Source organism: Cupressus sempervirens, chromosome 7 (assembly GCF_028749045.1).
Source record: "Cupressus sempervirens isolate cs-2001-9-10 chromosome 7, ASM2874904v1, whole genome shotgun sequence".
Classification (NCBI taxonomy): Eukaryota; Viridiplantae; Streptophyta; class Pinopsida; order Cupressales; family Cupressaceae; genus Cupressus; species Cupressus sempervirens.
Genome location: NC_143124.1, coordinates 523,525,749 through 523,597,837, shown reverse-complemented (window position 1 = coordinate 523,597,837; position 72,089 = coordinate 523,525,749).

Genomic DNA, 72,089 nt, shown 5'->3' with positions numbered 1-72,089 from the left:
GACCTTGTATTAATCATAGTAAATCCATTATTGTGTTCAATAATAGTCCTATTGGAATCATTTCGATTCAGTTGTAACCTAAACCATTTGACAAAAAATAGAACTATTTTGAATGATTAAAGTTGCACTCAAGTATATCATCCAAAATGCCATAGTACCAATTTTTAGATTGTTGAGGATGTATGTCAGTTCTAGATGAAATATTGGTGATCGTGAAGACAACACTTATCCCATAATCACACATTTTCTTCATTTTATCTAACTTTTTTGTGCGAAATTTATAGCCATGGTAGTACATAGCTTTTTGGTATTTGACCTGCAATTATTCAAACATGTCAAGAATCTTCTCATTGATCTATGAGTTGATATTAAACTTATGTCTCATGATTAATAATCTTATGCATACCTTTGTATCTCTTAAGCCATATATTAGATCAAGTACCATTGGCATAATATTGGGATCTCCATTATGATGAGCTTCTTTAACCAACGATGCAACACCATCCCATGTTAATGAGTGACCATTTTCTTGAGACTGTTCAATCCATACTATCATCCAATCAAAATTGTTTGCAATATACAAGTGTAGTGCATCCCACTCATGACCAACTATAAAGAAGACAATTACACCAGTTAGAAACAACTTATATATATTGATGATGGATAAGAATTGTTAAATTACAAAAAAAAACTTATAATTGCCTCTCATCCTCCTCAATCTACCTTTCCCCGTTAGGTACTCCCCTTTCAATTTTTCATTATAGTTGGTATCCCAAAGTGATCTACATGGATACCTACTGCAAACTTTGGAAGATATTCACTAATATACACCATGGTCTGGTATATCATATATCCCTCTATCATAGTACCCTCAGGATGCAATCTTTGTCGAACCAAGCCCTTCATAAATTTCAAGTGCCTCTCTACCATCCACATTGATCTAGCTTGTACAGGTCCACACACTTCAATCTCCTCAACTTGATATATGAGGTAATGTTCTTGAGCATTGAAAAATGTTGGAGGTAAAAACTTTTGCATTTCATACATAAGCTGTGAAATCTTTCTCTTCCAATATTTTATATCTTTTTAATCAATTTATTTAGACGATAACCACCTAAAATAGATTCAACACACAAAAACACATAAAGGAGATTTTAAATAAAATTATACAATAGATTTCTAATAAAAAGCTATAGATCTAAGAAAAAACACTTCTAACCTCATATATTTTCCAAGATCATATATAACTTGTTTAATACTGTTGTCAAACTATTGTGGAAGGGATAGAGGTAGGATGAACTGCAATCATTAAAAAATGATCATGTCAATATATTATTAAATAATGCAATTGGTACTACATTTAATCTTAAAAATATACTATAAATAGAAAACATGACTTACTTTCAGGAAGGTATGCCAATCATGTGTTTTCAACCCTGGCCCAAAATCACCATTCTTTGATAGAAGAGTGCTTATATTTGCAGCGAATCCTGTTGAAAATTTTGTTTTTTTTATGACTTCTTTTAATGCATCACTTTGTTGCTCCATTCATAACTAAGGAAAGGCACTTGTATTTATGCAATCTCCATTCCTATTTGATTCAATGAAAACTTTTAGTGCATGATTGGATTCTGAATGTCAGTACAAATTTTAGCAATTTGTTCTCTATCACATCTTCCATCCAACATTTTCCATAGTGTCTCTGTTACATTCTTTCCAATATGCATAGCATTAAACAAATGCATGATTAGGAGATCCTTGTAGTATGATAACCTACTAAATTGAGTAGGATAACTTTTCATTCCTCTAGGAAGTTGGTCATTGATGCCTTGATGACCTTCATGAGCATCAATTACAACATTAGTAAATATAAGACAATATCAAAATACAAATTGTAAACTTCAGACGACAAATTGGACATTGACTCAATGATTTAGTCGATTGTATTCCAACTTCATAAATGAGGTGTCATTCTTCATGGCCTTGGTGATGTCTCTTCTTTTCCACTGAAAAGATGTTTTTCAACAATTCGATACCTATGATTATTGTGGAGAAAGTGTCTAAAATCATCAAACACCTACTTTCCTAAACTTCTCGAATGATGACATTTCATCTTCAGACCAGAAACTAGACATGCAAATTTTCCCTTTGTTTGAAGACCTAAAAGATCATGTATAATTGGATCATGTACAATTATCATGCACAATTAAGCATTCGATAGTAATGTGTAAGCAATATAATAGACCAAAAATATGTGAACTTAACAATATAACATACCGCAAAAATGAGTTAGCCCAAGGGCATCATGTATTGTCCATACAAGCATTGCATGGAATTGAAATTGTCGATGTCCTATCGGTCTAGAGATGTCATACATAGTGATGCCATTCCATAACTTCAACAATGCGTCAATTAGAGGCTCAATATACACGTTCATATCTTGAACTTGGTATTTACCTAGGAATTGAATGAATATAAACATTACGTAATTATTATAACCATTTTCATGCACTATCTATAAATTAATTTAGATAACTATAAAATAAAAAAATACCTGGCATAATCCTTGACAACATTATGTGCTCCCTCTTTATGGAAATCCAAGGAGGAATGTTATTGTTAATAATAATAATAGGCCATACTGAGTAAATAGCTCTCATATCTCCATATGGATTGACACTGTCCACTGTCAATGAAAGTTTCAGATTATGAGGTTCTTTTTTAAAGTGTGACCATGTTTCTTCTATCTCTTTAAATGCAAAACCATCGGCAGGAATTTGCATAATGTCATCCTAACTTCTATTGCATGCATGGTAATCCATAAATTGTGCCAAGCTAGTGCACTTGAATAACCATTCAAGACGTGGAATAATGGGAATGTACCAAAGAACCTTGTGAGGCACTTTTTTTGTTGTTTGATCTGACCGATATCTACTAACATGAAAATTAGGGCATTCTATTGCAAATTCATGTTGTTTATGATATAGAATGTGATCATTGGGACATGCATGTATTGTTTGATACTTCATTTCAATCTGATCCATAATGTTAGATAATTCTCGGTATGAACGAGGCAAAATATTTGATGGTGGTAACAAAAACTCACTAATCAACGTACAACAAAAAATATGCATTGTTAATATAATGAATAGTAATTGTATGCTAACATTGAAGATGACAAAAATGACATACCTTAGCATACGTGACTTTGCTACATTGGATATACTATTCATAACCTTTAAGTTCACCAAAAAAAACTATGGTCAATAGTATAGCTGTTTGGGAGCCTTTGTATAAGGGCTCGTGTGCCTTCTCAAGTAAAGGTATATCAAGACCATCTTCATCATTATTATCAAATTTGCTAGTACCATCCTTGTGAGCCTCTTCATCACCTACCCCAATACCATCTTCTTCAATCATGTCCTCTGGCACATTATCATCTTCTTCCATGGGGGTGTTATCCCCAGCTTGGATATTCACACCTCCATGTTCCTCCAGTAGGAAATCCACATTCAACAATGGACGAAAATCATGGCCCCCTTCAACATGACCATATTGCCTACAATGACTTTGGGCTATTGTGATTAGAATTCTTTGATTCTTCAAGCCCTTACACTTTTTGCAAGGACAATAAAATTTATTAGGTTTTCTTCGAAACTAAGCACACAATGCAACCATTGTCTCAATATTTTTTTCTGGGTTCATATTGTCAAGTGTGGTTGTTTCTTCACAGGATAATATACCTGCAAATAAATTGGACATGTTGTAGTTAATGTTTATATCTACACATATGGAAATTGTTGATTAATGTTTTCAAATGTAACTAAAATGATCCTATAATTTCTATAAGGTCTAGATGTTTGCAAAATGTGGATTTATAGACAATGTATCTTAGTTATTTGCAAAATGCCTCAAAGAGATGTCACAAGCTGAAAGTTACTTAGGTGCAAAGAGGCTAAGGACCAAACATGGAATCATGGAGATAGTGCACGGATTTACAAAGAAAATGCAAGAAACATCAAAGAGATTCTTAACCGTTCAATGGTCTTAGTAAAGATAAAGCTTGGCACTTGAAATGCATAATGCAATGGGATTAGTAAGATATCAAATTTTTTGATAGAATGCTCAAAACAGAGCTTGGAATGCTGATTGATGGACATGCATATGGGAAAGCATGATATGTAATGTTTTATGTCAAAAATTGCTTTGACTCTATTGGCTCAGTGCATGAGCTACACCTGCAACTTCTCTACACAATCAGCTTGTTATGAAATATTTTAATCCAGATGGTCAAAACATGTACAAAGAACATGAATTGTTTGACCAAAGGCATTCATGACATTGGTGTCAATGGGTCTCTATGAAAGGGAATGAAAGGATACCAATTCATTTAACAAAGTGTCAAATGTCATACTTCCATCACAATTCAATTATGAAATATAACATGCAACACCATGTTTGATTAGATTGCTCCAAGGAGATATTTGATCAAGGATGAAATGAATGATTGCACCTGGTGTGCACCACTTGATGCACTTTACTTCCAAACTTCTCAAACAACCTAGTAACCTCTTCATCTTTTCAAATACCCTTTATTGAGTTCTTCAAACCCTATGAATCTCAGTCCTTCATCATGTGACTGATGAACCTTTCTATGACTATTCCTATTTGTAACTAGGCTTAATTAGCCCTCCAATTACAAAGCAACTACCTTTCACACTTGCTCTCAACATTCCAAACCTTGAAATAGTCTTAACAAATCTATTAAATAATATGATTCCTAATTTTTTTTGAACATCCACTCACATCTAAGCATTCTTTCATCAAACCCTCATTTTAAGGGTTTCTAACCTAGGGATATCTAGAAAAGACCCTTAATAGTTACACAAAACCATTTAGATGGTTTAGACACCTTAAACTATAATCCTCTAAATGTTTCCAACCTTCATTTATCCATTATAACCCTCAGACCTCTTATATCCACCATGTGGTGCTTCCAAATGCACGCAGGCAGACTATTTCCAAGCCATGGGGGGGGGGGGGGGGGGGGGGGGGGGGGCATGATTATTGACCTGATGTAATACTAAATACAAAAATGTTTTGAATTATGAAATATATTTTTTTCTAATTTCTATGCTTTGTCATTTTCTAGTTGTGACCTTCAGCTTTTTGTTGTATGTGTACATTGACAACAAAAACAGAGAAATTCAGTTAATTTGTTTGTCAACTTGTGTGAATTTTGAATTCAGCTCTAATGTTATGTGAAACATTTATATAATGCATATGATGAATGAATTATTATATAAATACTTGACATTTTAATGTTTAAAAATTTTCCTTTTTTTTATTGCTATCCCGCGTTGTTCCACACAAAAAAGGCCTCCTGCCCTCTACGGTCATCAAGGACATGTTCCCACATTTCCTGCCATTCCAATATTATAAACACTATGGGATGTGGGGGAAAAAAAAGTCATGAATAGAGGCTTGGAAGTAGTGGATTGAGGCTTGAAAGTCCGTTGAGGAATATAATCAGAAGATGAACAAAAAATGTGGACAAATCCCAGAATGATGATTAATAATTTTAAAACAATACACCATTAATCAATTTAGACGACTCCATTCAAAGCGATTGTTGGTTACAATTCTCCTTAACTAGAAGATCTGACCATTGATTTATAGAAATCTCCAACAGCTCAAAATATAATCTAGAAAATTGAAGATATCAATATGTTGAAAGATAACTGAGTTTTAGTCATAAATATAATGAAGGAACCAGTGTACCAATATCGAAGTAAAATGAGTTTTGAAGTTACAGTCATATGCCTTGCGTGAATGCCAAAAAATTATATGTAGATAACATTAAAAATAAAAGTTGAAACCTGAACAAAAATTCCTAGATGACCAAATGTGCAACTTATCAACTCCCAATCAAACCTTGCTGATGCTTTGATGCCACCTGATGGATTTCTACAAAGTCATGTGTGGTGGCACATGATGAAACAAAGACTAAAAATTATATTCCTACCAGTTTCTTGTGTGTGAGCTCAGCTACTACTTTCACACTACTAAGACGATGAATATTTGAGGCAAATTGTGTAGTAATAACTCTTCCTTTTACAGAAGTAATCTTTCTCAATAATGCTTTGGCAACATCTGTTTCACTGGTAGTTCTTCTAGGTGAAAGAATGTGGAGTCTCTCATCATCTGACAACAGAACAAATTTCAGCAAGGAGCATAATCTAACAACTATCAAGTACATTTGATATTCCAAGCACTCTGATGGAGCATAGAGAAGCTAATCAATTCCTGAGCATGACAAATAAAATAGCAGTTTTATAATTCACTGACACAGATTAAATAATAATTATCTAAGAAGTATTCAGTTATATTAGACACAAAACCTTGATCCTTGGAAAACAACCATCTATTCATTGATTTTCTACTAAGACACTGAGTCAAAGGTATTCTATTTCCATTTTTCCTTTGACATCCTACTAACAAACAAATAGAAAATATTTTTAAAACTATATCCACAAAAATCCTCATCAAATGGGTATATGAAACTTCAATAGAACAAAATGCTATGTGAACTGTAGTTAAATAATATGGCTCTAGTTTCTAATTAAGATTTGCAACTATTATACCCCATTACAATTTTATTTTCAAGCTTCTTATGCAAAAGGATTTGTTGGAAAACGGTCAGAGGTCATTCAGTGAACTAGAAATTGAAACCTTCTTGAAATCCAGTCAAAAGATTGATGTTAGATATTTTCTAGGGCAATTGAGGGATACAAATCCCTATAATCATCTCAATCCACATATATGATGTGGCTTTGAAGTTTTGAATGGTTCAGAAAGATACATATTTAATAAATAAGCTTCTCAAATACAGAGTAAAGAATTGTTTGGTCTGCCATCTCAAAATCCTCCCTTGATCCCCTAAAATCAATAGCATTCTCATCTTCCAGGGAGCATATATGCTGGCAATAATATCAAGCCCTAAAACATAGAAGACAATGGCATAGCATTGCTAAGATACATGTTGGTAAGGATAGATGGGAGAAGGGTGTGTGGAGATAGCAACACTTTTATTAGACTGAGATACAACACCCATCCAAAAAAATGCCGCACTCTTAGAGTGGTGTAGGATATTTGTGGAGTTTTCTACTTGTATAAGATTCCCAAGCTTCACCATTCATGGATTTTGTTATCTTTTCATTGTTAAAACTCAGTTGTTTCTAAGATTTTAATGCATTCACCTTCAAGTACACAGTCGAAGTTCTTCAAAGTTGTATCGTAAGTTCAGTTCCTTCTGAGGGATTCCTTCTAAATTCTTATGCACAGAGATTTGCATGTGTGTAAAAAGATAAAGATATAGTTAAGAAGTGGGGGGCATTGAGAAAGACTGAATGGATAAGTAATGCCTTCATTTTCCCAATCCAAGCATTGATATAGAAACTGATCTATATGAAAAGTGGCAAATTTGGAGAGGACCCATTTCTAAAACTTCAAGAATCGATTGAACTCACCATAAAATACCCAATATCTAACATTAAATTTTGGGTTACCCAATTCAAGCACGCTTATTGAAAGGCATTATATTATTGACACAGGGCTCTCAAATTGCCAAGTCTAAAAAAATATTTAGGAGTCTGCAACATAAGAATTCATGCTCAAGATGTTAAATTTTGGATTACCCAATTCAAGCAGGCTTATTGAAAGGTGTTACATTATTGAAACAGGGCTCTTAAATTGCCAAGTTTGCAAAATATTTAGGGGTTTGCAATATAAGAATTCATGCTCAAGATGTTAACGTTTATACTTCACTTTGATAGCCTCTCTTCATTTTTTATCAACATAAACTAAGGTAGCAAGAGTCTAAACCATGAACAGTCCACAACAAGTTTTTCCAAGAGATATTGGGAAGTTTTGGAACTCTACAAGTTGTGTTTCACTGTCCCCATCTCTTGTTGCATGAAAAAACAATCTCGAGGGCTGCATCATTGGCCTCTCATACGGCCCAAGATCAAGCCTCTAAACAATATTTTGTCTCATTGGAAATCCATGTGACAATTACAATGCAGTATATCTCAGATCATATTAAATCCTCTAGCTATCGATAGTTTGGCTTAAAATTAAGCATTGCCTAAATATGAAATGTTAGGTACTAGTAAAACCTGAGATTAATTGTTTACATTTAGCCTACAATAATTCTCATTGCAATTGTGGGTTTCATGGAGTAAAACTAATCTTCCTTACCTCCTTAACCATTTGGAAGTATTTGGAAGTAAGAGATATATTGATGAAGAGTTTGTTTTCTTTCATTGTTCTTTGATTAAGACCATTAATGTTTGGAAACTTATGCAGGAGAGAAACAGATTTAGGTCTTATTTTCTCTCTAATCTCTATCTACCAGATGAGGGAAAATTTAATATGATATAGATGGAGGAAAGAAAGATAATTTTGATGAAAGATCAAGTAATACTACCCTTAAGGTGAAACAGGGAAATATTGAAAAGAGAATCTTCGAAAGCTCCATCTACACCTACATAATTTAATGGGTAGAAAGATACCATAACAATTGAGTTACATATGCACAACTTAACTACCAATCAAGGCATCTTTGATCAATGTCCTTGTTTTTGTATTCATTCTAAGTTACTCTTTGACCAAACTAGTTATAGGTGAGTAAATTGCTCCATTTGTAGGGTTATCAAAAAGAGTTATAAAAGTGAATTAAAGATGCATTTAGTGTCTCTGTCAAAAGGTGTTGTGATGATTACGCAATAAAGATAACAGTGGAGCCTCACAACTAGTGATATGTGTTCCCATGAAGACACTAAGAACTCACACCCATGTGACTTAAATATTCAACTCCATATTCATGCATTGTGATCCTCGTGATTGACTTAACTACCATTTGCAACCCAATTTTTCTTATAAAATAAAATTAGGGGCAATAAATGTTCATCATCAATACAACTATACATCTAAACTTTTAGGGCTAGAACAAGGGACTGTGTAGTAGAAACGTATGTGATAGGACATAAGTCAAGATTGTTACTAATACTAAGTTGGTTGCATTTTGAACTCTTACAAATTCTGAAAGGAATTCTCCCTCTTATATTGACAACAATTTGAGTTATAGACATGCGATAATATCAAGCACACACTAAAAAATTTATTTATCTTTTACAAAACTATTCTATTAACTATTACTTACGCACTGAACTACTACTTTACAGGGTAGGAAATTCCAAATCCATTCCCTATATTGATTTCCATTTCTATAAATTGACACAATCAGAACAAAAATGTCCAGCTAACAATCTATGCATTGCAATGTCATAAAATATTTTTAATCTTTGAAAAGGCCTAGGTCAACATACCTATTTTAGCAAATAACCCTTCAATGTCTTTAACAGATCTCTCCAAATCAGAGAGAGGTGTACAAGCCTGCTCAGTTAGAGTGTTTCTGCTTACCATACAACATCCCTAATGTAAGTCTCATCTAGGAATATCCTATAAACTACATCTACTAAATAACACTACATGCATACAAACCTTCTTTCTTATGGTTTGATATTATGTATTCTCTTTCTTTAATTGCAAATTTTTCCTGTTTGTAATCTTCCTTTAAAGCTGATATTGTTTTCCTAGATTTCTCGAGAATTTTCTATACACTTTCAGATATAGTTCAAAAAGGGGATCTTCCAAAACTAAGTTACTACACAGTGACACACAATCCTCCCTTAATTTATGACCATTCAATTATTAAAAAACTCAAATAATAAATGTCTTCTAATGACATTAAAAAACAAAAACTATATAAAACTGTCTTTTTAGCATTACAATAACTATCTTGAGCTTCAATAGATCATACACCTCTACCATAGGTGGAAATTGTCATTAATTGTTGCAAATCAATTTTTATGCAAGCAAAAATGAAGATGGAACAATCATATATCATCTAAAACCTCATTTAGAATAATTCTATACTTGTAGAGCTGAGTAAAATATGATTTATAATAGTGAGAAAGAAACAATCCTCAATGTATCTTTGTCTCGATGATAAAGTAATATTTTTGTAAGTTAGATTACCTAATCAATGCAACTGAACAATTCATTTTGTTGGAAGCTGCCAAAGAACTTAAACAAAAAAGAGAGCATAATAGTTGAATATAACTATCCTACAATGTTGTCATTCTATCACTATCACTCTTATTCCAATGGTTCATGCCTCCTTCAAGAACTCTCTTAGGATAAATATGAAGATCTCAATAACCTCGAAACCCATGAAACTCAAAAACCATCTAAATAGTTTTAATCACATTCACATTATCCATGAGCAATGGAGTACATGACTTCATAGAAACTAAACAATAAATCAATACAAGATTTGAGGATTGTACTTCTATAGTTGTTAGGAAGTAGTTTATATATGCGAAAGAGAGGGACTTCCGAAAATTGTCACTAATCACAAATCAGAAAATCAGAACAAATTTCTACACAACTACTCTCCACACATCGTTGTTGATACCAGAACACAAGATTTGAAGAAAATATTTAGTATTAAATCTTATTCATCTATTCTACAATTCTTAGTCTTTTAAGAAATAGCTCACAGTGGTCATATGTCTCCAAGAAAAGTGCAAATGAAATTTAACAAACAAGAGCAGTAACTGTAAAGATGATAATGCATTTCCAAAAAAATTGATTTTGAGCACACAATAATCCAAGTTTTATCAAACATCAAGAACTCAAGGCATTCATCTATGGCCAAAACATTAACAATGGAGAAGCTAGCCAAAAACATTTTGACACTTCACTGTTACAAAAAACAATTTTGTCTTTCAAGTCTTTTCCTACCAAGCAAAGGATGGGATTTCCATCTCTACTTCAAATTTTCATTATAGCTAAAGAATTAATAAAGGAGAAGTGAACCAAAAAATTTCGAGGCTTCACTAGAACAGAAAACTATTTTAGTATTTCAAGACTTTTACCAAGTAAAGTATTTGCTTACTAACTTCTAGATTTGTGAAGCTTGCTAAAAAAAAGTCTATTATCATCCATTAGTATGAATTCAATATTTGGACATAGATCCAAATGGGTGAGAGAAAATTTGAGCCGCAAAAGGGACAAGGCCTTACAGAGAGAATACAAGTGTCTAGTGAACTAAACTTTAAGATATAACTAGTGATATCAGAAATATAAATTTTCCACATCTTTATCCTTGCACTTAAATATATGCTAACCTGAACCTAAGCATCATCTATAAAACAACTTTGTGACTTGAAAGAATTAACAGTGGCTCTATTTTTTAAATTTCGATGAGTAGAAGAGAAAGAGAAAATGTAAAGGCATTGAATAGCTTTGGAATCTGCCTCTGCAACTTTATGATAGATAACAAAGTTGGAATGATATCTAATGACCAGATTTAAATATGTAAATACAGTCTTCATTCTGCTGCTAAATTGGACAATGGAGGCTCTTGCTTGAAGAGGCAAAATTGGTAATATAGTTTTGGCCTATTTTGCATTGAAATTATTCCAAAGTGGGGTATAAGGACAACACAACCAGTCGAGGAAGTGGTCATGGAACCTTATACAATTATCTTTAGATAGGCTGAGATTGGGATAGAGCAATCTCAGCTAGCAAAAAGTACAGTGCAATTGATGTTGCACCCACTTGCTATACCAATTCTTCCAAGTCAAAACTAATGGATAGTGAGGCAACTGTGACAAACAAAAAATTACCCCCATAGAAAACATCAAATCTGTTGAGCCCTATGAGTGTAAAGTTCCCATTAGATTAAGTAGTCATGGCCACATGCTTTATTTTCAGTCACCAACAACATGATAATATTTGAACTATAGGGTGGTCGATTCTTACCTCCTTCTCCTCTCCTATTGACCCTACACCAAACTCCCACCCATTGTAGTCACCGTGCGCACGAAAAAAAAGTTAACACTGTTGTGACCTTTTATTATCACATATGTTCTAAAGGTCAAAATTTAACCAATTTAACCATGGTCAAAATTTCAACCATATCGGGACGATTTTTTCAAAAAAAAATGAAAATAGGCCTTTGGTCAAAAAATTTGGTCAAAAATGGGGGCCTAATGTACTAGTGAGCTATTATCAATCATTGGCTTGTTGATCACTTTAATGTCATAAACATTTGGGGTGTTCCAATCAAAAGGCTCTAGAAGAATACTTCCCATTTTCTTTTTATTGAACTGTGAATCCAAGATCAGTGTGTCATCAATGTATTTCTTTGAGAAAGTCCTCAACCTAAACAACTTCATGTTTTTTTTTCTAATTTGGAAATGCCTCCATAAGAATGCATCAAAGTCATCTTGACAATCTACTTATAAATCCTCAAGGCAAGGGAGGTGACCACCATAGCTACTGGTAAATGTCTTGTTTAACTTACCTCTTGGTGTCAAAATTGGGCCTCAAAAAGTAGAACTTTCTTAGTTTAAGGATTTCCACTTTGGTACTTGCATCTTTAGCAGTTGCCAAAGTGCACTTCTATCCTCTACATGATAATGAGAACCCCACAACTTTTACCTTTTCTATGGAAAATGTGTTATGTACATCCAAGATTTAATTGTAGAACTTGAGCATGATGATTTGATCACTATAATGTTGAGGTAGTAGATAGGGATGTCATTAGAACCCATACACATGGATATAGGTGTGTCACCAACTCTTTATGAACCACATCCCCCATGGCTTGATAAAGGTTTTCTCCTTTTTGGACAATTAAAATATGGGGTCCCCTTGTAGGCATATTATTGTGTTGTATAGGAATGTACCATTAGCCTTGCAAAATATTGCAAAACATATTTCAAAATTCAACCCCCATGTGGTCTTTAGTCTCCAACACTTCATATTGTCAACAAAAATCTATCATCCAAACTACTTAAGATGTCATATAAAAATTGTGAGTCTGCTACAACTCTTTTAGTTGTCAACCAATATTTTCAAAGATCATTTGTGCCTAGTCAAAAAAGTTAGTAGATTCAATAATTCTGAGATTAGATAATACATCCTTGGGGAATATTCTTTCACATTTAATTCCATAAATATGCGACATAAAATAATGATGATCCCTTGGATGGGAAATATGACTTTTTTCCTAGAGATAGTGAGTGAGGAGGATTATCCACTATGTGTTCACTTATCACTTGCATTCATGCTTCATTGATTGATACTCCCTAAGGGTAAATACCTTATTGTTCAAAGTCATGTACTTTCTTCTAGGAGTCTGGAAGACTATGGTTGTGTTGATAGAATCAAAGGCAACAATGATAGTATTGTCTGGTAGGGAACAAAATCATGTAGCTGGTGAGTAATTATTGTCCAAGGTGTTTCTGATTTTTGGATAGTAAATGGATGTAGGAAAGAAGCATTTCTAAACTATCCTAGACTAAGAAGGTTGGTATAGTATTCGTATTGAGAAACATTTCCTTTGTGTATATCTTCCTTGATTTCCTCTTAAGTTGCATTCTTTGATGTCTATGTCCATTAGAAATCAAACCAAGTTCTCTATCTTCAACACTTGGAGCACATCATCCTTCATATATTTCATTGTTAGCACTACCTTTTCAAACTCTTTGATCAACTTTTCTCTTCTTTCCCATGGGTTTGATGATACTTGTGTTGGGTTTCCATTGGTGTGGATGATGAGGAAGCTATGCTCTCAACTCTATCTTTTCCTATAAGATAATATTTTATTAGTATACAAACCCAACACAATCTCAGTAAAACCAAAATTGAATTATTACTTGTGTCCAAGCCTCGAGGTTTCTAATTACTCATTCACAAGTTACTTAATGAGGATTAAGGAAACTTGAAGCTTTGATATTGAAATCTATAATATGTTCTCAGGTAATTGATGTTGGAGTAGGATTAAAGAGGAAAATATTCCCCCAAAAGATAATAACTTGATGAACATTATAACAAGGGCTTGGGTATGAAAAAATAATTTCTTTATTAGCAACTATGAGAAAAAGAGTAAGTGGTAGAATGAGATCCTAGAACCTTACGATCTAATGTCTAGTTTTGAATAAAGGGTGTCAAACCAAAACTAACAAGGGTACTTTTGATGTGCGACCTATTATTGGGCCAATGTTAGAGAGGGTTTCAAGGGAAACCCTCTTTTCAACTACAATTTTGGACAATGCACTTAGTGGGGGGGGGGGGGGGGGGGGCCGGGGGGGGAGTACTTCAAACACCAAGGGAAGGATCATGAAAGGCCAAATTAGGGCATCAAAAGATAAGCTCCAAGGGAACTTCCTTCTACACATTTTTGATACAAAAATCACTAACCTTTCAAAGATATGCCCCAAAGGTGTCTTAGATCCAAGAGGAAGAAGCCCAAAAACAAGAGCAAATTTAGGCAAGGTATAACACTCAACAACCTATGACTAGGATACACACCAAAGGAAAATTGCCTGTGAGTGAGGAAATGGGAGGACATTTTCGCCTTGTAAAAAAGGTGTTCTATTCAATGCAATTCTATAAGCATTAGACATCTGTGGAGAAATCTTTAGGGGGTTCATGTGTTGAAAGAAAAATGTGAAGAATCTCCTTCAACTAGCCCTCTATAAATGGGTAGTATGGTGCGAGATTGACAAGAGCAGGGGACACAAATGGCATTTTGTGACAGTAAAATGTGCAATGTAATCCAATCTAATGACATTACACCAAAGGCATTATCGGTGGAAGGCTTTAGGTTTTCAATAAACCTCATGAAAGAAGAGCATGCCATATTTAGTGTAAGCACCTAAGTGTGGGACAACTCAAACCACTGGAAGAAATGAAATAATCAACCAAACATATGAAAACATAAAAAATGTATGAGGTAAATACTAGTTTAAGTGCAGAAAGTGCTAGATTCAGAGCCAGATGCAAGAGATGGAGTCCAGTGTTCCAGATGAGGAGCCAGTGATGGGAAAGCAAGCAACATTGGCATGGGTTGACCCAAGGTTCTATAGCTCCAGCTACTTCACGTGCTCAACAATGAAATTGAAACAATTTTTCATGTTAAATTTAAGCCCGTGTCGATCAAAATTTTGACCAACATAGGCTTAGATTTTTAAAAACAAGAAAGTTTTCCTTCTACAATCCAACCAATCAAAACCTTATTAATTGATGGTCAAAATTTTTGGTCAAAAAATGACCTCAAATGTACTAGTGATAGTAAATAATCAAAACCATTATCGAGTTTTCTAACATTGTTTCTAAGGTTAAATAGTTGATTTTTCTAGGTTCTTGTAACAATATTTGTAATAAGAATAAATACATGTTTCAATACATTTAAAAATAAAAAAAAATTTAATACATTTAAAAATATTATAGAAACATATTTATACATTAAAAATATTTTAAAAATACTATACAACTAAGTAAAGTAAAATAAAATATAAGAAATCATAAAATAACCAAAACCAAAATTTCACTTACCTGATATGACCAAACAAGATGAATAGCTCTAAAGCATTTCACAAATCTTGGAACCTATTTAGTGCAAATGATCCCTTTAGGAGATTCTTTGGGGTTTATATACTTATTCGGGTGTTTGACCAAACACTTCAACCAAAATCCCTTGTTTCAACAAAATCAACCTTGTCACATATGTAGCACATGACGTTTGTCCAACTGAAAGAGGTTTGACTGAAACCATTTTGGTTGGACCTACTTAGTTATCCTAAAGGTGACATAAGTTTTTTCTTCTACCCTAGTATGAACTATGTTTTGTGTATGTTTATTCAAGCATCATACTATATATTTTAGACTTGACATGTGATTAATAATTTAAATGTTTTAATCTTCTCATAAACAAGTCACCCCTTCTTCGTAGTGTGCAGTTCATTATTATTCCACATAGAGAGAGAGAGAGAGAGAGAGAGAGAGAGAGAGAGAGAGAGAGAGAGAGAGAGAGAGAGAGAGAGAGAGAGAGAGAGAGAGAGAGAGAGAGAGTTTTAGGCATGATATGTCCTTAATAGCTTAAATGTTTTAATCTTCTCACAAATGAGTCACCCCTTCTCCACAGTGTGCAGTTCATGGTTATTAGAGAGAGAGAGAGAGAGAGGGTTGATGTGAATAAATGATGATATAGGGAATCAAGTTAATTGAGCATGTATGGAGATGTGGACACAATGTCTTGAAACCATAAGGTCTACATTTTAATCAAGTTTGCAGATAGAGAAAGAGATACATACAAATTGGCAATGTAAAATATTTGGCTAGCAAAATGTTTTGTGGAAAACACATTAAGAATAGGATTTACATAAATTGGCACAATCCATATATGTTTTGTTCCATATTAAAGACCATGGGAAACATTGAGCCTTAGTCATACATCTAAACAAAAGGTTTGGATAAATATTGTAACCCAAAGACATGTTATTCAGAACACTAAAATAATTCTCATTTTTTGATTTGTGCTCTACATCAAGTTTGCATGTGGTGATACATAGATAAAAATACCACAATTCTATCGATCACTCTAATATCTATCTAACTATATAATTTATTTTGGATCTTGAAAATGTTAAGCTTTCCATCTCAAATTTCTTTTGTGTGCATTTTTTTTTTGTCATAAACTAGCATATGGTATATTGGGCCTAGATTTTGGGACATTTGTCAAAATTTCATACAAATTACATTTTTCAAAACTAGACTCTATTCTACAAACCTTAAAAAATACAAGTTTTAAATTTTGAATTGTTTTTAAATAAATTTAGTGGGGAGCATGCTCAAAGTTCATGATTTACAATGCACCCACTTAAAAAATTAGTAAAAAATCATACATTCAACAAAAAATTAGCCAAAAAATCTAAGATAAACTACATGACATTAGCTAACTTCTAACCAAACTAGTTCATTTTTTTAATTTACATTTTAGAGGAAGCACACCAAACACTATGCTATATTTTTGTATGAAAAAAAGACCAATTTGTGCGTTCCCTCATTTTGAGGCCTTTATTGTCCCTCATTGTCAAAATAATTTAGTGTCTTAGATTTATTAAATTTATAATACTAGAACTTTTTCTCTTGTTGCATGTTTAAATATTGAGATTAAGTATCTTGATTTTCTTGTTAATTTTTAGAGTTTGTTGATTTTACAAGAAAAAAAAAGACATCTTAAGATCCCCTTTGACTTTTCATCTTGGTGTACCTACATAGTGATACTTTCACTTTCTCATCTTTGGGAGTGATCCACTTTTATTGGACATGCCATACTCACTTTTCTATGTTGAGTCAGTGAAAAGTTACCTTTCTTTATGCCATGTCATAATATTAAGGCACTTTCATACATTCATTCATCTCCATGTCTCATCTTGACCTATGTAACCAAGATATCTCATTTGTCGCATATTAACTTTGTTTATTCTATTGCATTCTTTGTGAGAATGAAATTTATTCTATTCATATTGATCCTATATTGTTATAGTGCTTTCTATTAGGCCTCTAGATCTTGGATGGCCATCTCCATAACCAAATCTTAATATTTTCAACTGATCAATGCAACAAGCTATGATCACTCCTCCCCTCTTTATATTTTCTACTTGACATGGTTTTAATTATTGTAATTTAATGCCAAATTAGTTTCTTAATTTTTAGAGTAAAATAATTTGATGGACTTTGAATCTTGTAAAATGAGCAACTCCCTAATTGTTCATTTGTATACTAACACCGAGTTAGTTTTTCTTTGGTTTTTGTTTTTATTTCTATACAATTTGGCCTCAAAGAACTTATCAAATATCTTAAAAATGACGTGCTTCAATTTTATTGAGGTTGTCTTATGAACTATGATACACATTTACATGCCCCCATGTGGGTATAGGTTTTGATGCAAGTGTAGGTTGAACACTAAATATATTAATATTATAAAATATAGGAATAGATTTTCCTTTATCTTGTAGCTAGACCAATTTGTCAAGATTGTACATTTAAGGACATCATGTATGCAATTTCTAATTTGATAAGTGAATGGGTTCTCCTTGGTCAAATTCTGTAAGTTGACCTAATCAATAGCAATGAGTGATATCGAAGATAATAGTCATTGATAGGTAGATAGTCTATACATAGATATGATTATTTTTGCATCTTTAAGACTCTGTATTCCCTATCTATTCCCTCTTTTAAAGGGGCTCCTCTTCTTTTTAATGATCAAATGACTTTCTAGTTGGACAACATGTTGGACAAATATGTTAATTTGACTTATGTCGACTATAAGAAAATAATAAGAAAGTTAAATACTTAGATTTTGAAATTAAATGTGTAAGCCTTAAAATAATAAAAAAAGTTAAATAATTGCATTTTGAAACTATTAAAAAGACAAGAACAACTTTGAAAAGATATATAAAAACAAATGCAAACAAAGACAAATAATAATTCAGACAATAATCCAACCATGAACTTAAGCAAACCTAACACAATTGTGTTGCCAATACAAAATGAAAGATTCTATCCAAAATAGATTTTGAGAAATTCAATCCAGATGGGCACAAATCCACAAAGGAACTAACAAGGTTGGCATAAATCCAAATAGGAAATAGTATCGGTATGTAAATTTCACCAACACAACAATGTTTAACCCTGAGTCATTCATAAGAAGGAAAGAACGTAAAAGACTAATGTGTACAACATTTATTAGATACTTAAATACAACACATTGTAACCCTAAATCATTGATAGGGACGATTGCACGTGAAAAACTTGAATGTCCAACGTTTATTGGAGGCAATGGCTAAATCGTAAACTAAATTGTAATGCCCCCATATGCCTATGCATGCATGTATGGGTGGACTTGACCAACACACATGAAGCACTGACCCCATGGGTGACTGATGCGGGTCCCATTACTTCGTCTGGCTCACAGTCACAGTAAACACTGCCATTATGGTTACTTGTGACCAACAGTTGTGGCATGTGACACGTGAAAAAGCCAAGGTCATCAAATTAAAATGTTGCTCTCGCGTTATTCAAATGCATCCTCATTAAAGAGTCACTATTTTAGAAGTCTCCAAGCCGATCAGAACACATTCTCCAGATTTATTGCAGCTTGTGCAAAACTGAGTGTCAAGAATAATTTTACAGGACTTGTACAGCAAAAATGATGGTGCCTCTCATCTGATGTAGAAGCATAAAAAATGCTCCTCAACTATTTGACCGAATATCTCAAAGAAATGCACTTAAATAAAATGCCTGAGGTTAGTGCTAATGAAAGCTCTACTTGTCCAAAAAAAAATGTCAAGGATAAACAAAAATGCAAGTTTATTTATTTTTGGCTTCTTTTACTATTTATAGTTTCTCTTGTTTGAACATTAATCAGATATTTAACATTGAGTTCACTATGCACTTCCCATGACTAAATAAGAGTTGTGCCCTCATCCTTGGGCAAAATATTTGGACTGTATACTGTATTGCAGATCAAGCATGGTATTTACAATATAAACTTTGTTCCCTATCAGAAAAAATGTGTTTAAAAGCCATTTTTTTGAATCTTCAAATTCGAGACAATAAACATATATAAACAAACAAGATGAAGATAGATTTTCTAATTCAACATTATAATATAAATAAAAACCGTCATCTAATTTGATAAAGAAATTTGGAAAAGAAAGATATATAGATACTCAAGAAATGATAAAATTGAAGCTTGAAACTTAACATAATAATAGAAAGAAAATTCATCATAAGTTTGGAAAACTGGTGTGATCTTAGTCAATAGAAATTAAACAAGGAATTTGGTCTATATTAATTAAGATATGCAAATATATCTTTTTTCTACACATGAATTTATAATAAGAGACTCAAAATGTACAATAGATGCGAAAATCATAATTAAAATCTTTAGAAATTTTATTTTCAATCAAATAATGTGTTGCTCCATTTTATATAATCATTACGTATAAATAATAGTTAATAGTTAAAGATTCTTATATAGATTTTAAATTTATACTAGATCATTATTTTTCTTTGGATGTCGTATAGATAATATATTTGAGTAAAAATAAAATATTTGTTGGTGATGATTGTCCACTTGAATGCTAATCATTGTATCTTAAAATATTTATTGAGATAGATACTATTAAATATTTATAAAGGAATGTGATAAAATTATTTCTTTAACTTTCTATGTTAAGAGATGTAATAGTTGTGTTGATAGGACATATTTTATCAATAGATATATAATATGAAATCCTCCTTGTTTTTAATAGAAAGTGAACTTAAAGATAAATCAATAACTTTTAAATAGGCAAACATATATATAGAAGTAATAATGAATTTAAATAGATAAAAACGATATGCAAATAGTGAATGGACAACATGTATTGCAAATTTAGGAGGGAAATGTGTTTTAGTAGGAACCTGGCCATGAATGGAGGATAAAACAAGAACATGTTGCATGTTATTACTTGGAATTATCATCAAAGTGGATACAAGAATAAATAAGAAATACAATGAGTATGCTAATATTTGAATAGATATCTATCATAACACTTTCCAAAAAAAATCTTTTTGGCATATTCTTTTTTATAAAACAATTACATGTGTAATGTATTGATAGAAATAAAACCCCTAGGAGAAAACTAAAGAAATATAGTGGAGAGCTAAAAGCGGAGCTCTTCCAACCAAACTCCATAGAAGTTGTAGAATAGGGCACCGGGAGTAACATTGACAAGTTCCAGATAAAATAAAAGAATATGATAGAGAGAGCCATCTAATTTAGAAGACAAAAGATTTGGGTTGCCTTGTTATCTTGCTCATCTTTTCTTATTTTGCATTTGAATATCGAATAACAGTTGTTGCTGAGCTCCAGTATTGACCGAGTTCCAATTGTTGCTGAGTGGTCCAGTATTGACCTAGGTCTAGTTTCAATCGAGTTCTATTATTGATGAGTTCCTTCATGTGTTGAGTGAGCCTAATGTTTGTTGATACTCGAGTTCTTTGACCGAGTTGTATGTGGTCGGTTTCCAATTTGAGTTGACTTTTGTATTTAATTTAGGTTATGAATTTAGTGATAATTTTTTGATCTTGGGATGTATGTAGTCCATTATGAGGTCGACCTTCTATGATGTAATGATTTAGACTCTTTTGTAAGTCATTTTGGCAAGTATAAATAGGGTATTTTAGGCTTAGGTTAACATAAAGGAAGGGAAGTGAAGGTAGTAGCTAGAAGAAGTAGCGAAGAATACTTAAGGAAGAATTTGAGGGTAAAAACACAAACCTGTGTCAGCCTTTTGTAAAGGAAAAGGCTAACAAAAGTATAATTGTTCAACTTCAATGACATAATACTAGTATTATTATTTAGAATTTGCAAATGAAGTAAACTAATGAAATGTGTAGAAATGGAAGAAGTTTAGGATTATAAATTTTTATAATTATTTGGAATAAGAATTGATGTATTTTTCTAATTTTTAAAAGAAAATTTTTAATTGCTGAAAAATGCTCAAAATTAGGGGTCTAGTTCCCACCACAAAACTATATGGAAATAAACTTATTTCCCTTTTATCTTAAACTATGTTTTAGATAATATATATAGCTAGAACAATCAAAAATAAAAAATGGCTTTAGACCTATATTTTCTCCTTTATAATGATTCAACTTTCCACTCACTTGATAGTTTCCATCTCCCACCACATTTTTCAATATAAATATATTCTAACCAAAAGAAAAAATATACATTCTAAAAGAGGAATCTGTTTTCTAGAGTGATTTGGTACTAAGTGTGTAGACATATTGCTGAGATGAGTCCATTTGCACAAAGACTTATGTCAGGTAAACATGGTCTAAGGTAGAGGAAATGTTGACAATGCCATTTTGGACACTTTTAGACAGATTGTAACTAGATTAGATGTTGTGGAGACATCATAGAGGAGAGGAGCATATCTTGATGATGTTAGTGATAATGAAGCTATTGCACCAAACTCTAATCTAGAACAAGAAGAGGATCAACATGAAGAAAGATTATTGAGAGTATTTTTGGTGTAAATAAGTATTTATTATTTACACTTTACTTAAGTTTACTTAGGTTAATGCATTATTTAATTATTTATTAGTTTGACACCTAGGAGTATGCATACTCATATGAGTTGTCTTGTTGACAACATAGGAGTTAGCACTCTATTTAAGCACATGGTGTCTACAACATCTCTATATGAGATACACCTTATCATACTTATCCTCTCATCTACATTGGAAGATAATCCACTTTTGGTAGACATCTGCTTAGTTGTCATCCTTATCTCCTAGCTCTTTCTAGAGACATTTTAGATGCATCTCAGAGGCCTTTATATATAGGAAATCCTAGTGTGTATGTACATGATAGAGAAATTCATTCTCATATTTTTATTTTGATCATACTCTTTTGGTCTATTCTGTGCTTGTGCTTGAGTTCCTTGATCTTGGGTGATTTTGCCATAAGGAAAATTCTTACATGGTATCTGAGCTAGGGGAATTTTTCTTCACATAGCCATTGGAGACCATTTTCTTACTTCACCTCTTGGAGGACCTTGACTGAGATCCAGAGTATCATAGTCATTGGGAGTGTCTAGAGCCAAAGCAGACCTCACCATTGTGTCCGGAGCATCGATTCAGTGAAATTTGACTATAAATTTGCCTACCCTAGGCCATAGTCAAATTTGAGGCAATTTTTTTTTGCAAACCAGCACCCAAAGGCCCAATTTATAAATTTGATATGATCATTTTTAGATCTACAATTTTTTTTCAAATTGGTATTTCGTTTTCTCTACAATTTTCTACCATTTTTAGAATATTTTCGAAAAAAATTTAGGCCATCAGGTCTGCAGAGAATTTTTTTTGTTTGCAAGAACTAGGTGGTGAAATATCGGCCCCTACAGGTGGAATATTCTTGATATAATAGGCAGCATTTCCAATTTTTGGCAGGCACTCAACACATTCTAGCCACACACCAAAAATTGGCAGATTACAAGCCTTTACACATCCGTCAGCCTCAAGTTTGTTTGAACGTTCCGGCATTGCTTTTTATTCACCTCACATCCATTCCCATAGTCGATGTGGGATAATTCAAATAACCCCTGATGCCATTTTAAAAAAAAAACTTGGCTGATCACTTCTTTCTGACACAGAGCCACCCTTTTCAACCATCGTTGTTTGGCCACACATTCCTTGCTGGCTAATTTCTCTGACGATCTTTCTTCTGCCGACAACCCATGCCTGTCTTTGGCTCTTGGCATACCTTCCTTTTTCGGCGCCGATCTTATAAAACTACTCACCATGTGTTCAGCCATCTTATGCCATGTGGTCCATGATAGTTCAACTTGCCACATGTCTAGTCAACCTAACACGTAAGTGCCAACTCACCACCTATGCAAAAAACACCTCAATCGCCACGTGAAACTTGTCATACCTACCAACTCGAATTGACACATCCTCCTCCATGTAGGCATCCATATAGTCTATACACTGCCACATCATCAGAGATTTTTTTCGTTGACGTTAGCCTGTCATGTCATTAAATTTGATGATTGTTTGACTGTCATCCGTAGGGAAAATTGAACTGCTGCGATGGCCATTTGGATGTCAAATTTAACCTTACAAGTTTCTACCCAGACCCCTCTCTAGATTTAGTTTTGATTTGATAGTCTAAATTTGGGAGGCCATAACTCAATCATTCAAACTCCAAATCAGGTGCAATTTTTTAAAAAAAATTGGGCAAAATTTCCTGAACTTTTTATTGGTGCTCTTCATTTCTGGTTTTGGTGCATGGATTTGTCAAAAATTGTATTTTTTGGTGACTGTACTTGCCCAATCCTACATTTTGCAATTTCCAACACTTTGTACGGGCTCATCTAGACACATTTTCAGGTTGCATTTTTAAATTTTTTGTCTACTTTCTAGATATGTAATCAGATTATAGGCTTTTGTGGACAAAAATATCACTTTCAAAATTAGGTCCTTTTCTACATTGTATTTCTTTGAGGGAATGCATGGGCAAACATATCTTCAAGGGAATGCAAGGCACAACAACCTAGGCCTTGTACTTTCATCAGATATGAAGATGGTGTTAAGGTATATAGACTTATGGATCTTGAAACTCATGAGATTTTTATAGAGAGGAATGTTTACTTTGAGGAAAGTTACCTAGCTTATCCTCTAATCCTCTTCATACTTCATAAATTATGGAAACTGATAGCAAAAGGAGCGATAGTGATTCAACAGACTCAGATATGTGGGATCCTATTGAGAGATGCAAGTAAAGGTCATGGCATCAACACATTCCATAGGCATACATTGCCACAGTAATCGGTCCATGCAATTTAGTACAACAGGATACACCTTGTCTTCCAGCTCCAACATCAGGAGATAACTTCTTAATAGACATTTCAAGTTTGTTTGTGGAGTCATACATAGCAGATTTGGGAGACATCATTGATGATATGTACATCTTCTCTTTGATGAAGAAGATCCTTCTTCAGTTGTTGTGAGGGCTCACTCTAACCCTCTTGACCATTCTCTACATGATCAGTCTTACTAGGTTGATATGATTGTGGATCATTATGTACAACAGTTGCAGGAGGTCTCTTTATCATTTGAGGAGACAATTGGTTCTTTGGGACAAGTTCTACATCCATCCTTTTTAGCTCTACACTCATTCTTTTCAATAGTGTTGGAAAGGGCGATCATTAATATTGACACAAGGGCAGTTGAGCAGGTTTCAGAGACACCATTCTCATCAAGATTCTTTCTACACATAGGGGAAGCATCTCATTTGTACCTTTGTCATTGTTTCTTCCAAAGGGGAGGAATATTATTCAGTAGTCATGGACCAGCTTCTACATTGGAGCAGCTATCACTGATCAACATTCTACATTAAGGGGCGGGGGTGGGGGACTGCCTTGTCTCTCTTCTTCTTCTCATTTATGGGGGGCCGAGGGACCTTTTCCTCTTATGGGGTTTTGTCCTTCTCATACTTCTCTATTGTATATACTTGATGTATGTTGTAATGGGGGGATCTTGATTACTCCATCCATCCATGCATCTTTTTTTTCATCTCTCTTTTTGGGGGAGGGTTTTTTGCATGAGGTTTTCCCTCTTTGTTTGCTTTATTAGAGATTTCATTTCATTTTGTACATGGATACCTAACATGGCCTAGTAGCCAAGACCCATCATGCATTTTTATCATAGCTTTTGTGAGCTTAAGTGCATTCCCTTAGGTTACACTTAAGTGGGCGTCTTCATGTAAATAAGTATTTACTATTTACACTTTACTTAGGTTTACTTAGTTTAGTGCATTATTTTATTATTTATTAGGTTGACACTTAGGAGTATGCGTACTCATATGAGTTGTCTTGTTGACAACATAGGAGTTAACACTCTAATTAAGCACATGGTGTCTACAACATCTATATACGAGATACACCTTGTCATACTTATCCTCTCATCTAAAATAGAGAATAATCCACTTCTGGTGGATGTGTGCTTAGTTGTCATGCTCATCTCCTAGCTCTTTCTAGACACATTCTAGATGCATCTCAGAGGCCTTTATATACAGGCACTCCTAGTGTGTATGTACATGATAGAGATATTCATTCTCACATCGTTATTCTAATCATACTCTTTTGGTCTATTATGCACTTGTGCTTGAGTTCCTTGATCTTGGATGATTTTTCCCTAAGAAAAATTCTTATAATTATTTTCTAAATGATCAAGTTGAAGGAAGATGCTCCATGAATTTCTCAATCTGATTTGGATTCAACTTGGGTTGTGACTTCACCACATGATTCAAGAGAGTCATTTCTTTCAACCCCAGTTTTTTGATGTAGGAGCATCCTGGGTTGCCTTGCTATCTTGCTCATCTTTGTTTATTTTGCATTTGAATTTTGAGTAGAATTTGTTGACAATGCTACTAGAATTTTGGCAAACAAATGACTACATGACTAAAAAATTTACTCACAAGACCCTAAAATAATGGTAAAACCCTAATATGTTTATTCTTTGGAAGTTTCCCTAAAAAGGAAAGCACATGATGTAAGCATTTTTAGGGTTGTATATTGGAGAGAGAGAGAGAGAGAGGAGAGAGAGAGAGAGAGAGAGAGAGAGTGTGTGTGTGTGTGTGTATTGTTGGTATGGTATGTTGCTACTGAATTGGTCTTATATATCCTAAAAGAACTTCCATTGCAAGTGTGTTGTAACTTTCTGTGTTGAAGATAATACATAGCGCAGGTTTTGGAGGGGTGGGGTTGTTTTACTGAAAGGTTTTTCCCCACCAACATATCTTTGTGTTTATGTGTTTTCCTTCTCTATTTGTTTTTTGTATTTATGGTTGACTGCAATATTATTGTTTACATAATATCGAATCTAAAATTGTAAGAATTTAATAGGAATTTGTACAATACTTTCCTTAAGAGGTTAGTGTGGGAAGTAGTTTCCACACTTAATTTTCCTTACATAAAGGATTTTTCAAATGATTGTTAGGTCAACCTTGATTAAAGGATTTTATTGTCAAAATGGTCAAAAAGTAACAACTAATTTTGATTTGAAAATAAAAATTCACTTTGTCTATTTAGATCACCATTACACTCATCTATGGTTCATAGTTTTGACTTACAACAGGTTCTTCCACTCTGATCTACTAGGAAATCCCTTCAAGAAATCACAGTTTTGCCAAACTTTCCTTGTAACTAGTTCTAAACATGATGTAAAACACCATCTTCACCTCCTTAAATAGGGTGATATGTACAATGTCGCCTTTGGATGATTATTTTTCCTTGATGATCAATTCAAAGAAAAAGTGAGATAAAATGTTATGTCATGATTAGGAGATCTATTTTATTGCTCGACTATGTAGAAAATTGTTAAATTTCTCAAAAGGATCAATGAAAATATATACCATTATTTGAATGGTCCTATAATATTATTTTAATTAAATTATTAGTCAAATAAAAACAAATATAACATAGCTAATGCAAATGAATAAACTATACAAAATTTGAAGTATAATTATGATGGGTGTTGATCCAAATGAAGAACTATAAATTGTAATATGAGCACCCCTCTCCCATTTCCTACAAGATAGACATTAGACATCTTTCCATTTACAGAAGTGCTCTTCAACTTCTATTTTTCACTTGTTGTCCACCCCCTCCTCTAGATTTTTAAAATGTACCCTATGCATATTAGTTATGAAGCCAATACCATGGTCTCTAATGTCAAATATTTTTTTAAAAAAAGCAAAATAATTATCTAAAAATTGAGAAATACAAGTTTGATAATTCAATATTAGTTTAGGTGTGACATGGTGCATATTATTTTAGTGTGAGAACTTATGGTAAAAAGCAATAAAGTAGAATAGTGTTCAAATAGATAAGAGCTCCAAACTTTTAGTTTGTAATTTAAGGGAGTGCATTTGAGATGGCCTTTGGAAAAATTCTACCACTAACGATTTGTTTGAAGTTTTGAACTTGTCAATTTATTTTACTTTATTCTTTTGTATTATTCTACTCTATTATACAAAATAAGAAAATTATTGAGGTCACAAACTATAGATTTTATAGATAATTATTTGAAGAATATAGTACACAACAATTAAAATATTGACGATTTATTTATTAGTGGAAATTTTCAAATCTCTTCCTATTAATTTTTATATTATTATATTGTAAATCATGAATATAACTATAAATTCTAAAGATTAAATTTTTAAATTTAATCATGGACCACTTTAAAGTACTCTCAAGAAATTTCAATAACATGATTTTTATTTATTTTTAAACCTCAATAGCAATGGGTTTGTTTTGAATGTAAGAACTAGAAATTGCCAATCTAAAAATCATCAATCTAAAATATGAACATTTTTTTGTCTCATTGAAATGCTTTAGTAATTCAAATATTTTAGAGATGTTTGCATATTTTCCAAGTAATTGTTACAAAATTCATTTAATGCCTATCAGAAATATCCAACAATTTATGCATTCTACTAGTCATTTCTACGAGGCATTCTATTGGACCAATTACTATGCCATATTGTAAATCCTCGCTAGAGATGGTAGTGATAGCTAGAACTTCAAATAAACTTACTCATCCTTAATGCCCATAGGCTGCTTCAAAGCTCTCATTAGTCACAGGCTGGAAGGATGATGACAAGCCAACTTCACAACTGTTGATTGCATTTTCCTTAAACAGATTCCATTTTGGCATATCTTGCAATGATGGCGTTTTATTTAAGTGCATTTCTTTGAGATATTCGTAGCATTTTTTATGCTTCTACATCAGATGAGGGGCACCATCATTTTTGCTGTACAGGTCCTCTAAAATTAGTCTTGACACTCATTTTTGCATAGGCTGCAACAAATCTGGAGAATGTATTATGATCGGCTTGGAGACTTGTAAAATAGTGACTCTTTAATGACGATGCATTCACATTCACCATGCTGGGAATAGAATTTGAATATGGACAAACGTGGGAGACAAATTTAAATAGAATTTGAATATGGACAAATGCGGGAGACACATTTGAATTTGATGACCTTGGATTTTTCACGCATCACGCGCCACTACTGTTGATTGCAAGTAACCATAATGACAGTGTTTACTGTAACAGTGAGCCCGATAGAGTAATGAGACCCATATCAGTCACCAATGGGGTCAATGCTTCATGTGTGCTAGTCAAGTCCACTCATACATGCATGCATAGGCATATGGGGGCATTACAATTTAGTTTACGATTTAGCCATTGCCTAATTATACTTCCATTAATGAGTTTAAGAGGCTTCCTCGAGATTTTAATAGAATATTTTTAGGATTTTTTTTGGGAGGGTTCAAACATGCGATGTAGCCTAGTGAGGCATGAGGCCTGCGAGCTACGAACCAACGAAGGCCACCACTTGAAAATTTAGGAATATTTTAAATATAGTAGTCTCATGAAATATAGACTAGCACTTGCATCTGAAGGAGCAAGGACTACTACTCTCTACATATGTGTCTTCCACATATTTAATACAACATGAAAGGAATGCAAACAATGAAAAATGAAGTAAACATTGTTAATTTGGCATAACCAAACATCAACTAGGTTTGTGGGGAGTTGTTAATTAATATAATTATAATTCAAACTATGTAGACAAAGCATGTTACAAATAGTTTCTCCATAAAACACATATACAATAATCACTTTCATTCAATATAACAACAATCATAGAAATATGGTCAACACCATCAATAATAGATGACATTGAATATATACAAATATGCAGCAATCAATTCTTGATATAGATTTAAAAGTCAAACATTGTTGTTGTGTTGCACCAATATCATCAACTAGGTTTGTGGGAAGTTGTTAATTAATATAATTATAATTCAAACTATGTAGACAAAGCATGTTACAAATAGTTTCTCCACAAAACACATATACAATAATCACTTTCATTCAATATAACAACAATCATAGAAATATGGTCAACACCATCAATAATAGCTAACATTGGATATATACAAATATGCATCAATCAACTTTTGATATAGATGTAAAAGTCAAACATTGTTGTTGTGTTGTATCAATATCAATTGTTTGAAATATGATAAATGGCATCATTAATAGATAGTAGTGGATATATGGAAATATGCATCAATTAGGAAACCGCATCGCATCACCAGTAGGGGCATCTTTTCACTGTACCTATTACACAAAAACTTTATACATTAGGGAAAGATGATATTGAATTGTTTAAATGTAGCCAATTAAAAAATTGATGAATTAAACATACATAAAGTTTTATATGTTAACGGAAAGTACGATACTTTGTCCCTTTCCACTCTATAGTGAGAGTTGTTGCAATTGAGGCTCTTCATTTTTTCTGATAATGGTATATGGATTATCTTTCATTCTTTAATATCGTTCAAAGGAGAATAGTGGCTCTATACAAAGGTTCTCAAAAGATTTAATTGTTGATATAGCTATAAATTCAAATCTTGTCGTTTTAGTGTACCAATATCAATTGTTGCTCGTTGAAGTGTCAACCCTTGAGATTTATGAATAGGGAGTGCACATGACATAGATAGTGGTATTTTTCTATGATTACCCAAGGTTATAGGTGTTATAGGTAAACTTTTTAGGTCACCTTAGTCCCAAGGTAGGTAACTGTAATTATCGAATTGGACAACCACATATAGAGGTAGTTATGGGGGTTTACAACCTGATGTATACACAATATCAACCACCACCCCAAGGGATCCTTTTACAAGGCCTATTTGAATCCAAAGGTTTGTCGTTAACATTATTCATTGGCCTTTACATAGCAAGAGTTATCTTGAAAGTCAATCGACATCAATGTTGGGGTTTGGTTGTAGGTGTGTTTTTACTGTAGTAATAAGTGCAACGGGAACATTGAGTAATTTAAGCATTTTTCTATTGTGTAGCCCAACTAACATGTTTGTAGAGTAAAGGTGAATTGACTGGTCAAATGCAATTTGTTCAGAAATACATAGTGTTTTGTTTGTATGTTGCATTAGTAATTCTCAGTCTTGCTTAGTTGATTCTGCATTGTGCATGTTTTGCAACATGCGATGAAAGTCAATTTGAATTTGGGAGTCACCTTGTTGATGAAATATGGCTGTCAATGTGATAACTATTGTGAATTGCTCCCAAAGGTATTTGGCATTTGAGTGTGACACATAGATTGGTTTATCCATGACAAGGGGTGGTTGGGCTAAGTCACTAAAAAGAATTATAAATGTACCTCCAAAGCACATCTTTTGTTGATGGGAGAAAGCTTCTCGCAATCTACTATCTATTTTTAAAAGAAGTTTTGGACCTATAAAGCTAAATTCATTAATAAGGAGGTATTTCACATCTCTTATCTCTTTCTAAAAGATTATTAGAGATTGTCCACGTAGTGGATACATTTCCCTTATTGATATTTTAAGGGTGGCATGTACGGTTGAGGAATGTATGTTGAATATTGCAATTCCTATAGGAGCAATAGCAAGGAGTGGATTTAATTTCTTAGATGGTAACACCCAAAGTGCATGTCTGATGTAATGTATCAAGTATGATTTCCATGTCCTCATTGTTCCTTGTATGATCATGTGGAGGGATTTATTGGAGAAAATATCATTATAATGCTCTTTGATAGTGGCAAGTGCTAGTTCTTGTTTGAGAGATAATGGATATAGTGGAGCATGTTCTCGTAATATGGAGTGGTCATCTACCTGGGATGTCTTGTTTGTCCTTATGGAATGTTCTACAATGCTCTACAAATGGGAAGGTATAGAACATTCATCCCATTTGTTGATATTATCAAAGTCATGTCGACCAAGCATTTCAAGGGTGTTCAAGTTCTCACCACCAGAAAGTCCCATTTGTGATAGTAACTCTCATTCTTTCATTTCATTTGTATGTCTTGCATCCACCTCACTTGTATCATCCAAATCTTCTTCATTATTAACCTGTACATTTATTAAGCGGTCCACATGCCAAACATGGTAGTCATTTAATTTCATTTGTTTCCAATTTGCAACAATTTCATCTTTATTGAGAACAATATCTATAGAGATGCTATGGTAATGCTTGTATAATAGAAGCTCACTCCAATAGAACATCTCGAATTGTTCATAGTCCTCATTAGGAATACAATAGAAACGAGGGAAAACATTGGCAATTGCCTTAAGTTTCCTAGCTTTCCATTTACACCCTTTACAAGTAGTCGAGACTAAAAATGATCTCGCAGATTTAATTAATGGCATTAGTTCCATCTCAGTGAGTCAATGCATGTAGGAGTGGAGATAACTCACTAGTAATGTATTATCGCATGGATTTTTATTAATCTGTTGGAAAATTTTACGTCCAACATTTAGTGTTATAAAAGAGTGACTACAAACAACAAGTGGTAATTTTCGTAGCATATGGCATGTCTTTTGTGCACCAATACCATGATTTTTAATAATCTCATACATATATTTACGATATGCTAATAGTGTGTGATCTTCACTTGCTTGTTGTTTGCATGTGCGTGTTAGCATATCGATACAACTCTCTAATTTTCTTTCTGCCTTTGATGCATATTTTGCTACATATTTAAGAACAAGTATCTTTGACATAGTTGGTTGGAAATCCATATTGGCTCTCCATATTGAAATCATATCTGGGTTGTGTATATTTAAGCTATCATCACTCTAGGTTGGAACATACATTTTTTTTCCAGACTCATCACAGACCAAGGATGATCTTGCACTTTCAAACCAAGGGGCTTTGAAGCGACACTCTAAAATGGTATCTCGCTTGCATAAGCATGTTGCTTCAATACATTAAGTGTGTCGTTGGACATAATTGATTAATTCAGGTCATAGTCAGTATGCATATCTCTAGAAAATATAGCAGTTGTTTCCAACAAACAAGGATCTTCTTGTACAGATCAACATCGTGTATTGTTTCTACAAGATGGAGTGCAGGGATTCCATGCATTCACATATTTGTCAAAGAATGATCTCATTTTTTCTACTTCTTCATGATTATGCCAATCAAGTTTGTCCATGTCAGGTGCACAAGGAATCCAAATGAATCCATGTATATATCTTGACCCCCAATGTTTCCATTCATATCTATACCAGTAATCTGTCACATGAAAGAGTTTTTCTATTACTTCTTCGCAAAATATGGTGAACCTTTGATGCAAAAATAAGGAAGTGGTATGCAAATTATTAATAATGTTGTTTGTGTGTTCTTTTTTGGTACAAAGGCTAAAAGGAAGGCCATTTGGAAAGAGTTGTTATAATTCAAGCCATTTAGTGTATGCAACACTAAACATGAAGAAAAGAGTATAGGTTCCTATCTGGTTGATCATATTTGAAATTTCACCATGATGCTTACTCCAATATGCATGAGCTCCCCTCAAGGAAGAGCGAAAGTGAATCAATTCTTCATACAATTGACTGTTGGGCAATTTTTGTATGTGCAAGTGAAGGTTTTCAATGGTGGTTGGGATGCAGACGTCTAGATTTTTCTTGAAAAAAATAGAAGACGGTCCTTGACTTCGATGTCTCATCATTAGATTTAGTACAAAATAGCAAAACCTTGGGTGTCTCCCAAATCTACTATCATGGTATCTCATTAAGTGCAATACATATTCATCCATCTTAACTTGTCGATAGTGAGGTTGCATTGGTAATGCAATGTCGTTGGGGAAGAGTGAGGGAAAAGTCATATCCAAAAGTGCCTCAATATTGTACTCATTTATTGGGGAAAGATCAAACTCTGGCCAATGAATAATGGTGTCTTTTGCATCTAAAATTTATAATATTTCTTTGATGATATCTATCTCACATTGTTCATTTTGTAAGTCAGCCATAAATGATGTTGAGAATGTTATGTCAATTTCATCCTCGCCAAATGTACATTAAAATTCAGTTGAGAGGTCATGTGTAGGGTCTACACCAACAATATGAAGCATGTCTGAAATGTCTTTACCTATATTTAGCTGTTGTAGATAGTCAAAGTCAATCAAAACATCCTTATAGTATGGGTCATATTTGATCTTATATTGTAATGTAGCCCAAACACGACCCCTACTTACATAACAATCACAGTAAGTTCCATGGGTGTGAAGTCGTCAAATTATTAAGACGTACAAATCTGTAATTTTGTGTGGGAGGTATTTTGCTATTTATTTAATGTCTTGTAGAAAGCTAATTGTGTGACCACAATATTTGCATTGTCCACCATGAGCATGAGTTACTTTCACTATGGGATTTACTCATGCTATGAGCATTTCTTCAACTTGGGTCAAATTTGTTAATTCATCTAGTTGTTTTCCTAGGTCCATATTATTGGACATTGTGAATTGATGTCTCCCTTTTTCATGAGAACATCTAGTGCAAATTGGAACGCAATCTTTTGAAGAGGTGTGGATGCCAAGGTAACATTTGTTGCATATGTTGCATGTTCACAAGTTTGACAATGCATCTATCCTAGTGCGAAATTGCTTAGAAGCTATTGAAAAGTTTATATCTATGTCGGGTATGAGATGGTTTGAATGAATAGTTGGTATCTCAATATTCATTTCTATGTCTACAAAACAATTTTTTCTTTTTTGGTTGCATCGCACAAGACGTCAAACATTGATTTCTTCTTTATGGTGACCATAATACTCATGATCTCTTTTACAACATTGATTTTTTTAATTTTCAATTGTCGAGAGCGATGTCTGACAATTTTGAGGGGAGGAACTCATTATCTACAAACAATAATATACAATTCATGGTCAACCTTATATTGAAAATGATTCATGCAATAAGAAGAGAATAATATCAATGTCAAAAAAAAAGTGATAACTTACTAAAAAATGTAGTGTAAAGAGTGGGTGTTGCACGGTAGTAGAAACATCATTTTTAGATTCAATCACCACTCCCTAAAAATATATTGTAAAGGACTAAGTTGTTCCTAAAGATCCTTATCAAACGTAACTACATAAAATTATAAACATTTACATTTACCAAATATACAATTTTTTTAATATGTGTATAACTTAATGCAATCATAAATAGTTAAATTAATTCACCAAATTTTTTTTCACTAAAGATATATCACAAACAACTAATTTTTTACCAAACATCCTCATTGGAATTAACTAAATGTAATCACAAACATTCACATTTACCAAACATATAGTACTTTTGAATATGTGTACATAGCAGCAGCAATGGAAGTACAATTATGTACTTGTATTATAGAGAAGAAGCAATAGAGCTATATTTAACCACTCTTGTTTTCAATATCACCAATTTACTTGAGCAAGGAAACATTTTCTCTAAATGTGAGCATAAACATGAAATTTCACCACATATATAATATTCACATGCAAATATAAACATTTACATTTACCAAATATATAGTTTTTTTAATATGCGTATAACTTAATGCAATCATAAAAAGTTAAATTAAATCACCAATTTTTTGTTTCGCTAAAGATATATCATGAAGGACTAAGTTCTTACTAAACCTCCTCATTTGACTTAACTAAATGCAATCACAAACATTTACATTTACCAAACATATAGTACTTTTGAACATGCATGTACATAGTAGCAGCAATGGAAGTACAATTATGTACTTGTATTATAGAGAAGAAGCAGTAGTGGTATATTTAACCCCTCTTGTTATCGATATCATTAATTAACTTGAGCAACGAAATATTTTCTCTAAATGTGAGTGTAAACATGTAAATCCACCACATATATAGTATTACTGATATGCTTACACATAGCACCAACATTAGAAGTACATTTATGTAATTGTATTATTAAATAAGAAGCAACAAAGGTATATCTAATCACTCTTGTTTTCCACATCATTGATTGTCTCGAGCAAGGAAGCATTTCCTCCATCAAGATTCAACATGTCAACTTTGGTGATTGTCGATTTCAAGCAACCTTGAGCGGCACTTGAATCATATATGACTGACATAGTAAACATGAATTGTTTCAAACATCCTTGCTTGATTATTGTCGCTGCATCAATCTTTGCTTCTTTATTGAATTGGAACATATACAAGTCATGTGCAGACATACCCAGAAGGAAGGTGGAAGGTTCATCAAAAGCAACAACCCAGAGTGTGCCTGTATGATTTTCTAGCTTTAGTTGAATTATGTACCTGTAAATACAATCTGCAAAGGTGTCTTTGCACAAATCCATGTTTCATCAGCATTTTGAACAACCTTTTTTTTACATTGTTTACCATTCAAGCGAAGGGGGCAAAATGGATAGTAAACTGAATTTGTCTTTATGAACTAAATTGTTGCCTTTAGAATATAGTCAAAAGGTTGAAAGACATTCATAGTTTGTTCCTCAATTTCAGCAATTGTTTTCCTTGGGATTCATAGGGTTACATCTATAGCTTGTGTTGACGATGATAAAATATCCTTCCCATTCTGATCAAACCATAATTGTAGTTTGTTGCCTCCTTTATGTAGGGTTTATAAAGAGTTGAGTACTAGCCAAAGTGCTTATGACCTTTCCATTGTATTCGGTGGCTTTTCTAGATTTAACTGCAAGAACCACAACATCGTGTGAATGGTACATTTCCTAGAGTTGTTTCCCCTCTTTATGGCTGGATGGTCCCCATAAAGTTATATCTATAGTAGATGAAGACTTATCCATCAACTTTACACTGCTAAGAACTTTTGTCTCATCAAACCTCCTTATTGTGGTACATGGATCTACACAAACAACTATGCCAATAACATCAACAAGGGAATCATTTGTTGTATGAATAATTTCATCAAGAGGGGTGAAAGAAAATTAATGTTTTGGTATTGATGAGTCATCATCTAAGAGAGAAACCCTTGAATTGTCTTCCAAACAAATTTCAAGCTGGCTATTAAGTTTGTTGTAGAGCCTATTCGTTGTCTGGATAGTGTCATCTTCTATTGTATATATAGATCCCACTTGGATATTCAAGTAATCAAGATCTACAATTTTGTTGAAGCAAGTGATGCATACCTCAATTTTCTCACAATCTATAATATCAAAGGAGAAGAATTTCTCTTCTCCACTTTGGGTCTTGAATCAATGAACATCCCTTTTCATTGTAACACGACCTCTTATAAGCTACCTTGTTTGATATGGCTTTAAGTTTATAAATGGAGTAATAGTAGGGTTTATTTCTTTATTCTTTAAAGATGATGATACCCTAAGCCCCACTCTTTGGGAAGGGAGTTGTGAAGCATCATCTTTTTTAAGAACATTCATTGATGAAGAACCTAAGTCTGTTGCATGTGATTCTAGGCTTTGTTCATTGCATATGTAGATGGGTTCACCAATAATATCATGATGCAAGAAAGTGATGTCTATTTTAGAAAGAACAATCCACCTACAAGAACATATTCAATTCAAGTATTATATATTGTAACATATCACAAAAGTTAGAGTAAAAATTTAATTTTTTTTTTAGAAGTAGACATTATTGGATAAGTTTATAGAAGAACCTACCTAGATTTTCTAATAGCGGGGTAACTATACCCTTTAAGTAACACTATGGACCCCTTCATGATTTGTCTTGAGCCCACATAATCATTATATTTCTTTGGAATCGATGTTTTTTATTTAAAAACTCCATTAGAGAGGTCCATTATGTATCGAGGTGTCACTTTGTGATTTGGTCCCAACTCAACAATGTCTACAACTTGGAGGTGTGGTTATAATTGTAGGTTACCATCATTAATCATTGTAATTATAGATTGAGTTAAGGGAGCCATTTTAAGTGGAAGAAGCTAATTGAAAGTATCTTCTTGCAAATGTATGATATATTACTTTTTATCATACATTTTAAATTCTATACATCACACTATGTTTATTATTTTGTTCATATATGCACACTAAATTTATGTATGTATATCTCATTATGAATGCCAAAGCCTTTTCTTGGCAAGTCACTGAGATTATAGATCTAGGCAAACAAAAACTACAATATTGTATGAGGAATACCTAATTGCGCTTTTCTTTTCTTTTTTTGTATTTAACAATATTTGTTTTTCTTTGGAAGACACATGTGCAAACAACAAAACATACAACATTACAACTATAGTTTCTAAAAAAGCATACATTCAAGTCCAAATTAATATTTTCTAGTAATATGAAGATATTAATAAACATATATATATATATATATATATATATATATATATATATATATATATATATATATATATCGAATAATATATAAAATTAATTAATATTACAACTATATTTTATAAAATAGCCTACATTCAATTATCAAATCATATAAACTATTATTTTAAAAAAGTATATAAATTATTTTTTATTAATATTATAACAAAATTATATAAAGAATAATTAGTTAAAAAATAGAGAAGTTTCTATAATCTCAATTTTTATTATACTTCTAATCCTAATATTACCCTTACCCTAACTCTGTATGTTTTGCTAAAATAAGAACGATGCAAGACCTAACCATATCAACAACCAAAAGCTTGATCCAATTCAAATTAATTAATTCAACATGTGGGAGTAAACGAGTTCGAGTTTTTTCATGATTCACTTTTAATATGAAGAAACTAACAAATTAATGTGTGTCTGTGTGTACACACACACACATATATGTATGTTACAAACAACATATAAGAGAATGATTTAATATTACAACTATGTTTTATAATGTATCCTACACTCAATTATCAATTCATGTTTTTATAGTAAACTATTATTGAAAAATAGTATATAAAATAATTTTTATTAATAAAAATATATATATACACAACCAAAAGCTTGACCCAAATCAAATTATTTGATTCAATGTATGAATGAACACTTAGCACTTATAGACAATATTCACAATTAATCCACCATTGTGAAAGGTTATTGAATAATAATTATTCTTTGGTCACACAAGACTATTTCTATATCTAATATAATCAAATTGACTTTTTTTAGGTATTTTGTTTACCTTGTTATTTACATTTACATTTATTTTTTAAAACTTGTTGGTTGGAAGTTTTAGAGCAAGATACATTCTTATTTACTCGTTTGCTAACCATAGCAACAACCAAAACCTTGACCCAAATCAAACTATTTGATTCAATGTCTACTATTGAAAGTGTTCAAGTTTTTTTATAATTCACTTTTAAATGGGAAAATCAAAGTTTAAAGTTAATTTCATTTATACATGTGTTTAAAATTAATGGAAACCTTCGGCCAATACTATCAATTTCAATTTCATTGACCACTGTGAACAATGCACATAAAATTGGCAAGGCAACTCGCTATCAATTTAATGTTCATCATGTATTTCTCAATATTGATGATGAGAAATATTACTTACTTTTGTAAGTATATACATTTAAAAAGCTGGAGAGAGAGAAATATGTGTGGCAAATTATAGATTCCCACATCTTTCATTCTTGTGTTCTTGAAACAGAGAGGCTACAATCATTGGTAGCAATAATGGATGGATTCAAGTGCTTTTACATGAATTTATCACATCCTCCCCACTCATATTCCCATCATCAACTTTTTTCTTCACTTGATGAAGATGTCATCAGGCTTTCCATCTCATTTTTTTTAGTTAATTATTATGAAAAAAAAAAAAACCTCAATGTTTAAGAACCAGTAATGCCCCCAAATTTAAGGCCCATTCAAAGAGTACCGAAATATTCTCAATTATTCATTGAAAGATAAAAAGATTATATATTAATTAACGATATAGAAAACTCATTGTAAATGCAAGTTATTTCAATGATTCAGCCATGTTGCAACAACTGTGGAAAATGGACAATCATTAGCTCTTCTATATTAGCCTTAATCTTCCATATCAGTGTTAATATACTCAAATTAATTATTCATCACTCCAAATGCATGATATTGGTTACCATAGACATAATAGTTGTTCACATCAATTACAATAGATACACTACAGGTATGGTAAACAAAGACTTGTATATTTGATATCTAGGAACATGTAAATATACATAAAATAGTTAAATGTATATGTAGTATTGATCAACTCACCAATGTATTGGTATACATAAATACAATACAAAATTTTGGTGTGAATCAAGAAATTAAGCCTTATTATCTCAACACCATTTGCTTGACTAGAGTTGTTCATAGGGGGTCAATTCTTGTAGAAATAAAAAAAGGTGCACGCCTGGGTCGGGTTACTATTTTACTATAGCTGATATATCATATACATGGGTATAAACTGTGCACTACACATTGTTTAGGTACTTTTGAAATGCAACTTTGATACTAGGAGCACAACCAAGGGCATGATACTCATCTACATGCCTATCTCGTAGGAAGTTACAAAATATAGTTAGCATGTCGCAGGTTGCATGAAACTCTAAAATCATTGCATCAATTACCATCACATCATTATCTTGTACACATCAGGTTGCTAAGCATGTTTTCTTTGCATGTTGCAGAATGCTAAGACTAGCTAAAAACTTTGACAAACTATTCGTAGGAATGCTAGTCGAATTGATTGATAGTAGTGATTGATTTGGTAATACGGGAGATGACTAGCTACTATTTATCTCAACAAGATCAACAAGATTGGGAGGAGTTTCCATTGCTGAGGAGAGAACATTCAATAAAATACTAAAATTATTACACAACTAAATCACTTGTACCACTGTAGAAGTAAAATTTATAACAATAAGCCTACTAAATGTCAATGTTCACAAAAGACTAAAAATAGAGACTAATATATGCAAACTTGTGCCAATCTACAATAGTTACTATTGGTTGGGTAAAAATAAAAAGACACAAGTACTCATATTCTTCCTAACTCAAAAGAATCAATTTCTTATTCCACTACCCAACTTAGCTACTATGTTCATATTGAAAGACACAATATTAACAACATCACATATCGAACAGCTACTTGTGTGCTTCCTAAACCACCACTCATCAAGTAATCATTCGACTTTCTATACTGGAATTGTTTACAGTCTTATGATCTACTGAAAGTACTCAGTACAAAAAATCACAAAAGAGGCATTGCTTCCATTTTTTTTTTCTAATTTGTAAGAGGCATACAAAGATTGGAATTTGATTACAGTAGAGGTCAAGCAACACATTACAATTTTTCCTCATTGCCTTAATGTCTTCCTAGTAAGTACTCGTGATTTACATTTATTTTCTATTGATCTTGTTTTTGCTTTTATGTTAACAATAGTAATAATAAATACAAAATCTTTCAAACTAATAAAAAATTAAAATACAGTAACCAAGACACATCCACTGTATCATAACAAACAAATACATAATGTAGATAATTTATAAGCCAAATTAGAATTTTTCTATTAGGTGGAAGAATGAGTTGGAGACCAAACTTTATGACTGGAATGAACAACAAATCAGTTTAGAAACAAAAGTACACGGTGCTTCTTATGAAATGTATCTGCACCACTCAAAGCTAATATTTTTTGTGTGGCTTTTGAGGGCTGAAGGCCTTTAACTCCATCTCAAGGCATCTTTTCTAGAAACTGTATAATATTGGTGTTAGAAAAGTACATAGTGCTTCTTATGCTTCAATGGACAATTAGACTTTAAGTAGTTTCACTTTGCATAGTGTGTCTTGACCATTGGGGATACTATTATAAGATAATTTCACTTAATGTAGATACTTCTCTCTTCTTTAGTTTGGTATTCTTTATACTTGCATAATCTGGGAAAGAGGTAAACAAGGCATCATTCACTGTTATATGGTTAGATCTTCCATCGTGCATAATGTTATTATCCTAATTATTCAACTATCATAGTTTGTACTTAGAATGATTTTTTTCCCTCTAAATATACCAAATCATTTTCTACCATTACATATATCATTTAAATTATGTTATTTGTTCCTAATTAAATACGTAGATGTATCCTTCAATTATTTATATATTTTAATATTGCCTTTAGAAATTTTTCTCTTTTCACCTATTATTCTAATTAGTTTTCAACCGCATTACTGTTATCCACAAATCCATAATAGTTTCACATAATCTGATAAATTCAAGGTTAAATATACAAAAAGAAAAGGTCATGTTTCACTAGCATGCACAAATAAAGTTTAAAATGTGTCGAATAATAAAATGAACCAGGGCAGACTAGTCCTACTAAATCTAACTACCAGCTAGGGAAGGAGATGCTTAGGCTAAATAAATAGGGACCTAATTGTTTACAGGAAAGGAAGTGTACAACTAATTGGTCTTCCCTTGCACGATGAAGTTGATATGGATAAGAAATTCACTTGAAACATTATTTTTGGAGGTCATTCCCCAATTTTTTTGTCCAAGCTATTATACCAATGAATAATGAATCATTTGTTGTAGTTTTAGGAAAGCGGCTGGGTAAATATAGCCTTTGTTTTGCTAGAGTAGATGGATGCATACGGAAGGGATCACTTTTGAATATCAATGAGGAAGACGATAGAAGGTTGATGTAGTCAGTGCATGCCATGGATGGTGAAGTGATTTATTGGATGCCACAAATTTATACTCTTAAATAACCAACATAAGACAAATGGAAAAAATATAGTAAAATAGGTTAGCAATTACATTGCTCTCAAAATAAAATTCAATGATTGACCTGAGAACAATAGATAAAGAACTACCTAGTTGAAAAAGATAGATTGAAAATAACTATGCTTCTAACAATTCTAGTAAAGCTTCAAAAAGGCAACGATGGTGGGATACTTTTCACATCATTTATAGATGGGGTAGGCAGTGGGGAATTGAATGCTACAGCTGGCCTAATAAATATTCCCAAATATCAACCCAAATCACAATCTACAAAGGATTAGGGTGATCGTCCAAAGATTGTAGAGATCTATCCATATATCGAGATTGCAGATATCTATATCTGCTTATGACATTACAAATCCTCCCCAAAATAATTAATATGGTAGATATCGTATAAGATTGTGCATGTTCCAAATGTTTCTAAAAAGTTTGAGAGAAGTGTTAAATAATTATATAGTGTCAGATAACTTGTGAAACCGTTGAATAATGTCAGATAACTTGCCAAACCACCAAATAATTTACCATATGGATTCCAAGCGTCGGACAAGTCTAGTCTCAGATGTCCACCTATAATAGCCTATCAACTAATTAAAAACTTTGATTTTTAAATTTTCTTCTAATATCTTTAAAAAAAATTTGGTGGGATACTATATCATCCAGTAGATTTTAATTTTTTTTTGTGAAAAAATCAATCAAGGAATTTTTATAAATAATGGTGTATAGTAATATTTCTATATTGAACATTTATTTCCTCTTTTTCTAAATTCTCTTTTTTCATTTGTTCGTACAGTGAGTGATTTTGAATTGCATTTCATTTTCTTTGTGTGAGATTTGAAGCTATAGCTACTCACACAACCAAAGAAAAAAATCCAAATAATTGCATACAAAAAAAAAATAGAGTTCCTGATGATTGCAGTAGAGCAGTCTATAAAAATTGCTTCATTGTTTTAAATTAAGGTAAAAACAGGTTTTGAAGGGGCCCCAAAACCCTTTAACATTAAAGAAAAAGATAAACCATGAAGCACAACTAGGTTTTACAAGGACCTAAAACCTACAGTTTAAACAATAGCAAAATCAGGTTTTACAGGGACCTAAAACCACAAAAAAGGACCATAAATCGAATCCAAGTTTTACAAGGACCTGGAACCTAGTTTTAACAACAGATAAATACCAGATGAAAAAATAAAAAACAACAACCAATAACTAGCACCAGAACTAATGACTAGCACCAGTACTAAAAATAGAGACCAAAAACTAGAGATACTAGAAGCTGCTATTGTAGCTTTTTTTATCATTTTGACCACCTCTTTACCAATCTCTGCAGCGCCTTGAATGGTATCAACAGCCAAACCACCAGTAGCCTCCGCTACCCTTTTCCTAGAGTTCTGCCTAGTTCTTTTACTCGATCCCCCTGGAGACATAATTTCTTCATTCATACGCTTCCCTAAACTTGTAGCAACAACACAAATACTGGAAGTTACCTGCTCCATCTTATTACTACTTTCCTTGATTAGCAGTCGAAGATTTTGTTCATATTCCTTTAGTTTTTCTAGTATATTACCCACCTGCACTTCCATCTGACTGATCTTAGCATGGTCTATATCCTGGTTCTGTTGCACCTTTCCCATTTTCCTTTTGAGGTCCGTTAATTTATTATACATCCATGAGTCAACTCGCAGCGAGGTATCAACCTTAAGTTTTGCAATATGCAGAAAAGAGAGCATAGTTTCCCTTTGAAAAGACTCATTCTTCTCCTTCCCCATTTCTTCTCTGCTAGAATACCCATCCTTGTCTGTCCTTTCCCCTTCCCTCACATTTACATCAGAAGGTCCTCCTTTGCCTTCTCCATTTCCTCTTTACCATCCCTCACTCCCTTGGAATGCTCACTCTGATTTTCCTCTTCACCAACATTGCCCGACCCTGTATTTTTCTCACTACTCTCTTCCTCATCTTCCTTACCACTCTCACCCTTACTATTCGGGTAGCCTTCCAAATTGGAACTAAAATCTCCCACATCTATATTCTCCTCCAATTTTTTCTCCTCCTTATTTTCTGAGTTCTCTAACTTAGTAATCTCTTCCACATTATGCTGAGGAGATTGTTGGGTTTCTTATTTCAGACCCCTCCTTTTACCCTTGACAGCATCATCACCCTTACTCTTCCTAGTGTAAGTTTTGCTCATAGAGCCCTTCTTTTTATTAGAAGGAAGAGAAGACACAATGGCCGTGTTTTTACAATAACCCTTAATGAGTAAAATTAACCCTTTGTGCAGAATAGGTGCGACATTTTTTTCCTATGAGCTTGCAAACTTTGGAGTAAAGAAAATCTCAAATAAAATGGAAATGAGAGCCTATCTTTGTGCCTAAAGTGATTGAGGAACATAAAATTAAATTTATGCACACATTTAGCTCTACCATCTAAGATAAAATACTCACAAATACACGAGAGCGCATCCTGCCAGACAACCTTTATTTGACCCAGATCATAAAAATCACCATTCTTCTCCAAGTTTTTTCATCTACTTCTGTTTTGGGAATTTTTTTGAATGCAATATTGGAAATAATCATTTCTTTTTTGAACTTAATGCCATCCTTTAGCAAACCTGTCACCTCAGCTATGAATTCCTCTATCAAATGCACAATCACACCATGCAGAGAAACCCTATCTTCAATCCAATTCTTGAAGAACGCCACAGTCACATGAGGTTTAAACTCATGAAGATGCTCCAAATAATTGGTTACATTTCCCTTTTGTAGAATCTTCCATACAAAAGCTTTTGCCTTCCAAGCCTTGCAATTTTGAGGTTCCTGTTTTTGTGGCTCTCCACCCATTTTCAAAGATTTCAAATTGCCGCAATAAACTAGAATCAAATGGAGACAAAGAATAGAAGAGTTAATCAAATACCATGCATTCATTGATACAACTAAGGCATGCCTTAAAATAGATATGTGTGTGGCCAGGATTAAAATCACATAAATGTACTTCCTTGGGGAAAGAACATTGACGTCCATAACCCCACTCCCAAATATCATTAAATTGCTAATCTTAGCAAATCTTTCCCACCATTGCATGAGTAGCATCATAATTAATAAGGACTTTGAGATCTACATTCCTTCTTAAGTCACCATTCCATGTCATCTTATATCCCATTTGGACAACATAGTTGGCAATCCAATGTGCCACTGCATTACATTTGTGGAATGTGTGGGATATAATCACTTTTTCAAATTTATTCATTAAAGTTTTAATTTCCATAACACTTGCCTTTATCGACCAAGTAATAGAATTTTTATCATTAAGCATATTAACAATGTTTAAATAATCTCCTTCCATCCAGAAGTTTGGAAAACCAATTTCAGCAGCTAGTCTCATAGTATAAAGAGCAGCGGTTACCTCTACTTTGTGATTGTTAGAGATACCAATGGGTATTGCAATGGCATCAACCATATTACTTGTATGATCTCTTAAAACATCTGCGCAACCTACTTTGCCCAGATTTTCCTTAGCAACACCATTGAAGTTCCCTTTAAGCCATCCAATAGGAGTCTTCCATCTAGTCATCAATCTTGGATCATCGTTTTTAAAATTAGAACCTTTGGGTATCATCGGAGAGTCAATTTGAAAATCTTGATCACATCTTCTCTGGGACTTAAAGTTTTCTTTTATTGCTCTAACAATATTTTGTCCAAGCACCCATCCTAGCATCTCTTTATTTCTAAAATTTTTGTTATTTCTTTCTTTCCAAATACCCCACTAGAGATGGGGAAGAGTAATTTTCCACAGAAAATCAACATCATAATCCTTAGAAGGACATCTTCAACTTTTAAAACAAAGTTCAACATTATTTTGATGAACCCAAGTTATGTTCCAGTAAGTGAGAATAGTGGTCCAAACTTGTTGATAGTAAGAACAATTCAAAAACAAGTGGTCTTTGTCTTCAAAACTTCCTTTACATAAAGTACATCTATTTACTACATTTATGCCTCTTTTTTCCAAATTATCTTGAGTAAGAATTTTTTTTTGAAGTAGAATCTAGTAAAAGATATTTATTTTTGGTATGAGACCCTTTATCCAAGCTTAAGACCATAAAGGTTGATTACCTTTCTCCTTAGATTTAAATACAGAGGAAACTTTGAACTAACCACTAGGATCAATATTCCATATCATCTTATCCTCTTGATGGGGATACAAAGAAAAGGCATTCAACATTATTTGGATATTATAAAAACCTTGGTCAACATCAAGTAGGTTAACCCAAGTGTTATTATGCTAGTAATGACCCACAAGAGTCCCATACACTTGCTTACATCTGTCAACTTGAGTAGTATCCTCAAAGTCCTCAATCAGAGGATGATCCATTAACTAAGAACCTTCCCAAAATCTAACCTTTTGCCCATTTCTAATTTTCCACGAACAACCTTTGGCTAAAGTCTTCTTAGTCCCTTAAACAACTCCCCAAATAGAAGATGGAGAAAAAACATCAGGAGATGATAGGAAATTAGATAAAGAGTTAGCATTAAATAGATACTTATGTTTCCATATAGTATTCCATTCCTTGTCATCGTGATAAGTTCTCCAGCCTTCTTTCACCAAAAGAGCTCTATTCATACTTCTTATAGATTTGGTTCCCAATCCACCCTCCTTGATAGGCTTACAAATTTGATCCCATGCAATCAGAGCCATTCTGTTCTTTTCCTCAGTTCCAGTCCATAAAAAATTTCTTTAAATTTTATCAATAGTATCTGCAAATTTCACTGGTATTCTAAAAAGACTCAAAGCATAAGTAGGAATACTTTGGAGACAAGCTTTAAGGAGAGTAATTTTACCAGCTTGACTCAAAAGATTACCCTTCTAGCCCCCCAACTTCTTATTAAATTTCTTTATGAGTTCTTCCCAAAAAGAATCAGGAGCTTTTGGACCCAAAGGAAGACCCAAATAAATACAGGGAAAAGATCCTATTGAGCACCCAAGAATTTTAGTAATTTTTTTCTATCTAGGGATAAGGGTATTAATAAAAAACAAAGCACTCTTGTTCCAATTTACCAACTAACCAAAGGTAGAGGAGTACAAATTAATGGCTTGCTTGAGGTTTCTAGCTTCCTTAACTTCAAATTTACCCATGAAAATAGTATCATCAACAAATTGACCATGAGAATAGGTAAGAGGTTGAGAAGAAGGCTGCAGACCTTAAATAACCCCTTGTTGAACCAATTTCTCAATATGTCTCCCAAACAATCAGCCATAATAACAAAAAGAATAGGGGATAAAGGATCTCCCTGTCTCAAGCCTCTAAAGGGACTAAATTTTTTTTAAGAAAAACCATTGACTAGGACAGCAACATAAGTAGTCGAGATCAACTAATAAATAGCTCAAACAATCTTATGATCAAACCCAAAGGCCTATAAAATCTTAATGAGAAAGGCCCATTCAACTCTATCATAAGCTTTAGCAATATTAACTTTCATGATAAACCCCTAATTATTAGAACATGATAAAGAGTGAATATTCTCATGAGCAACAATGACAAAACTAAGAATTTGCCTACTTGGGATAAAACTATTTTGTTGAACAACAATGAGATAAGGAAGCACCAATAGCAACTTAGAAGTTAGGACTTTTGAAATAATCTTGTAAAAGGAATTACAGAGATTAATCAATCTAAACTGGTCTGGAGAATCAGCCCTAGTCTTTTTGGGAATCAGACAAAGGAATGTAGAGTTAATTTCCTTAAGAATTCTTTTTGCCCCAAAAAATTCCTTGACAACATCACAAACATCTTTTCCAGCCAACTTTCATGTCTTCTGGAAAAAGAACATGGGAAAAACATCTAGTCCTAGTGATTTGTCTCCTCCTAAGGAGCATATAGCTTTTAAGATTTCTTCTTCCTTAGGAATGGAGCCTAACAATTTATTCTATTCCTCAGTAATTAAAGGAGGGATCACCTTTAAAAGTTCAACCTGGTGAGTAGAATTAATGTTGGGGTCAACTGACATTAAAGAAGAAAAAGAGGAAACCATCTCTTCCATAATATCCTTTTCCTCAGTAATCTTCATATCTCCCTTTTTCAGATATGAGATATGAGTTTTGGCTCTATGCTTCAAAGTAGAAAGATGGAAAAACCTAGAATTCTTATCTCCTTCATTTAGCTAGATCGATCTGGATCTTTTCTCCAATAGATCTCTTCTTTAGTAATAATATCATGATATTGCACCAACTTTTGATTCTCTTCTCTAACAAGATCAAGAGTATACCTATCCTTCTGTATGTTGTCCTGGATAGATTGGATATCATCCTTGATACTTTCTTTACTCTCAAAGATATTACCAAAACATCTTTTATTCCATATTTTAACCTCCTTTTAAACATTTATTAACTTTGAGGCTACTCTATAAAGAGCAGTACCCTCAACATCTATATTCCACCATTCAACCAATGTACTTTCAAATTGTGGATGGTACATCCACATTTTTTCAAATCTGAAAGGAAATTTTTTCTTGAGATTAATCTTATCAGTAGAAAAAATCAAAGGGAAATGATCTAACCCAATTTTCTGAAATGCTTCCAATTTGCAAATAAACTCCTTAGTCCAATAAGGTGAAATAAGAGCTTAATCCAGACGAGCCTAAATGCAGTGATTACCTATCCTATCATTACTCTAGGTAAATTGAATTCCATGAAGATCCATATCCATTAAACCCTCCTTATTGATGAAATCCATGAGATCCAATCTTCCTTCCAACTGACTCACATTTCCCCCCTTTTTTTCATGGTCATAAAGAGAAACATTAAAGTCTCCCATAATAATCCATCGCCCAAAGTAATCTTTACTCTTTATATGAGAGAGAGTGTCCCAAAATTTTTTCCTAAGGTTCTTAATATTTGGAGCATACATATTGACAATATACTAATCCTTATTCTAGTCCATACTAGTGATTTTAACCACCATGAAATGTTTACTAGCATTCAAAATAGTTCCTGAGTAGTAAGTTTTCTTCCATAACATCAAGGTTCCCCCTAAAGCTCCTTCTAAACTACTTGCTTTTAAACAATAATCTTTAAAAGATTTAATTTGTTCAACTTTCTCCTTTTCCATCTTTGTTTCTTGTAGTAGTAGAAAATCTGGTTTATGCTCTCTAACAAAATTCCTAAGAACATCAAGTTTATAGGTACTGTTCAAACCCCCAATATTCCAAGTGATAATTTTCATATCTATTTTTTAGGAGTAAAATCTATAATAGTTGCCTGTCTACCATCAGTAATATTCTGCATACTTCCCATTTCTCTAGTTCTCCTAGAAGATTTCCTTCCAGGTTTGTCCGGAGTACAAACATTTGGTTTCACCTTGGCTTGCTGGTCCAATTTACTATGTCTAGTCTCCACTCCTTTGGGAGCTGTATTGCTCTTCTTTTCAACCTTTTTCCTTTGACTCAATTTATGTTTAGGATCCTTTCCTTCCTCCTTTATCCCCTTAAGCTCAAAATCATTCCTAAAGGGAACAATTTCTTTACACACAAGCATCTCAAGAGACATTGAAGCAATTTTTTGATTTTCAGTCAACTGGAGATTTTGAGAATCTCCCTGCTCCATTAGTTTACTAGATTCAAACTAAATTTCCCACTCCTCTAATTCATCCATCTCAACTAGATCTTCCCAATTTTCATCAATCTTTTGATAAATCACTAGTTGTTTCGTCAAATCCACCATATCTTCCATATTATGCTCAGGTACCACAGAATCCAACATAGTCCCATCCCCCTCATTTTCAATGTTCAAATTTTCTTTCATAGCCAAATTTGACATTTTGCTAGCATCTTGAGATTCCAAATTCAATTTATCTTTCATATGAGTGACTTTAGGTTTCCAAATTTTCTTTTGAATTTTTACTTCTTTCTTTTTCACTTCCTTTTCAGTCTTTGGATTATTCTTACCTTTATTAGGATAGTTTTTCACCGAATTACCCTATTTTTTATAGGCAAAGTAGGTATTTGGAAGATCTTCGTATACAATTTCCTGTACTCTTTTCCCCAGTTTTGAAATTAGTTCCACTTTTTCTGGGAGATGATTCAAGTTAGCCACTTTCACATATAGTCTAGTACTTTGGAGTTTAGATCTCGATGCCATTGCATGATCCATAGCAACCAGTTCCCCAAATGAACTAGAAATTCCTTTAAAAATACTTCATGCCAAAATTCTAAAACATCAGAAAAAACCTTATAAAACATAAAAACAATTATTAGGAAAGCCTAAAAAACCTAGCTTAAACTAGCATGATCCATGCTTCATTGTTATTAACAATAGAAAAAATCTTATAAAACATAAATATAATTATTATGAAAGCCTAAAATTAATACTAGAGTAAATCTAGAGTTTAATTGACACATTAGCCAATCAACCAAGGTTGTGAATGGTGAAACTGGTTGAATCGACAACATTAGTTTGGGCATAAATTTTGGATCAAATAGAGTTGCAAATAGTGATCCAAAATTAATGCATGATAATCAAGAAGTTTCATGGGAAAACTCTAAGTTAAAATTAACTAATTAACACCCCCCCTAATTCACTAAAGATTAGCTTGAGAAGAGAATGAGGAAAGAGGGAAAACCTAATGGGAAGAAACCCCCCCAAAATAGATGCTAACAAGACAAGAAAACTATTGTGTTAGAGTGTCTTTCACCTCGAGAAGATCTTGGAGAAACTGAAACTTTTTCTCAGTGAATGTCTTCATGAAGATGTCAATAATTTGATGAGATGTAGGACCATATTGTAAATCAATGATACCATCATGGACCAAATCTTAGATGAAGTGCACATGGATCTCGATGTGCTTTGTTCATTGTTGTTGTATTGAATCTCTACAAACCTTTAGTGTACTTTGGTGTACACCAAATGATAGTCAGTTGATGAAATGAGATACCCAACTCAGTGAGGAAATTTTGCAGCTAAATAGTGTGAATGGTAGGATTGAGAACATCTCTATATTTAGCCTCAATGGTGAGAGAGCAATGAAAGATTGTTTTTTTCTTGACTAGTATATGAGACTAGAACCTAAATTGAGAACATATATTGAAGTGGACTTGCGATCAATACTCTCACCAACCTAATTGGAATCAGTACAGCCAATGAAATCCAAAGTACATCTAGTTGAATAGTGAATCCTATAGCTGATAGTTCCTTGAACATAATGAAGGATGCATTTGGCATCTTCCAATGTAACTCATGAGTCTCCTACATGTATCTAGAAACAACACTTAGTGCATATGATATATTTGGACAAGAATGAGTGAGATAAAAACGAGTTCCCACAAGCTAACGATAAAGTGTGCAATTAGCCAATGATGTATCTTTTCCAACTTCAAGATTGACCCCTAAAAATAAAGATGTAGTTGTTGGTTTGTAATCACTCATGTGAAATTGAACCAAAAGATATCTTGCATACTTGGATTGAGCAACTATGACACTTGATTCATTCTAGCTAATTTCAAGACTAAGAAAGAAATTGAGAAGGTGTGTGTTTTTATAACAAAGGTAACTTGAAAGGTGGCTTTAGTTGTTGCAATGGTTGTGCTTGAATCACCTATGGTTAGTAGATCATCTACATATAGTACTATAAGAAACAAAGAGTCATATGTTCTCAACATATAAACATTTAGATCAGATTTGCATCTCCTAAAATATTGAGACAAAAGATAACAATCCATTTTAGCATACCAAGCACGAGGTGTCTATTTGAGGACATAGAGTAATTTATTAAGCTTTCATATTAAGGAGGAATCATGTACATACCCTTTTGGTTTCTCCATGTAGATTCCCTCCTCAAGATCCCTATGAAGAAAAGCATTCTTCACATCCATGTGATTAATCTCCAACCTTTTTTTTGCTGTAATGGCAAGAACCAATCGAATGGAATCTATTTTTTCCATAGGGGAAAAAGTCTCATCATAATCAATTCCTTGTACTTGTTGAAAATCTCTGGCTATCAAACATTATTTTTATCTACTCACTTGACCATCTATTGTTTTCTTTGTTTGATAGATCTACTTACATCTTACAAGCTTATGATTGGATGAACATGGAGCCAGCTCCCAAGTTTGATTTGCAATAAGAGAATTTTACTCATCATCCATGAAATTTTCCTAATAAGGATTCCCTGTAACTTCTACATAAGTTTTAGGATTTGATTCTTGAATCACATAAGCATGCATTGGAATGATGGAATTGGTAGCTAAAAATGCATGAGGAGCATCGTAAATATTAGCCAATCTCTATGTTTAATGACTTCCCATAGGAGATACTAAATCATTATTGGAATCCCAAATGATATTTGAACCCACACATGCATGTTCATATTTATCAGATTGTGATTTAGATAAATATAAAATTAGATTTGTGGTATCTCTATCATCCTCAAGATCTATGAGAGGAGGAAGCACAAAAGTGGTAGCATGTTGCACTTGAGATGATTGCATGAAAATTTCATCAAAGTATACACTCCTCTCAATGAAGAGTTATTTTTTAGAAATTACTAGCAATTTATACCCCTTCACACCTTCTGGATAACCAAAACAAATAGATTCCTTTTGTTTGAGGCTCTAAAGCCTTTCTTTTATTAGTATGAATTTGAGCCCGTGCACAAGATCCAACAATATGAAAATGCTCCATGCTTCAAAAGGATTTATTGCTTTAACAAAATTGAAAAGAGATCTATTTTGAATATATGAACTACAATTGATTGTTTTAGCCCATAATTTTGAGGGAAGGGACCTAGCATGCAACATACAATTAGCCATCTCCTTCAAAGATCAATTCTTCTTCTCAGTTACCCCATTTTGTTGTGGAGTATATGGAACTTTGTTCTATTATTGTATTCATGTTTCATCAAAAATATTTTGGATATCATTACTGACATACTCCCCCCTCCATTGTTTGTGCCAAGGATCTTGACCAATTTCCCAGATTGCTTTTTTGAGTGGGCTTTGAAAAGCTTGAGATTCTCAAACATTTATGACTTGGATTTTAGAAAATACACCCATGTGTACCTTGAGTAATCATCAAAGGATGTAAGGACATATCTGCCTTTGCTCATGAAGGGCTCGGGAATAGGACCCATTAAATCACCATAAACAAGCTCTAGAGGAGAGGAGGCTCTCCATGAGATTACCTTGAGAAACTTTTCTTCTGGATGTTTGCCAAGAGCACAACCTTCACAAACTCCATCAAAGAATTCTATGGTAGGCAAGCCTATCACCATCCCTTATTTTTTAATTTGATACATGTATCTAAAATTTAGATGTCCAAATATTTCATGCCAAATTCTAATTTCATCATTTGCATGTGTTTGAAGTAAAGTAGAATACGATTCGGTAACAAAATCAAAGAAAGTGTACAAATGAGATTGATGATCCACCTTACCAACAACAATTTTGGAGTTGTCTTGCATGTCATAGATGCTCACTAAATTTGGTGTGAATTCAACTCTCCTTTCAGCTCCAATATGTGTCATTTGATACACAGAAAGAATATTTACTAAAAGTTTTGGGATATGTAAGACATTTTAAAAGCTTCCAATTCCAAGCTCTACCTTCCCAATTCAAGTTTATTCTATAGGAGATCCATCTCCCATGAGAATAGGAGAACCACAATATGGTTTCAAATATGAAAGAGTATCTTTTGTGGCTACCATGTGGTGTGAAGCTCGAGAGTTTATGATCCATACAATTAAAGAAATGAATAAAAATCAATGCATGAGCATTGCCTTTGGTTTCTAGTACTTTTTCTTCATGCTTCTTCTTGGCACTCTCAGGAATGAGGCCACCAAGATTATGTTGTTGAAGTGCCCGTACCATGAGATCAATGGTCTTCTTCCTGCATGATGATGTTGGATGGTACCCACGGTTGCAATAGGTGCACTTTAATTTTCCCTTTGTGTCCTTTTCTTTTAAGCTTGTAGACCCATCTGAAGGTTTTGGATTGCCTTCCTTTCTTGGATCTAAATCCTTCTTCCATTTTCTTTTGGATTATTGATTGGATTTAAAGTTGTTCTTCCTAGTTGTATACACAATGAGTGCATGAGCTTTGAAATTCTTCAATGTATCCATCTTAATAAGCTTATCCTACTCAGGTATTAGAGACTCAATGAAGGCATTGAGTGTGGACATCTTCCAACTTGCTCTTGTTGTGAGTCTGATTATGTGGAAAGAAGAAATAAATGCTACATATTATGGACCCAACTTTGATAGAATGGTAAGAATTAATTTGGATGCTTCATTGGACTTATCAATACCACATCCTTTCAGTTAAAGCAACAAAGCTTTGAACTTTGTGAAGAAATATTGGATATTGTCAAAACTCCTTGGATCTAATGAGATGAGATCATTTTAAAGGATATGATCATTCATTTCATCTTCCTTTTCAAAGAATATCTCCAAGGTATTCCAAACTTGGTTTGAAGTTGTGCATTCCTCAACATGGAATAAAAATTCTGGAGATATGGACAAGCATATATAGTAGACCAAATGCTTCATTTGTATGGTTGAATTATTTAGATTTTTCTACTACTAAATTGGGTTCAATCTTTGTATTCTTAACTATTCAATAAAGGCCTTTACTTCAAAGATGAAGTAAAATTTTAGGCTTCCAATCAAAGTAGTTGTATGGTGTGAGAATAATAGAGGCTAAAAGTTTGCTTAAGGAGGTGAATGCTTCCTTTTTAGTTCTTATCCCTAGAATGCTAGTGGCGGACTCTATGGATCACTACAGGCCCATCAACATTTGCAATTCTTTCTATAAGGTTATTTCTAAAGTCCTGGGTAATAGGATTATCAAGATCCTCCCTTTGATTATTGCTCCTCAACAATATGGTTTTGTTCCAGGGAGACAAATCTAGGATTCTATTATGACTATCCATGAATTCATACACTCCTTGGAAGAAGGCAAGAGAGAAGGTTTTCTACTAAAGCTTGACTGTCTAAGGCTTACAATCGGGTGGACTGGTCTTTTCTCTTTAAAGTCCTCAAAGCCTTTGGGTTTGATTCTAAGGATTTGCAAGCTTATCAACCAGTTGATCTTGACTTTCTCCTTGGTTTTTTTGGTCAATGGATTTCCTTCTGCATTCTTCAAATTGGGAAGGATGATCTCTACTAATCGGTTATTTGGGGCTTTGAAAGGCATTAAACCTTCTTCAGGCCCCCTGGTGTTTTCTCACCAACAATTTGTTGATGACACTGTTGAGATAATGGGTGTTGCACACATTGCATAATATTGTTATTTTATTATTTTATTTTATTATGTAATGTTGTACCTAGATAGACGTGCAACATGTAAAGATTCCCATGGAATATTCTTGATGAGTTGTATTGTAACATTGTGAAAATATTTCATGTAATTATTTAATATTGGGGAAAAGAATTAGATGCTCAATATTAAATGTGGGGTCAGTGGGTTAGGTAGCACATGGTTTTAGCACATGGTTTATGTAATACCACTTGGTGGTTTTGTGGGACTTGCTACTGTATAAGTAGCCACAAGGGTAGTTGTTGTAGAGAGAGAAAGAGTGAGAAAGGCAAGAGTCGAGCAGGAAAGGGCTTGACAAGTTAGCCAAGGGAGCATTTGTGAAGGTTGAAAGCATGGCATGGGATGTGTGGATTCATGCTTGTTCACATAGTTTGCTCGGTTGTGGCTATGGCAATGAAGGCTTCCATGGTTGTATGGCAATGGTATTTTTTTGTTGAATAATACATGGTGATAGATGCTTTTGGAGGCTGGGTTTTTTCCCTCAATGAGGGTTTCCCAGGGTATATCTTGTGTCACAATTTTGTGGGTATGTTGTCTATTCTCTTGCATGTGGATTTTAATTCCATGTTTATTTCATATCTATTATGGGTTATGTGGAAATGGTTATATTGTTTATTGTCAAGTTTCCCTGCAAGTGGTATCAGAGCTATGGTTTTATTATTGTAACCCTAGATTGAGTCCATGGGAATGCATGAGAGGAGAAAAGAAAGGACAAGATATATGAATGATTTATTCCAGATCTAAGGGCTTTGGATTTGTTGTTATGATGGGATGTTAAAAGATTTGGGCATGTGAAATTGTTTGAGAAAAAGATTTTTCGGATGTTTCATTTAAATGAGGGTTTTAGGGGGTAGCTTGCAGAAATGACCTCCTGGGTAAAAACAGACCTCACCATTGGATCTAGGTCAACATTTCCATAAATTTTGATATATAATATGCCCTAGTTTGGCCATGTTCAGAGGAAATGAAAGAGTTTTTTAGTTTCAGCCCATGATGGCCATCAAATTTAATCCCGTCGGAATTTTCGTCACTGAAAAAATTAAAAATGAAAAATCGTACTGAAAATGGTAAAAAGACTGTCTTAGTAAAATGGCCATAACTTTCTCTCATAATATCGGATTTCAGAGTTCTTAGGGGCATTGGAAAGATAATTCAGAGCACTACAACATGGTGTAGGTTTGGTTCTATGATTTTGATATTTTGTCAGGTTTTGAGAGCCCTAAAGTCAGATGTTGTTTATTTTGAGCACAGATTAGGGCATAACTTGGGCATACGGAGTCAGATTTTGAACTTCGAGTAGTCAACGAAAAGCTCTTGGAGAGTTGTACACATTGGTTCAGATTTGGTGCAGGTTTGGCATGATTTATATATTGATTTGAATAGTTTATTGATATATTTTGACTATGGTAACATTGTGAATTTATGGCATTGGAGATTTAAGATTTGATGTCATTGTATACTCAGTTCATATATTAGATTGGTCTCATGATGATATGGTTATTAGTGTTTGGTTTGGATATGCATGATGACTTGTTGGGTCTACAAGTTATGCAGTGTAGTAAGCGGTCTATACTTACAGGTTGCATTTATAGCTTGGTTATGGGTTGTCTTTGCCCATTGATCTTTCATTATTGATGCATATTCAGATTGGTGGCTTGGATTTGGGTTGTCTATGCCCTAAGTCACGTGATCTACTATTTTCTTCATGTAGAAGGGATGAGATGTTGTTACCAGGTACAGTCATGGTGGAGGATTGTGGTTGACTATTTTATGCTAACAGGTTGGACACTTTGAGAGTCAGATGCTCAGTTCACGAATGTGATCATGGTGCCATGGATTTTGGCATGACATGATTGGTTATACAGGTACATCCTTGATGTTCATTAGCTTGGATTTCTGATTCAGTTATGGTGGTATATCTTCTTGGTTGAGGATCATGGTTATTTGGTTTTGAGGAGCTCATGATGTGCACTTTGATTTCTTTGATGGTTTGATGCCTTGGTTGATTATCATGGTTAGAGGATGGTATTTTCATCATGATGTCATGGATAGGTTGGATACACGATTTAGTGGGAGCTTGTGACAGTGATGGGGTGACAGTGCAGGATTAGTTCCTGGTTTGGTTTATATCTTCTTGGTTTGGAGAGGATGGATTTTATGATGCCATAGGTGACTTGGTACCATGGTTGAGTGAGAGTTGTTGGCATTGATATATTTATTCAGTGTTTGCAGATGTTGGAGGTTTGTCTTAGATCCTGTTGCTGCAGAAGCGTCTTTGACATTTGCATGGTGCACTTGTTATCTTCATGGTATGTGAAGATGGTTAGATCTTGAGGACTCATGGAGTTCTTGGTTATCTTCATGGTATGTGGAGATGGTTCTTCATGGTGTGTGGAGATGGTTTTCTTCATGGTGTGTGGAGATGGTTGCATCTTGAGGACTCACAGGGTTCTTGGCAAAGGTGTGGTTTATATTTTTATTTGGCATGTTATCCTTGGTGTGAGGATAGTTTCATTATTATGTCATGGTATACTCTTGATACGCGTTCAGAGTTGTCACATGTTATAGTATGTTCATATGGAGCATGTTATCTCTTTAGTTGAGATGGTAAGATCATGTTGTCATGTTTATGTTCCTGAGGCCATGGTTGGAACTTTGACATTGATCTTGGTTTAGTTTCTTGGTATTGAGCACACTGATCATAAGCTGGATACTTCATGATATTACTATGTTGCATTTTGGAGTTGGCAAGAATTGATTGGTTACAGGTGCTCATGGATAATTAGAGACGATGGTGATGCTGATTTCTCTTGGATTAGAGAAGTATTTGTTGGGATGATTGATGGTTTCAGCAAGAAGTCCGAGGGGCAGTCACCTGATATGGACTTGAGAGGAGATTGTTCTTAGATGAGTCTTGGTTGGAGACTTGGGCATCTTGATGAGCATTCTCATTCCCCACTCTTGGTCTACTCGGCGGTTTGCTACTTGAGAGGTATAGCCCATTGTTTCTCTCAGTTGCATTATATTTATGCTTGTCTTTCATGGATATGGATCTTGAGCTATGGTACATGAATTAGTTCTGGAGGGTTCATTTGAGAGATGGTTTTAGCATTGTTTATCTCCATGTGCATATGTTGTTATGCTGGTTGAGTTTGGGAGATGGTTTTATATTGGGCATTTTCCATGGATTAGGAATGGTTATTCCTTGGTTTAGGAATGGTTTTATAAGTTTGATCTTCTTGTGAGAGGCTTACATCCATGATGAGTTATGTGGTATGGTTTTGAGATAATTAAGTGGAGACACCTAGATACGAGCATCCTTACAATATTGGATTATGCCAAATGAGAATTAAGGATTACCATTTGGTTCGAACCTTGATTTCTCTTTCCTAGGAAGTGGATGCTCCAGCTATAGGCAAAGGGCCAGTGGCTATTTTCTGAGAAGGAACAATGTTCACTAGGTTCTTCTCTCTTTGACTTCTCATAGCTATGATCATCTGAATTCCATCTAAGGTGGTGAAGTAGTTGCTTCAAACCTTCAAATATAATTCATACTTCAAAAAGAATGTTACAAAGTTGCAATGGTGAGCAAAATCATTTTCACTTTTAGGGTATTTGATGGCTAGCTCATTAGTTGTAGTGAGTTGCTTATATCTATTCATTTTTAAGAACGAATCACCATTTTGATCCACTCATAGAAGAAAAATGCACATATTTTTCTTCTTGGGTGGTGTCTCAACAACAACCTTTTGCTGAGAAAAGGACAATTGCAAAGGTCTACCTTCGTGAGGCCTTTGGGAAATATCTTGATATGGTTGCTAAAGTGAAGAAATGAGATTTCCCATTTGTCTCTTCATGGAAATAATTTCATTACAGATCTTCTGAAGCATTTCTTCAGTATTTTTAGTTACACCAAGGAAAAATCTTGTTGAGGCTCCACTCTGAATTTCTCTTTTCCAAAAAACATCCTCCATTTCGATTGCCAAGGTATGAGAAACTAGAAAATTAGCCGCATGTGCATATCTAATTTGAAAGCTTATCTCAGGGGCACAAATCTAATGAAGAACATCTTCTAGTTATTAGCAATAGGTTTTCTTGTAGGGGGAATCCTATTGACAAATTTGTTAGATTTTGCAATGAAGTCTCTCATAGGAGCACTTGGTTCCTTCTTTATCTGGATAAGTTGAGTTAATAGAGTATGTTCATCCTCTGTACTCCTATAGCATGCTTCAAGTCAATTTCATATATCATCCCAAGTTGTGATACATCCTACTAGAAGGTGCTAAAACTAGTCAGTTGCATAGTCAACCAAGGTTTCCACAAACATTTTCATTGCTACATCTTCATGTTGAGGACAAATGACACTACATGTGGTGAAGAAAGTTGTGATGTGTTCATCAGAAGAGACCTTCCCATCACCATTGAATTTGGGAAAATTCTTTTGAGAAGCTCTAGAGAGGTCATTGTTGGCATCAAGTCACAAAGGGCCAATAACATTACCCTAGGGAATAACCATTGAGGTAGGGAGAATTACTGGTATAGCCTAAAAAGTAATAGTAGTAGGGGTAACTACTCTATGAAGAGTGAGGGTGTTGCACAATGATCGGATTTGAGTATAGAAAATAAGAGGAGAAGATGAATGGTTATGTATCTAGGAAATAGGGTGATGTGGTAGAAAAAGAACACCATGGACACCTTGATATACTAGATCCCGAGAGTAGGTTCTTCCTCTTCCTATAGGATCTTCCAATATAGGGAACTCAACTTTCTACAATTCTTTGAACACAAGGTTGATTTTCCCTTTACCAAGAGCACTATAGGTATATGTAGAATCTAGGGTGAAGTATCTTAGCTCACAATGGGTGTGCCTCTCTTAATCTTCTTTCCCAAAAAGCTCCCTCCCAATATTCAACATTGGCTTCCTCTCTTTGAAGGGTGAAGCTTACTCATCTATATTACTAAGGAGATTTTGGCTTTTCCAGGCAAGGGTATTCAACTAATTTATTATGTCCTTTTGTTCATCTTGGAAACTGATGTTAGGTTGCCGCACTAGGATTTGTCCCTCATGAAGCAACACCATTTCCCCTTATAAGTTGTTATACATGACTCAACTATTTGAGTGCCACAGAGATAATCTCTAAGTTTCTTAGTAAACCCACATACATACTTAAGAGAACTTATGACACATAAGTATTTCCCCAGTACAGTCACCAAAAACTTTTGGTTAATATCTTTTCTCCTTATCTTTTCAGTTTATACCTTGACTCTTAATTTGCCTAATGGCTTATTGAGGACAAAGATGTTAAAAATAGAATTGGTCAATGTAGTAATCTATCAAATACCCCTGAATTGAAACACACAACTCCCTTTTGAATGCAAGATATGCAATGAATTTTATTTTTTGGGTTTTGGGGCTATGCTCTTAACCAGAGAGTAGAAGAGTAAAAAACCAAGCTACTCAACACTTTAAACAACTTAGGCAATTGAAAGGGGAACTAATTCACAATATGCAATCTATTCTAACCTAAAATGCAATGGATGGAAACATACATAAGCAACTATGACAACATGAAGAAAGGAAGAGATGAAAAAATGAGTAATTCCTGGATTACATAGTTAGCTGATGCTTTGATAATACCCAGATTGTCTATCTCCTAGCTTCTTCACACACTAGTTTTTGTCTTCCTCATGCAACTAACTACACTAAATAGACAAACTATGAAATACAATAGAGAGAACAAAGAGATGCTTTTGCTGAAGAAAATAAGACATACAATCTGTTGAATGAAGAAAACAAAACCAAGTTCACTTATATTCATTCAATTTTCAATATTATCACATTCATTCTATACAGTATACTAAAAGTAAATGAACAACAAAACTTGAAATGGACTTAGAGTCACACATAGTAGTCCTAGTTCAGGGGTTTGCCCAAAGTAAATTTTTTCCAACCTTATTAACATCATAAAAGGTTATGTTTATAGGCCTTCTCAAAATGGTTGGTTACATTGGATGATTTCTTTGTAGAACATCTTTGAATAGAATCAACTAAAAATAGAACAAGCTTGAATCATTATCTGTTATAGAGACTAAAAAATTGCCATGAATAGATACAAAGAGAAAGAGAAGGGGAAGAATGAGAGATGTCTAGAAAAGCATCAGAACATGATGCCTTCTTAGGAGCAAATTGATTTAGCTCTATAATCTTTCATGGATTTGGTTACTTTGTCTAGGTCTTCAACATCTAGAATGATGATGATGTTGGCTTGGACCATCTAGTAGTCATGCATATCTATTAATTCATCTATTCTAGCCACTGTTGACTTGAATTTCTCCATTTCTCTCCTTATGATCATGTCCACTGCTAGGAGTTCTCAACTCTTAGATACATGGAAGTTGAGTGGGTCAACAAATTCATCAACAAATGCCAAGAACTTTGATTCCATTCTCTCAATATCCACGAGCTTGTAATTAGTGGAAACAAAGGACATTGTTGGCAATATCTTCAAATATTGAAATAACATTTCAGTGAGCTTTTGCACTAGGTCATACACATCCTTGAGCTCATTTACAGATCTCATGGAGCTTTCTATAAAAAACTCCAAGGATTATTTCTAGTGACACAGTGACTCCTTGCCTATCTTAACGATCCCATGAGCAATGACCACATTTGTCTTCATGTCTATTACTTTTTGTAGAAGGGTTAATTTCTTTGTCAGCTTGTCTGCTACCTTCTATATGGTTTCTTGATGATTTGAAGCTACTTTCCTAAGCTTGTGAGCACCCAACACTAGGCTTCTCAGGTTTTCTACTAGTAAGGGACCTTAAGCCTTGATCTGATCTACCCATGCTCAACCAAACTACCTAAATTGCCTTTCTTGTTGCAACTTTGGGAGTATCTTTTTATTCTCCTTTGCATTCATGTCAAATTGACTTGACAAAGTGCTCCCTAGTGCAAACCTTATGCTTTCCACAAATTTTCTATTTGAGGATTTAATAATTTCCTTCTCTACTCTAAGCTCTTCCAACTTATCTTCAATTTTCTCATTGTTAGACTTCCACATGTTCAACATAGAGTTGTGAACTAGGATGTCAAGATCTACCATTCTAATATGGAAATAATATTTTGAGAGCTCATTAAATTTTCCTTCTTTCTATGGCTCAAAAATATCAACTAGCATATGGCCAGTTGTTGAAGCCATAGCCAATGTAGCAATTTTCTTCTACTTCTTCATCTTCTTGGATGACTGAGAGGAGGTGAATTATGTGATCAAATGCATCGATGAAGCTACTTCCTCATATCTCCTCTTCTTCCTATCAATGGTCTCTTTGAGCTATGACTCTATAGAAAGGACATTGATAGTAGACTACAATGCAGTAGGATCAAATAGCTTCCTCAGGATTAATGGAGTTGGCTTTCTCTGAGAAGCAACAGGGAAGGCATCAACCTTAGTTACCAAAAGGGATAAGGTATCCCCTTACTAAGATGCATCCTATTCCTGGCCATCCATGGGGTTATTGTTGCTATCCAAATTGATGACTTGGATAGGGGAAGATGGCTTCGCCACTAATTTTTCTTAGTCTTTTGCCTTATCCTTATCATCTTACTTCTCCTCAGCCTTCTTGATGTTTAGAAGAGAGCTAGCTTCATGGGTGGGAGTGAGTGGCACATTCTTTTCTAGAGGATGGTCTCCACCTTGGTCAATGGACTATAGTGGCCCTGCAAATGTCAATGTAGTACTTATGCTTTTGTTGCTATGATTGACTAGGCAGCTTCATTTGATACTCCACTTGTAGAACCAGTGCTTCCAATCCTCTTCTTCCTCACTTGGGTCTATTCCATCCATTTGTGTTTTCTCTTGATTATCCCCTATATAAGAACCTCCTTAGTGTCAATAAGTAGATTTATAGGTGGGGTAGACAAAATTGGGGTGTGTTTGATCTTCTTGTAGGATGCGGGGTGCAAGTAGGCTCCATCGTCTGCAAGGTTAGAAATATCAACAAAATCATTATAAAATTTAATCTCATTAATGGTTAACAATGACCAAAACCTCTCCCAATTTTGGTACTTTTTAAGACACCTAGACTAGAAGTCTTCAATATCTAAAACATGCCTGTAGGTATATCCCAACTTCAAGTTATCTCTTACAAAGTTAATTGGATCATATTGATGCCTAAGTACCTCATAGTATAACAATTTAATGTTTCTTTCAAAGCTCTTTACCAAATTATGTGCATCTGATCTAGAAGAACAGGAATATTGACCAACTACAATAGGAAAGGGATTCCCAACAATCTTCTTCACATTAGAACACAACATGTTCACTTCAAGGATCTATTGACACAGTTCAACTAAAACCACCTTGTCTTCTGGATACCTCAAAAATCTCTTAGGAAAGTCATTGTAAGCTCCTATTTGTAAATAGGAGAAGCCTGGAAACTAGATAAATGAGCATCCAAATTGTCTTATGGATGAAATTTCCTTTGGTGAAAATATCCTTTGAGGGCATCCTTGCAATTCTTGGCATAGCCTCATTGTGAAGGCATCATTAAACCCACATACTCATCATAACTTCTCTATACCTACAAATGTGGGTAAAATTCATATATTTTGGTGCACTCATCATAGTTTAGGATGCTAGGGAGGTGAAGCCATAAGTTGTGAGTTTCTAATGCATAGATAAGATATGAGGATTCATAGAACTACTTGAATCCTTTGGCTGAATTCAACCATGAGGCTAACTCATCACAGATGATCTGTTCCCAATCGATCTACATATCCTCAACATGTATTGCTTATACTAGGAAGAAATGGTGCTCAATGAACTTCAAAATCTTCTCCTTTTCTTTGAATCTAAGGAGGAGTGCAAGGATATCCACAATCTCTCTTTTTAGATTCGTGCCAAATAAGGTGTTCGACATTTTTCTCTTCTTTGAGCACCTAGTCAGGAACCATGTCCTCTACATATCTTCCTATCTAAGGGTCATTTTCTCATTGAACATAGACATGGAAGATCCAAAATCAACATCACAATACTCCTCCTTCATAGGAATACCAAATTCAACCTACATTAGTGCATTTTTGATTGAGATGAGAATAGATTGATTTGGAAACACAATCTGCTTTGTTTCTGTGTTGTATCTCTTTATGCATTCCTTCACTAGCTTAGGTGCAAGAATTTCCATTAGAAAACTAGTTTCTTCAACTAGTCTTCTTTCTTTAAGATTTTGAGTAATTGGGTGAATAGGTTGAGGAATGAGTCTTCTATGAAGGTCACCCAAATCGTAGAATTTGAAATATGTGTTTGTAAGCTCTTTTAACTCACTCTCCAAGCTAATGAAATTATTGTAACTAGCAACTCTGATTGTCATTTTCCATGATTGCACATGATACAGTTCTTGATAAATATTCATTTAAATATACTTGAAGAAACCAATTATAGGAAATATTAAATTCCTGAAATCTCTATTACTTTACTTAAGGTAAAGTGATATGATTAAGAATCACTTAACAACATAAATGCTTTAGCTTTTCGGGAAGTGTCTTACTTTGCTTTAGAATTCAGAATGTAGACATACTTGATAATATTTTTGATTAAGTAAAATAGGTTTTGAAGGGTGCCTAAAACCTTGTACAAGTCTAAAGATTTTCAATAAGTATAGAAACAAAAAAATACAACAAACAAAAGTGAAACTGGTCACCCCCCAAAAAAAGGGTAATCGAGGTGACAGAAAAGCCTAGCACTAGCCAAAACCAAAGATCTAGCTAGAAGGGAAAAAACCAAACAGAGAGCCAAATACTACAATGGAGCTCATGATTTGCCCTTTGATTTAGAGCCTCCCTTTCACAATCAGAGGTTCATTTCTAAAGGAGGAGCAGATGGCTTAGATTTCTTTCTTTTTACCGCAGTCCAACCCTCCTCCACCTTAACTACCTCAGTAATCCAATCCCTAGAAGAAATTGAACAATGGAGCCCAGGGGAATTAGAAGCAACAAAAATCTCCCTAGAAGAGCTCGTAGCTAGTTGCCCCCCCCATAGGACTAGGAGGAACATCTGATATAGGGGCAGGGGCAAGAGAGGGTATAGGGTCTTGGCCCCCAATAGGACCAAAAGGAACATCGAATACAAGGGTAGGGGTAGGAGAAGGAACATGGACCTGACCATGAGTCCAAACATCCTCTGCTATCTTTGGCACCAAATAATCATTAGTAGAGGAATCATCCACTGGATCCAGAGGTGCATCCATGGACTTAACCACTGTATAGTGTTCAAAAGAGGTCCCTAACCACTAGGAAGGTGGTCGCCTTGATTTAGTCTTCATAGCATCATAATGAGTAGCAATGTGACCTGTCATATGACATTTTCTACACTGAAAAGGGATACCTTCATAATCCAATATTTTGGCTCAAGAGCCTCTCGAGGATTCCAAACAAACCTTCTTAGGGAGGCCCTTTGAAATATCCATCTCTACAAGAATTTGAGCACACGTCAAATGGAGAATATCCGAAGTGTTTGAGTCCACATATAAAAAATCACCAATGGCATCCCCAATAGCTTCATAAATAGAATCTAGACAAAAGATGCATTGGAAGATTCAGAATTCGAGCCCGAATAGGAACCTTGTTAAAAGATTCTATAAGCGGATCGAAATCCATATGCCATGGCTTGGCCATAAGTGGAAATCTTTCATGCCATGAAAAACTGTTATCACACAAAATAGTCTTCCTATCGTTAATAATTTAAAACTTTACTATGAAAAATCCTTTAACCATCAAAAAGATGTGGACATCACAATCTAAAATTGGTTCGCAATGCTTGGAGATCCAAGCATGAAGATTAGCAAGAGAGGGCAAAAAGCCCAGAAAGTGAAAAATAGCAGCAAAGGTAGAGAGCTCTTTTGCCATACTATAAATATCATCAATTGTATCTAAGTCTAAAAGTACCCTTATAGGGTTTGATACAATTACAGGGGAAAGTTCATGAGGATGAGAAGGCTCGAAATGAGCAGCTCGAACAACACGATGAAGACCTACCTCAAATGCAGCCATGTCGGCATAAGAGGCGACCCTACCCCCTGAAGGCATAGGAGAAGCTGACCTAGATCCAGTTGACATGCTTGATAATGTTAATGTATGCAGGAGAGAGAGAAAGAAACTTAGCTTTTCTACAAACCCATTTTTCTTCTATCCAAGATTGGAGAACAGGGAGTAATCCTTCTGCTAGCTTGCACACTTCATTTTTTCACTTTCTGCATAAAGTTTTTAACACTACATCTCTTTTATATTGGGGTCACATTTCCATCACTAAATTTTCTAGAAGTATCTTTTGAGCATCTCTTAAGGATATTCACATTTTAGAGTAACTTGAATTTCTATTTTCAAAGCCTCTAGAGAAGTGGCCTTTTTCATTGCCTTAGGATGAAAAGCCCCTTTCTTAGAAACATTCCCCAGACTAGAACACATCTAACAACTCTTCATTCTTTCACCTTAATTTGATGGCCTCGAAGTTAGATCTTGAGCATGTCTTATTGAGTATGATCCCTTAAATGGTTCATTCATCATCATGTTCACACCATTTGATCCTTGGGACCAAGGTTTGGCTCTAGTTTAAACAACATCAGAAGCAAAACAAAACAACTACACTTCCATGAGTATGCATGAAACAACCCATATATTCATGTTCCCTCATAGCTCACTTGATCTTATCTCCACAAATTTGGATGGGATTCATTCTAGCTTTGATCCACAACTTTGTAGGCATTTTCTAGCATGATATAATCATCTTCTTAGCTTGTTAATCATTGTCACAACTTCACTCTTCAGATATGCACTCAATATAGTTCACTTAAGGGGAAAAACATCTTGAAATCTTAGAATCCATGGGACATGGAATGTTAGGGAAAGGTAGCAAAAATGAAATGCAAAGTAACTTACTTCTCATTGAGAGGATGCCAAAACACATCCCAACCATGCCTAGATCACCTAGACCCATGCACACTAGAAAAATAGGAATCCTTCTTAGATGGTGGGTAAAGGTAATGCAAGGGGGAACTAGAAAACAAAGAAAGTAGAGCACTCAGAAAAACTGAGAAGTAAGTGACCTAAAAGATACTTAGACATCAATCTTGGACACACGTTAACTTTCATACTAAAGACTTCGGGCTTAAAAGAGGAAGACCAAAACTTGGCAACACATTTATTTTGGTTTGTGCTAATAATATTTAGTTGAAAGGGAGTCAAATTTTAGGATCCCCTTTTTAATGTGAATGTGGTAAGTGGTGACATATCATTGATCACCATTTCCCAATATACAGTTAGATAGAAAGATAATTAGATAAGAAACACCCTTACAATGGACCATGCTACGTAGAGTAGAGTGTGAGACATTCTATGGAGAGAAAAGACCATCATGTGGCCACCCATAGCTTAAATCCAATGAATAACACATGAAGACAAAGAAAAATTAAAAACGGGTGAACATGGAAGGGAAGCCTAAATGCCTCAAATATTGTGAATCATCCCCAAATGTTGAAAATTAAGATATGAAAAATGGAAGAAAAAATACAACATAAAGAAGATGCACAATAAATAGGCAAGAGCATACATCACAATGGTAAATAGTGAACCTCTTATTTGGGAGGACTTGGGGGTTTGAATCTACTCAAGCATAAGTAATAATCAAATCATAATAATTAATCTTTGCTTCAGCCTAAACTAGTACACCTATCTTTAGATGAACATATGTATAATATTTTTTTTTTTTGTGATATTTTCCCTTGCAACAAAATTTTACTATTTATAATTATAAATTATTGTAAATCATTAGCCTAGCATACCTATCTTTAGCTAAATATATGTAAAGCATGCTAATCTTTAGATGAACATATGTATAATATTTGTTTTTGTGATAGTTTCCCTTGAAACATAATTTTACTATTTATTATTATTAATAATTGTAAATCATTATCCTAACATACCTATCTTTAGCTAAATATATGTAAAGTATGGTAAAAGATGTATCAAATTGAAATAATGTGTCAATGATGAAAATGAGATATTGGAAAATACAAAGCATAAACATATGTTAAAACAAATTTAATTTCGTGTAGTTAGTTAGCAATGATAATTATAATAAATCTTTACAATACAATAACTATATAATTTATTTGAGTAGTTTTGTTACTAACAAATTTTAAACAACAAATTAAAAGATTAATAATATTTTCATCAAATTCATAAGTATATGTTTTAGATTACAAAATATTAAAGTAGTTTCTAGTTTTTATTTGTTATTAATTGTATATATTTGAAATCATAATAATAAGAATAAGAATAACACATTCTTATTGATTATTTGTTTTCATTGCTTATATATGATCATCTATAATATGAATTTTAATATTTTAATGATAATTAAGTTTTAATATATTATATTTAGCTCTATTATTTTTTAAATTTTTAAATAGGCTTCGTCAGCTTGAGACTAAGTATTTGTAAGTTCATTTGATGGTCCAATTCTAAATTCTAAGTGTAGACTTTTCATTGTAATTTATTAACATTTATAAACATATTTTTACCCTCCTCAATGAATAGAATTCATAATTTTAAGTTTGATCAATCCACTTTAATTGATAAATGGCTCTACACAATGGTAAACTTTAAACTTTAAATTGGTCAGGTTACTTTGTTGATCGAGAGGGATAGGCTGAGAAGGTTCCTTCAGGACGGGCATGCTACCTTTTTCTACTATGAGTTGAAGCATAGATACTAGTGGTGAAGAACCCTAGATGATTTACAGGCTTTTGAGCAAGCTTGTATTAGGCTAAACAGAGAAATCAGAAACAACGTGAATGTCAAAAAAGAGGATTTGTTCTTGTTGACGCAGTTTCAAAAAAGTAAAAGTATCATTTGGATGGAGGGTCCCTTAGGATGGACTTCTTGGATGGATATTCACTATGATGTTCTTAGTTAGATGATCTATCTTCTCTTCTTTTTGTCTTGATGTATAGCTGATACGGCTCTTCCTAGGTGAGGCTTGGCCTCCTTGTTGTTATTTGTGGTGACTATTTGGTTTCTTTTTGTTTTCTGAAACTCTTATATCTAATAGGAAACTTTAAATTCTTCAATTTTATTGAAAAATAAAGAATTACAGAATTTAGACTATCTATTGACAGTCACAAAATGAACCACCCTTCCACCCACTGATTGTTATGAAATTGAATCCCTTGCCCACATTTTGTGCTGTCATGTATAATTACAAATAGGTAATATCAGAAGTATGAAATGAGAGAGTGATTTGCGTACAAAAGAGACTCCCCCGACTTTAGAACCAAATCAGAGAAGGGGAGCTGAAGGAAGAGGGAACAAAGAGAAAGGGGAGCGAAGTTAACAATTAAATTCTTCTTTATTTTCTGTCAAATAAAGAGGAGTCCTTCAAAGTGTCTCTGCATTGAGATCAATCTGTATAGTCTTTCAAATCTATCCAATGCATGCCATTGAGGCGATGATAGAATTTTCATCAACATCTTGATCTTCTTTATTTTTTCCTCAAGGCCATGTTTGATAACATATAAAAATTCAGCAAGCACACGATTAACTTCTATTTCAGCAAAACAAAGTAACTTCTTAAAAGTGAAGGTTGTTGAATGTATACCATGTAACTTGATAAAGCTTGTTAAAAAATATAGGCACGAGGGATGTTGTTTTGCTCATATATGTGAGCCCAATCTTTTGATTAACCAAGGTCATCTCCTCCGTAAAATCTACACAAAAATTGAGAGATCTTGAAGCAAACTCCTAGAAGAATATTAATCATATTGAAGCTCCCTTTGTTAACCTGGTTTCTAAATGTAAACAATGATATAGAATGATGCTTAAATTGTAATGTTTTATTTCTATTATCAAAATTCAAACCCTTACTAAAATGTAATTGGTAAATATATCTATTGACCCATCAATTCGTAATTGGATCATGAATGCTAATAGTGTGAAAAATGTTAGAAAAATAGAGTGCACAATAACTGTTACCTTCTTTAGAAAAATATAGTTTAAAATCAAGAATATCGTCGAACCTGCACAAAATCAAGAGCATTAGAAATGGTTGGAACAAATCATTCTATCAGTTTCCTTTTTGAAAAAAAATTACTTTTTAAAACATCCTAGATAATTTAATCAAAATAGCATGTTACTCATACCAAATGAAATTATTCATACGTACAAGAAATTCCTCACATTAATTGCATACCTTGGTAGCCTTGGTAGATATATGTTATTTACACTAAACACAACAAGTTATCAAGGTTTTTAGTTTTATCTATATAATAGACAATATCAAGTTTTTCAAAAAATACCATTAATGCAAATGATTAATATAGATTATTCAAATTGAAGAATTTGAATTAATATTTTAATCTATGGATCTAAATATCCTTTAATATATCAAATATCTTGAAAAACATGTGAAAGGTAAGATAACATATTTAATTTTTCAAAAAATTTATTTTAAAGAACTTAACAAACATAAAACATATTTTTTCAATTTATTAAAATTTCTTTTTTTTCAATTCTTCTTAATATGAAATATTCATTTTGTATACTATTAGTGTAAGAAGAATGATGTTTTATGACATATTTCTAAAATACTTAAAAACTCATGTAAACTGAAATTATTTTTGAGTGGAAGAAATTGAATTAAACTTAAGAAGGGACAAAGCATAACATTATACTTTTCCTCACATTAATTGCATATCTTGGTAGCCTTGGTAGATCTTCTAAACACAACAAGTTCTCATGAAATATATTAAAACTATATAAAATGACTAAAAAATTGAAACAAAAAAGAATGCACTAAGTATGGAAAATAATGATTGAGTAAACTACACAAAATAGATTATAAATATGAGATTTTTTCAAACCTTTATACATGACTTTATAGTGAATTTTGCTATATCTTTGGAGGATGATTCTGTAAGACACATGTAATACCCATTAAATATAGAAAGTAATGAATGAAGACAAACCTATTAAATATATAAAATAATGATTGAAAAAGTCAACTAAAAAAGGACTCTGAATCCCAAAAAAATGAAGTTAATTTAGGGGAAAAATTTACCTAAATACAACAAAATGAAAGTTCACAAAAAGATACTAACATTTCCACTCTAATTAAATGGAATCATTCACTCAAATATTTTAGAGTAAGTTAAAAGTAAAAAATTAAATGAAATATTGTAGTGTAATCATCCTCTCCATGCATCCCCTTCATGTTATTTATAGTGTCATGTTCATGGTTGGGTCATGTCTTTGCTAATTCTCCTTGATCTTCGCTTAGCTACTTCTGCTTTACACTAAATACAACAAGGAATATACCCAATAAATATGAAAACTAGTGACTGAAAATTTGAATAAAAGTAGTTTTAAAATTGAGGGAAAAAATTTAAATGTATTAAAAGAGAGAAATTTACCTCTTTTGGCCTAGCTTTATTTCCTTGTTTTTTGGGGGCTACTTCTATTTTACACTAAGGACAATAAAGAATATTCCATTAATATAAAAATCATGACTGAAAAACCCAATAAAATATAGATTTCAAATGAGAAAAAAACTAATAAGAAAATAAATTTACCTCCCCCAACATAACTTTACTACGAATTCTTGTAGATCTTCTTAGAGGCACTTCTACTTTGCACTGAACATAAAATAAATATATAAATAAAAACTAATAATTAAAAATCCAATCGAAACTAGATCTTAAATTTGTTAAAATTTAAATTCATA